Genomic DNA, 72,089 nt, shown 5'->3' with positions numbered 1-72,089 from the left:
ATCTATGAATTTTCTACCTTTCAATAATTTTGCGTAAACCTTGAAATTTAAAACGTTTCTGCCACTCTCCAATAGAGTTTTTGTTTCTGTTTTTTTTTTTTTAATAAAATCAATTCATTAATAATAACATATACAATCTATAAATGAAATCTAAATTATACATAAAATTGAATCAAATAAGGGTTTTCTTTTCCCTGAGTAAAGAGTTTGTAACATAAATCTCATAATTAACAAAAGCTAAATTAGCAGCATAATCACTTATAAAGAAAAAAATAAAGGACTAATTTCTACATTTCAAAATATTTTTTGCACTTTTTAAAGGTCAAAATCTATTGAGATACAACTCATACAAATGTAAATTAGAACAAAGAACCAATTTGCAATTGAGCCTGTACAAGATGTGAGTCTAATTAAGGGCTTGTTCTCTTACGTTGAAATTCAGTTCAGTCTAGCTTCTTATTTCCTTCTCTTATAAAATATTCATTTCAGTTTAGTTTAGTTCTGTTCGGTTCAATTCAGCTCAGCTCAGTTCAGTTCAGCTGAGTTCAGTTCAGTCAATGAAAACAGGCCCTAAGTAGATAGAATTCAAAAATAGCTAGATAGGTCCTAATTGTTGCAAAAATTGAGGCTTAGTTTATTATTAGTCGTAGTCAAAAGGATGAACAAAAATTGCAATACTTGTATCTATTTATGAAAAAGCCCAAAAAACATCAAGTTTCATTAATTAAAGGTATATGACATCAATAATTGACAATTAAGAAAACAAATTTAACAAATTCAAACAAGAATTAATCAATGAAAGCTAACAATTCAAATACATAGATATAACAATTCGACATATTCTCAGTTCGTTGTCTCTTACAACTTTATAAAATGGATTTGTTGTTGGCTTCATAATTTTGGGAGGAATTTTTTATAATAACTTCGTAATCTGAATCTGAGCAAATAATATTCCATAATAATCTAAACCCTTTTAAAAATTCTGACAATATAAATTATTTATGATTACACCCTTCACTCCGATATTATTATGTGAAAATTTCGATGGAATAAAAAAACTTTTCAGTTCTCGCAAACCAAGGACAGAACCAAGAAATCCATGTGGGCGGAACCAAGGGGCCAGGGGATTAGGGTGAGCCTTAGCCTGCCCTTGATTTTGGTTATCTACTTATCTATTACTTCGTAAATGTTGACATAAGATTATGTTGATTGTATTATACTCCGTACTTGTGTTGGTTTTGGATAAAAATTGAGTTCTTTAGGTACTAAGTTCAATTTTTTTTTTCCTAATATTTTTTTTGTATCATTATTTTTTGACATTTTATGCGTGAGATAACATAGTTTGGCCCCCTAATAAAAAATTTCTAGTTCCGCCATGTACATGTACATTGTTAGCAAAAGAGTACATACGACAAAGTTGAAGCTTTTTTTTTAAAAAAAAATTGTTCTTACTACGTAATTTATTCCATACAGTATTAAAATAACAATTACTTTTGTATACACCCGGTTTTCAGTAATTTATAGTACATCGGGTTCACTTTTGTCAAATTTAGTGTCACTTTTGTCAAATTTAGTGTCACTTTTGTCAAATTTATCAGTGAAGCATAAATAACTCTTATATATGTCAGAGTAAGTTCTATGCGTTTTAGTGTAACTTTTTGCGCATTTTATTGTCACTTTATACGGACGTTCAGTAATTTACTGAACATCCGTTTTATTTAAAAGTTTGTGTTAACCTTGTTTCAAAAAAAAAAAAATAAGTTTGTGTTAACCTAATTTATGCTTCTCTTCTTGTGTAGGTTAAATTAATTGCTCGATCATAAACAATTGAAGTACGTACTCATGCCTAGCCATAACTGGTTTAATATTGGTATGCTACTCTCAAACATTTGGATTAAGCATTTGTTAGTTAAATTTAGACTTTTAACTCTAATCATCTATGCAAATCCGAGTTTCGATTCATGTATTGATAAAGATATCCATAATATTGGTCTTAAATCAATACTTAATCACCAAGATAAAGAATTAAAGGACTCTATTTCGAATTCTAAGATACTCGCCAACAAGATAAATATAAGTTCATCATTATGGACACGACTACAATCACCACCACCACCACCACCACCACCACCACCACCACTTGTAGACTCATTACCATTTTGTCTATCATCATCGTCGACATCAATAGATACTTCACCATCGTCGTTGGCCTTAGTAGATCACGATATAATTGGCACCGAGAGTGGCTTTCATTCTATGTCAATAGATGATATGATAAATTGCAAAAGGGTAACTCATAAGACAAGTAAAAGTGTTACTAAACGATGCAAGCCTCCAGTACCATCGTTGCCTCCTCTTACATACATGCAAGATGGAATGGCAACTCGATTTCATCGGAACTGTATCAATGGTAGATTAATCATAGAGGGTGAGAGCATTGATATTCATCCATCTAGTTGTTTCAAGACTTATAGACAGAATGGTCGATTGGTAAAATGCTTGATCTTACCTTCTAAAGCTTGAGTTTCAGACTCAATTGCAACAGTTATGACTAAATTTAATACTATTTTGGTTAATAAACATATGTACTTTGAAGTTTGAACAAATGTAGTTTTGTTATAATGATGTTTTGGGTTTTTAATCTTATAGCTAAATAATATGCATTGTGAGCTATATAAATGGCGAAAATTTTGCTAAAATTCGAGTTAAATTACAACTCTTCCAAACAAAATTTATACTATAACACTGATATGCTGTAATTTACTTGCTATACATACATATTGATACATAAATACCGGTGAAAAGTTCCGGATATTACCTATGCAACAGCCCAAAGAACAATTGAGCATCAAAATCTAACCTATAACAAGAAATTATACAATGCTCGTTATTTACACAAGCACGAGTGTACTTACCCTATGGATAAATTCATTCGTCATCTATTTTCAAACCTTAAAATATGCAACTGCTCGATGTTCAAATAATCAAAATTGATAAACAAACTAGCAGTAAGAAAACTCCGAAGGATCATGAAGATGGATCCTCATAGGTGGATGATTGAAGCCGATTTAAGAGTCTTTTAGGTGAACGCACGTTTTTTAGTGTCATTGTAAGCTTTTGTCGCTCTCCTTCAACCTCGGCAAAATCCAAGCTTAGTTGAGAGTATCGCTCATGCATATCTTTGAGTTCTGCCTCCATGGCACTGTATCTATCCTTCATCTCCAGCAAGTCTTTAATCAACTCATTTATGTCTCTGAAGCTATTGAATACTGCAGCTTCATCACTGTGTAGTTTCAAAAACGAACTAGGCCAAAAAAGAAAGAGTATGGTAAACTTCAGTTACATTTTATAACCACAACAAAATAGAAAGGGGAAAAAAAATCTATCACCAAACATATGTACATGCAACAGGACGTTTTCTAAGTACTGAAAGAATTAAAATAACAAAAGGAATGCCCGCTGCCACATGCAAATTCTTAAATAGTCAGAAAGTGTGGCGCATTCTTGCCTACTGGGGGCAAGAACAGCTAAAACAGCATAAGCTAACACAAAATCCAGAACTTGGAGGGACACGTGCTGACGTGCACAGCCGAGATATAGTAAAGTGGCGAGTAAGACTTTCTCATGGATAAAGAAGTTTTAATTAATTAACACGAGCTCAACACAAAGGTCAAATCCTCACTGCCTCAAGTGTTAACTGGAGGCACTTGGTGGGCACAGCCAATATTTCGTTAAGTGGCTTGTGGCTAGTAGGAATTTCTCATGGATGTAATGTTGAAAGAACTGAATTTTATTTAACATAAGATCAAAATTAAGATTGAATCCTAACTCAATTGTAATGAAAGCTGAAAACTAAGAGTGAATCTTGAATTACGAGTCTCAATTGTGAGCTTAAGTATATTCACCTCTGAAATTGAATGGTTGACTTTTTCTTGGCCTGCAAGGCTTCAGCGAGCTCCAGCTCCAAAGCAAGTACTCGCTCCACTGAGTTCCCACTTCTTGAAGAATCATTATACAGGGAAGACATATCACCAAGTTCCTTAGTTACCTGTGGTGAAACATTGCAGTGTAGACGATCTAAGAACCAGATCAAGCTGATCAATTGCAGATTAGACTCAACTCTCATGGTCTTACCTTCTCCAGATGCATTTGCTCACTGCGTAATCCTTCATGATATTGTACACCCGAGTTTTCATCCTCTAGAAGTGTATTTTCGCTTCTCATCCTTTCTAACTGCAAGCAAATAACATATAAGTCAGTAAAGTGTTGACAGAGCTTCCAAAGGATGAAGTGAGAATACATGATTTCATGGTACTGCGAAAATAAAAATGCTATATGCTTTCTGGTTTGAATAGGATATGAAATGCAACTCCCACTAAGAGAAAAGATTAAGATCATTATCTGCAAATCTCTTGCTTTTATGTTTTTTATAGCAAAGTGGGTATACCTCCTTCTGTAGGCGGTCCATGCTTGACATTAGATTTTGTGCTTTCAGCTGATCATCGTGAAGAATATCATTTTGATCCTTTGCTGCCCCTGAAAGACCTTCCGAGGCTTTGGTTACCAAGGCATCCTGCATATATGGTCAAATTGGTTAACCTCAATATCAGAAAACGACATGTAATTAATTGTGTATTCCATAAAGAACATTGAGCATTAAACTCAAATACAATGTAGAATTGTAGACATAGGTCAGCATATCTCATGAAAAACAAAAGCTCTGACAAATTGATATACATCCCGAGATAGAAAAGAAAATATTATTCTTCCCTCCATACCACCTTGACCTATCGAGTTGATACAAATCATGCATATTAGGAAAAGTTAAAAAGGACAAATAACTAATGGTTCAGGGAACTGTGCATCAGCTGAATAGAGTGAAAATGAAGAATTAACAGTACATTTGAAACAGATCAAACTAAAAAATAGGCTAGACAAAGTGGAACAGTATGGAGAAAGGTTAAAGAGATGGTGAGGAGGTCATGTGAACTTAATAGTTGCAAGCACCATTTGGATACACTATCAGGATGGAAGAAAAGTAAGCAAAATTGTGACTCATCAACCTATTACTTATACTCCCTCCGTTACTTTTTACTCGCAACTTTGGAGGGAGGAACGGACTCCTAGGCAAAAGATTGGTAAGTGTAATTAACAAAAAATAAGGGCATGTGTTTAGTATTAATCCAACCCAAAAAAAAAATAAAAAAAAAAAATACAACCACCTATCACCAGCAGCACCACCACCACCACCTACCAGCACCACCATACGACCACCACCTAGCACCATACGACTTCGACCACCACCACCATCTATGTCGCCCACATCCCACAACCGATTTCGAAGCACCACCACCACCACCATTTATGTCGCCCACAACCCACACCCCCGATTTTGAACCACCACCACCATGTATGTCGCCCACAACCCACAACCCACACCCCCGATTTTGAAGCACCACCACCACCAACGCGCGATTTCGACCTACCACCACCTTTCGCCCACAACCTACCACCAGCAGCAGCGCGAACGCGCGATACACCGAACCCACCCCATCACAGTAGCACGAACACCGTAAAACCCACCATCACCCACAACCTCACAACCCACAACCCACAAATCCAAAACTAGAAATCGCAATCGCAATCGACCCACAACTTAAAACTCGAACTCCGCACCCCTAAACCCACGAACCCATAATCTACGAATCAACGAACCCACAATCTACTACTGCCTTCTCCATCTTGAATTAAAGATGTAATTGGTCAAATTTAACCATAAAAACTCTAGATCTAGAGTTTTCATGGTTAAATTTGACCATAATACCTTCAAATTTGAGCTACAAAGGCAATGGCGAAACAAAAAAATGGAAGAGAGAGAAAAACGAAAGTGGTAATGGTGGTAATGGCGGTGGTGGCAGTGGTGGTGGATCCCAATGAAGGTGATGGTGAATTTGGAAGGTGAATGATTTAGGTTGTAATGGTTAAGTTAATTAATGTTGGGGTTGAAGTTTAAAATAAAATCAATAGTTTTATTAGGGTGTTTAAACAAAAAAGTAAGGGTAATTTTGTAAAACCACACAAAAAAACTTACCATAAAAGGAAAGAAATAAAAATGTTGCAAGTAATGTGTAACGGCTAAAAATGGTAAAAGTTGCGAGTAAAAAGTAACGGAGGGAGTATAATTTGAGCGAACATAACGATAATTACCTGTACTGCTGGCGGATTCATATATTCCCTGTCTCCCCTTTCAATTTTCTGTGGCGTATTGTGAGATAAGTAGTTAGACTGATCATCAAAGGAATTGTCCACTATTTTCTCAAAATTTGAACCCTTTTGCAGTGCATTACATCCATCCTCATTGTTTTTAGGACTTGTCATGTATGCTTTGAGATTCTCTATCTGTTCTCTCAACAATTCAATTTCATCAGCAAGTCTAGTTTTTTCATCATTGGATTCCTGTAAAGATGACATAAGCTGCTTTTTTTCTTCCATGCAGCAGTCTAGACTCATGACTGAGCAATCTAACTCTGCCTTTAGCTGTTCATATTCCATAAACCTTTCACGATTATCCGAGAGCACTGATTGCAGCTCATCCTCTAACTCGGTAATTTTTAATAGTAGCTCTTCATTTCTTTTTAACTGAGACGCTTCACATTTCTTCCTATTCTCGAGCTCGTCAAGAGCATCCTGTAATTTCCAGAGCATCTCTTCACCATGCTTCTTTGAAATAGACAGTTGATGTCGAACTTCTTGTATCTTAGTTTCATACTGCTCCTTAATGAATGCTATTCTCAAGGATTCTTGCATAGAAGCAGAAGACCCTTCAGCTTCTTTCTTTTCGCGTGCTTGAAGATGCCCAGCTTCAGCTTTGTCTTTAAGCTCCTTAAGATGAATAGACAAGTTCTTGAACTCCTCTGTTTTCAAAATTTGCTCAGAAAGCTTACGGGTAAGATCAGAGCACTGTTTTTGCAGTACAGTCAGCTCTTCTCTACATTCTTCGTGAAATTTGCAATGATCACTCATCTCCTCCACTAATGCTTTCATCACCAGAAACCTGATCTCAAGCTCTTCCTTTGAAATTATCAAATTGTCATTCTCTATTTGAGAACTTCCAAGCAAGGATTTAAGCTCTTCAACGTCAAACTTGTGCTCTAATTTAGCATCTTCATACCTTGTCTCTAAATGATCACTCTTCTTCTTGTACTCTTCAAGTTCAGCCAATGTAATAGTGTTAGAATGCTCAAGATCTTTGTTCAATGAAACATAAGATTCTGACTCGGATCTAAAAATTTCAAGGGCTGACAGCAATCTAGTATTTTCTTCAGCAAATGTTTCTTTGCTAGCAAGGCAATTGTTAAGCTTGGAAGTGAGATCATGATTTTGCTTGTTAGCCTCTAAAAGAAGCTTATTTGAGTACTCCAGCTGCTGTAAGAGCGCTTCAACATGGACTTTATACTGTTCCTTAACAACGGTACATGTAATATCAGCAGCAACTACAAGTGCATGCACATCCAGTAATTGAATTTCTAAATCAGCAGAGGATCCTGCTGCTGCCTTCTTTAGGTGCTCTTCCATACTGGAGAATTGATGGTAGAGACTTGATTTTTCTGACTCCATGTCTGATAGATGTCGCTGCAGTTGGCTAACTTCAGATTTCGTCTGATCAAGGTGGGACAACATATCATCTCTCTCCTTCAGCTGAGCATTCAAGTTCAAAACATCTGCCTCAAGTTGATTTCTCAAGCCCTTTTGAAGAGAGACCCCATCCTGCAATATTTCCACAGTTCCTTTCAAATTATTATGCTCCAACGTAAGAATGCCTAGTTCATCAGTCTTAGTACGTAGCAATTCAGTTAGGTGCATATTTTCTTGTGACAATCTATCTATGACCAATTTATCCCCCTCTAGCTCATCAGTAACACTTCCTAAATCCCTGATCTCTGCAGCAAGATCCCTATTTTTGGAAGTAAGTTCTTGCACAGCATCATCCAGTTTGGCAAAATCAGACAGAAGATCATGAGCCATCAGTGAATACTTTTCCTCTGCCTCTGAGCTAAGCTTGAGTTTGTCACCAACAACCTCAAGATCTGTTTGAAGCTTTTCCATAAGAGTGCTTGATGCATTTAATTTATTAACCATGTCTGCAACATCACACTCAAACTTCTTTTTCACAATCTCAACCTCAGACTTTGCACTGGCCAAGGAGAATTTAGCAGTATCACACTCATTTAGCAAATCTTCCTTCTCTTTTGTGAGTAAGAGGATTTTGTCAAGGAGCTTCCGCTGGCCTTCTTCCAACTGAGATATTATACTCACGAATTCTTCAAACTCTGAACTCTTATCCTCTATGTCACGGCAGGATACCAAACCATCAACCCGTTCATTGCCAGAAGCCAACAAATTCTCCAGTCTTTGACGAAGATAGTCGACTATACTCTGCAAATGCTCATTTGTGCTAACTTTACTCTTCATGCTCATCAGTTCTTCTTGCAACAACAATATTTCATTTGAAAGATTTCCCTTCTCTGCAGTAGCTTGCTCTAGTGAATATGCTAGATTTTCCTTCTCAACATTACATTCTTCATAATTGCTTTTATAACTTTGGTAGTCAGTCAACAAAATCCCTAATTCACCAATTTTCTCATCAAGAACAAGCTTTTCGTTGGAAATGCTTTTTAGATCTGCTTCCAATCTATCATTCTCCAAAGCAAGGTCATTGCACCTTGAAATATAAAGATTTTTTTCCTCACTCAAATTACATACCTCACCTGTCAAATTCTGCAATTGAACTTTAAGTGATTCATTGGCCCTGGATGAAAGTTCCAACTGCTTTGCAAATCCATACATCTCTGTCTCTGCAAGTTTCCTCCCCAAATCTGCTTCTACTAAAGCTTCATGTAGCGTAACTGAGAACACGTCAAGACATACATTTGCAAGATGCATTTCAAAAAGTTCTTCCTGTATCTTCCCATACAGCTCTTCCTGCGATGCTAGGGACCTCTTCAACTCCTCCAAGAGCCTATCACTTCCCAGAAGTTGATTGTTGACAATTTTACTATGGCTCTGGGAGATCATACAATTTTCAGTGTCAAAGCCTCTTACAAGATCACTTGGCACAGCATCTTGACACTCCAGGAGCAATGGTTGTGGAGATTCTGAAAAAGCTTTACGTATGAGGCTTTCATTTGTCTCATACATAGAGTGTACCTGCAGAGAAAGAACTTCAAGGTCCTTTTGTAACTTATTCACAGCAATAGAATAATTCAATCTTGCCCTTCTTAGTGCCGCTTCTGATGAATGAGCTCTTTTCTCCAGCTCTTTATTAAGGAGATCCAAGTTACATCTCTCCTCAGCAAGTTGTAACAGCTCATTGTTCATCTGTTGATGCATTGCCTCCATCTGAGCCTTAGTGGATGAAACAGTGTATATGCATGAAGAATGTTCATTTCTTAGATTCTGCAATTCACCAAGAATCTGCTTCTGGTTTTCCTCCAGCTCTTGAATAAGTGCTTCATAATAACATTCCATCTGATCCATCTTTCTCAGAAGGCACTCTCGTTCAGCTTTAGACTCATCTAACTCCCTCAGAAGTTTAAAAATTTCTCCTTGCATTGCATTTGTAGCATCTACTGAACCAGCTCCAGTAGGCAGCAGCCCTGGCAAAAGTACACCTTCAGGATGGCACAACTCAACACCAAGACCAGTATCTGACATAACATGATCAGTTTTAGGTGAACTCATTACGCCAATGGTTGTCATTGCTTTTCCATCTGAAAATCCATCAGGCTGATTACTAGAACCCTCAGCTCCTCGTTTGAGATCTTGCACAATACTGAGCAATGCCTCTAGATCTGTGTGTTGCAAAGTTGAATCATTCCCATTGAATCCAAGATGCGCCTTCTCCTGAACTTCTCTTATCTTATCCTCCACAGCTGAAATGCCCTTCATCCATCTCAAATTCGTGTCTTGCATTAAATTATATGGATCTGCATCTACTGCTGTCTTTCTAGGAATTGGAGGATTCATTTTCAAATTCTTTAGCCATTGAAGATCATCTTTAAACCTAGAACACTCTGATTTGAGCAAAGAGACCTCTTTCACCAGTTCCTGATCTGCAGAAATTTCAATGGCTAATTTTTTTGTCAAGCTTTGTGCTTCAACACCTATATCATCAGCATAACTTTGCAGAGAGCTTATCTCCCGTCTTAGATCATTAATAGTCATATTGGCTGCTTCCAAGGCTCCCCTAAGTCTATTGTTTTCTTCATATGCAATTGCAATTTCACCATCGGTTAAGTTTTCAGCACCCCATTGGTGGACCCAATCGCTGGTACCATGCACCAAAAAGCGATGATCAGATGCCCCTTTCTCCTTTTCAGAGCTCTGAGGGGAAGGATTCCCCTCACGATCATCAGAGTATGTTCTCTTGACACTCTCAATTTCACGACTGCTAGAGACTTCATTCTTTTCTGCACACAAACTTCCTGAAGTGTTGGATGATCCATCAAAGCCAGCAGCTGAATCTGCATACTCTTCACTGACGCCTGATTCTTCTTCAAGTGATGGTAGCTCCTTAGATTCTAACTTGAATTTAACTCTTGGGCTCACCTAAAAATAATGATATAATTAGAAGTTTTAAGATATTACACAATCTTACAGAAAGATAGCAGCTTTTACCTAGGCTTTGCTCCTTATAAATGTCTTCATCACAGAAGAATTAATTCTAAACATAACAATTATGAACCACAATATAAAAGAATATTAGATATTCTGACACACACACACACACACACACACACACACACACACACACACACACACACACACACACACACACACACACACACACACAAAAAAAAAACATAAAAACAAAAAAACAAACAAACAAACAAACTTAGTACACATATTTTACAGTGGAGCAGGATTTCGTCACAGTGTGACCCGTGAGAGTTTTCCAGTTAATGGCACAGACTTCATTTAACCTACTGTTTCATTAGAGACATCTGCTATACATGGATTACGTTCTCTATTGTGATCTTCACTGAAAGAAACTAAAAGAACAACCAAGCATAGCCAGAGAGAACATCTGACATATTGTATGGCTAAGAACTTTTGGAAATGGAGGTAGTGTGTTTTTGTTGGGCAAGTTTTATTTATTTACTCACTACATGTTAAAATTTAATATTATTTTACTAATGTAAAGTTTAGCCAATTTCGTTCTTTTAATCTAACTAATGATGCCCTGCCCAGAATATTCAACAACAATCTTGCAAACTAGTTGTTGCGCACTTGAAACAACCCAGTCCAAGGAGTACAAGAAGGTTTGGACTCAGGGTTCAGAGCTTTTGAAATTTACCCAAGACCCATTGCTACCCAGCTACCCTACTCTTTAACAGTGCAAATTCTAATATGACCCAATCTGATCTTCATGAGATGAACCTTTTTACCTATTCTATTATTTAATTATACATTTGTGCATTTGCCAGACAATTGTGACATAAGAAGGATAAATGCACTTATACCTTGACACCACATCATTTTATGCCAATAGTTCTTCTTCTTAGATTGGAACTCCACTTAGGATTCAAAGTATCAAATTAATAATAAGAGTAGCTCTTATTCATTCATATGACCAACCTCAATTATTAATAATGGTAACCTTATTTTATCAATAATAAAAGTAACCCCAATTTATTATAACTTTGTAAAACTATGAAATTAAAATAAAACAACCCTATCTGATCATTCGAATAACTCTTCTTTTTTGGTTTTCACTATCAACAAAATTTGTGTCAAAAAAAAGAGAAAAAAAGAGGGTGAAAAAAAAAAAAAAAAAAAAAAAAAAAAAAAAAAAAAAACACTATCAACAAAATGACTCCACTTGTTTATAAGAGTAACCCTATTTCCCCATTGCGGTAAATCTCATCCATCAAAGTAACCCCATTTGATCATCGTCATAACCCCATTATTTAATAATTGCTTATATGTGAAGATGCCACGTGTTCAATTAATGGTGTGGCTGGCCACATATAACAATTTGTGATAATCAATATATTAATAATTTTAATGATTAAAAAAAACAATACAAAAAAAAAACTCAATATAGCATCTGAGATTTAATATTTTCATGGTGACGTGCAATCTAAAAAAGGTTTTAAAACACAAACAAACAAGCATACAAAATACAGATACAGCTTTAAAAACACTCCATAGAAAAGTGTCATACTTTGTCAGTACGAGAAATGACTCCATCGCCTAATGCTGACAGTTTTCCATTATCATGATCAGTGTTTGACGGCAAACCTCTGTCACTGACTTCCCTCTGCTGTTCAAATTCCCTGAACATTTGAATGACAATATAAGACCTACTAAATAAAACAGTGGAATTACTAACTTGTACTAGGAGTCTGTACACTGTACCTGAAACCTGTTTTTGAAGTCAAAAGCTGCACTGTAACCTGGCATTGAATGAGAGTCAGCAATATATCTTATGTTCGAGATCAAATGATTTTTTATAAGTGAAAACCATGTTTCTATAGATGCATCAAGATTTGTGGCATCTAAAGGTCTAAACTATAACTAGTGCTGAGGCACTCACATACTGTGGTATCTAAGATGCAGATATATTTGTCCTTGTAAAGTCTAAAGATGATTGCCAACAGAACCCTACATCATTAGATTGAAGGGAAATAAAAATCCCCATAAATGTTTTGACTGTTTGTATCATGGCTTCCCTTCCTCCACTAGTCCACCCCACCCACGAAATAAAAGGAAAATTCAACACATTAGATTTTTTACTGTCTTTAGATAACTGTCACATTGGTATCCTCCCTACCAGCACCAAAATCTTGTACATCATATTAGCTTACTTAAACTTTCATAAAAGAAAGTATGGAGCACTTTAGAACTGCCAAACTGTGCCTGGACAGAAGTCTAAGCACCCAGATCTCATATTTTAAGATAAGTTACCCCAAAGACAACGGGAAAGGATGATAATGTCAATCTTCCCCTGACCACAATACCCCCCCCCCCCCCCACCCACCCCAAATTAAAATTAAATTAAACAACAACAGCAACAAAAACAAAAACAAATACCAAAACCCACATGTAAGAGAAACAGAAAGCTTTTCTTGTTCACAAAACAAATCACAAGCCTTTATCTTAATGCTTACTGTGCAGTATAATTTTTCAGGTCAAGCAGTATGTTCTCAATTTCTTGTCAGATATAACCTCCAACCATAATGAATGGGAAAAAAAAAATAAAAAGAATATCCTTACATGTAACATAGCTCCAGAATCAGATCCCTGGAGGGGCAGAGAAACGGCAGTGGGCTTTAACGCATCAACATACTCAGAAAGATTAATGCTAGCTTCACCAAAAAGGCTAGACCTTGATGTCCCCTGATAGCAGCAGAGAGAAGAGAGCAAGAAACACAAATAGTTCATCAAACAAAAAAAGATATACATAAACTGGTATGTTGACAATATCCAAGTACAGGAATTATAAGCAATTACCATTGCAACAAGAAGTTTGTAAATTTTTTCTTCAAATTGTTTAGTTCTAGAGTCTTGGAGAAGTCTGGTGGTTTCATAGATAGGATCTGACCATTTGCAAGAACCATTTCTAACATTTGCTTTATTAGTCTTTGCTGTTGCCTTGCCAGAATCAGCCGGAACTAATGAAATGAACAAATTATTCCATCCAGATTGTGGGATCTGTAAAAGGAAGAAATAATCACCTCAACTGGAACAGAAGTAGTTAAAGCAGATCCCTTTTCTACACCAAATGTGGTGCCACATCACAAACAGAGCAGTTTAAGCTAATAGTAATCCAAGTACTGAAAATAGAAATTTGATATTATAATGGAAAACTATGACACAAACACAAAGGGAACTAACATGAAGCCTATCTATTTTTGGGGGCAAAATGCTTCCTCTGTTGTTTATATATTTCCATTGCAGTATGGGGGCAGGCACCGACTTCTAGGAGACCCATGTGATAGGAGTTAAAAAAGAATGAAAACAGAAGCTACAGAAGGTATGTTAAACTAATTAAAACTTCCAAAATAGAGAAGTATTGCAAGTCTTGCAGCTATATAACACCATGAAGATTTCTCCAATAGTACGGTTGTCCAACTTAATGAATGATATTTTATATAATCCTCAATCATCAATTTTTAATGTTAAGTCAAAACACACTAACTTCATATTAAATTATTCTACAAAAATAAGTCGGAATACTTATTCTGCACTTTGTTCGTCCCTTGTCTTACCTTTTCTCTGCGACCTCATCAGTATAAGCAGCTACGCCAGCTAAGAAGGACTGAAGTACATTTCAGGCATATAGAAACTAATTGATTAAAATTTAAAATCCACTTTTCACGGGCTTTGGCTAGGACAAAAATATCAACATCAACATTATCCTATACCTCTAAAGAGGTTCCTACCAATGCATCTTAAGGGGGAGAGAAATTGGAATCTATCAGAAATCTGTCCATGTATTACATATAATGTTAGTTAATCAGTATAGCCAGGTTTGTTCACCACCACCACCTCCAACACCCACCCACGGGAACCACCTTCAGTAATATGCAAGCTGGCAAATGGTATGGAATAAAACGATACACTTGTGGACTAGTGTCATAAATAATTATCCAATCCTAGCATACTTAAAGAACACTAACAGCTTAAAGTAAATAAGATAAATAACTTGAACAGTGTGCATTGCGAGTAGTCATAAGAAACAACTTACATGTGTACATTGGAACTGAAGTCGGAATACAACTTTTACTTTGGTCTTTTCAAGTTTCCACTTCGAAACCCTTGACATTCTTGGCAGTCAGAGTATTATGCAGTGAAGACCATTTGATTCAACTATCGATACACTGTTTACAAAACACATAATGGCTTTTAAGACTTTACAAGTTTCCACTAAACAAAAGCCGAACCTCTATGGGTTCCTATTAGCAAGGTAATGATCATTTAAATTAGCAAAGAAATGTAAGAAAGTATTTTAATTGCCAAATCCATCTAGTTTTAAATAAATGTCTATATGTCATTGTTTCAATAGTGACACCTTTAAGCAAATTCCTAATGAGAAACCATTCATACAAGCTACTTCCGCGGTTCATTAATTATCCTCATACCTTCCTAATAACATTCATCAAAAGATCTTCGGTTCTTACGAAACATCACCCCTATACTTTTTCGGTGCCTCTTCAAGCAAAACTATTAAAGTCACAAATATACTCATCATAGTAATAAAAGAAACAAAAATTAAACAACCCAAAAGTGCAATAATTTTTTTTCTTATTAACACTAAAACCAAAAAGAAAAATGCAATTAATTCCATAACTTTTACACTAATGTGGGTCACTTGGGCCACAAAACCCGCTTAAAATGTATACTTGTATTAAAGCACACCTTTAAACTAAATCAACAATCCAAAAAAACAGAACGAGTATATTCTACTTGATTCATTTCGATTTCGTTGCGAATTCGGATAAATGCACATTAAATCAACAATTAAGAACACTAAAGACTATACCCAGAATCAGATCTTGCATTTGAATACTAAAACAAGAAAGAAAAGATGCAAAATTCAGACAAAAATCCCAGAATTTTACCTCTTAGAATTCAAAATTTGAACAATTTCAGCTCAAATTTCAAAAGGGTTTGCTTCAAACAAGCCAAAAATCAGCTCAAATCGCTCCCAATCTCAACAATGTACTTCAAATCTCCAAAAAGATCAACCAAAAACTAAAATCAATGAAATGAGTAAATGGGGTTATGATTAATGATAAATAGAGAAACCCCAAAAAGTCAAGAACTCAATAGAGAGCTAAGGACCACAGTAGAAGAAAAAATTCAACTTTATTTTTCCTAAAATTCAAAAATTTAAAATAAATTATAGTAAATGTTGAAGTATTGAAGTAACCCATAAACCCAAACAAACCCAGAACAGTGACTGTTACAAAATATTTACAAATTCCAAAACAATTTAAAAAAAAATAAAGTAAAAATAATAAGAGAGGGAAGTGTTGTCAAGCACCTAATTGCAGATCTTCAAATAATTGGGAGCTGCTGGAGTATTCTTTTGAAGTAAGCAAGGAAACAAACACCTTATGTCTGAAGCTTTAAACTAGAATAATGATAATAAGCGGATCGGATACTTAAGATCAAATACCGTCTACATCACTTCTTAACGTATATTTCGCCAATAATTAGTGGGAAATAATGTATTATCTTAGTTGGGATATTTGAAATGAGCAGGAGGTTAGTGTGATTAATGTGACAAGGAGGAAAAAGACAGCCCGCCAAAGAAGCAAAGACTTGTGAAAATTCACGGATTAATTGTGGGTGGTCAATTCATTTTGCTTTGATTAGTGTTAGAGATTTGGTATTAGTGCTTGTAATGTAATAGATTAATATTTGAGTAATGTGGGGTAGAAATGATGTCTTAGCTTTTTTTGCAGATTTTCAGACACATAAGAAGATGGGCTGTCTTGTGTTTGTTAGGAGTATATAGTGGGATTGTCTTGATATTTTGACTCCACAAAGTTTTCAATATTATTTTTAAAAAATACACCTTAATAGGTAGCTTTGAATAAATTAAAAAATATGAAAAAAAAAAAAAAAAAAAAAAAATTAACTATTAGATAGTTGTGTGTCATGCACTGACAGTTTCCCCGATGCCCTGACAAAGCAAGTCTCATATGAGGCAATTGTCTCAATTACTCCTCAATAGACTATTTTTTGTAGAAATTATGTAAAATAATTATGAATATTTAAAATTCATAAATCATACATCGTACAGGTACTTATAAACACCTATGAATATTTAAAATTTGTAAATCATACATCGTACAGGTACTTATAAACACCTGATCGTGTCTCCTCAACTCAAACCTGATGATAAGTAACCTTTCTCCTTCATTTGGTCAGGTTGCGTATCTAATTCGAGAATTGCTTGATTTCCCATGGCCTAACATTTTCCTATTTATCCCCTTGTCATAGCCCAGAATTTGCAAACCTTAGCCCAAATTTCTATTATCAAAACCGCAATCCGGAATCGAGCAAATCTTAATTTTGTGCCTTATAAATTTTATGCAAATCCTAGTTGAATATCCCTTTAAAAAAAACTTTCCAATGATATACTATAAGCCCAATTTCAATTTAAAACGAATAAGATATGAGCTAAATACTAATTCCGGTCCAAAACCGACAACTCGTTGTCATGTTGTCTATATCTAAAGATCTATAAATGATTTTGACCTAACTTCAAATGGGTTGGAAGTAGACTTCTAGAGTTAGCTTTCCAACGATATATTACATGTCTTATTCAGGTACACCGATCAAAAGTTATGGAAATTTTAGAATCGCATGAAAACTGTCTATCACGCCATGTCAGTTTTGCCATGGCACATCGCGCCCACAACAATTTTCTACCTTTTTATCTTTCTCACGTAACCTTGCCTATAAACACCAAACTCCTTTCCAAGGTTTTAGGCACCAAATTAGAGACACAAAACAACTCTATTATACTTCCTCCGTTTCTTTTTAGTTGACACGTTTCTTTAGCCACGTTTGCCAATACACAAATGAAAACGTTAATATTTTTAGTTACCGATAAGTTAAAATTATAAAAAGTTGATATTTTGAAAATATATACCGTGACGAATCTAACAAGACCCCACATGACTATTAATTTCATTACGTATAAATCACAAAACATGGTCAAAGGAAAGTGTGTGAATAGTGCTAAAAGTCAAAACGTGTCAACTAATAAAAAACGGAGGTAGTACATGTTTATTAATTCTAATCATTCCTCCTTTAAGCACGCAAATTCAAAGAAACGTTATAATACTTGAAGTACTAATCTTAAACCTAGGCATGAAAGGTTAAAAAACTAACAATTTAATTGACCAGTCTAAACTTTGTTTTAATGCAATTCTTTTCTTTTAATTAATTCATAACTTCTTGAAGTTACAAATATTTTTTTTCATGTTGTATTGATTTAAGGGAACGTGTGCAATATAACTATATAAGTAATTAATTTATTTTAATTGTTTATTTTTTTATTTTTATTTTGCTAAGCTAGTATCATGTTAGGGTTTTTATTAATTATTGTTGTCATATGTTTTAATTCGTGCAGTGCTGATAGGTTGTCGTACACCTGTCAAAAATAAATTCCTAACAAAACCAATTAACAATGTAGTAGGGTAAGTAGGGTCGAATCCACAGAGAGATGAGCATTCAATCTAACTTCTAAGGTATGGAAAACTAAACTATGTCACGAAATTGGGATTGAAAAGTAGTCTAAATTAAAATAGGAATAAAAAAAATAATAAAAAGACCTAGGGTTATGGTTCACCATGTTTATAGTTCTAAATCTATCAAAAATCAATAACAATTCAATCAATCAATTATCTAGAGCAATTGCTAAGCGTACGGTCGGGTCTTAACGCTCTCAATTCAACATATGTAGTTCGGTCGCTAACATAATCAGAATTGCTAATTGTAGGTAAGCCTCTGAAAGTAAGATCTTTCGATTCAAACTCTTATTAACATGAATTAATCATACAATTGATCAGGTTGCAAGATTAACAATAAAACACTATCAATTAGAGAAATCAATAATCAAAATATTAAAATTATCAATCAAGATTCATAATATAAACATGGATTCCCAAACCCTAGAAATAAAACTACTCTAGCATTAAATAAATAAATAAAACTAGATCTAAGGAATAAAACATAATTAAAAGCAAGAAAATAGAAATAAAATACCTTAATGAATTAAAATAGTAAACCCAAGAATCATCCATGGAAGAATCTATGGAGATGCCATGAGAAACTAGGGTTTTAGAGAGAAAACTAAAAAGAACGTAAAATAATAAAAGATATAAAAGGCATAAGGGAAAATAATTATTCCTTGAGTATTTATATTATCCTAAAATTAATCTAAAGATAATTAAAGAAAAGTAACAAGAAAATAATAAATACATAAGTTGAATTACTATTGGATGATAGAAGATGACGTGGCATAAATCCGCAAGAGAAGTCGAGAACACGAGCTATACAAGGCTGCCGTGGCTGCTCGCCAGAACCTGCGGCCGCAGGGTGGTTCCCGCGCCCTGGCAGTGGCGGCAGCAGCCTCGAGGGGGCGCGGGACAGAGGCGCAGCCAGCCCTGCGGTTGGCAGATTGCAACTCTTAGATTCAAATGCTCATAACTTCTCTTCTAGGAATTTTCTCGGGGCGTGTGACCAATCAATGGAAAGCTCTTCAAGTCTAGTTTCCAACTCAATTTGAATCGCATCAATCCGATTTGTAGAACTCAAGTTATGATCAAAAGAGTGGACAAAGGTCATTTTTGCAACTTTGTAAAACATCGTTTTTCTTCGTTACTAACTCAAATTCGTTTCCGTAAAGTGCATAACGACCCTTGTAGATGCTATATCCATTCCTCATGCATATAAATCTCAAAACAAGTTCCACAAACATATATCCTTCATTAAATGACCTCCATTCATCGACTTTTCATCCTTTCATTGTCCGATTCTTCCAAAACCACTCCGAAAGCGTCCAAATAGTTATAGAAACTACCTGAAACATTAATAAAACACAAACAAAGCGTAATAAAGCACAAAATGGAAAATTTATGCATTTGTAACCTAAAAAGCGACTAAAAGACCTAAAAAGGCAACTATAAACTTACTATAAACGTGCCTATAAATCCTATATAAATGTGATTTATCAAGTGCCTTTAATATTATTATGTTGCTTCCATTATTTTTGTTACATGATTATTATTATTATAAGGAAACTTTAGATTTTAACACCACACAAAAACCCAAAAATGGTTTTAACACCCCCATAAAAAAATTAAAAAAAATTATTTTAACACCAGACAAATTTCCAAAAAAAATGGGTATTACCACCAGTTAATGGTTTCCGTCCAAAACTTCCATTAAGTGTGGTCACAGTGACACATGTCACCATTTTATTTGTGTGAAAATTTTTTTTTACAAAAAAAACCCTAAAACTACCCCAACCACCACCACCGCGCCACCGCCGCCCTCCCTCCAACCCACCACTGCCCTCCCCGAACCCACCACCGACGACACACTTGCACCCCCAACACACCTGAACCCTCCCTCTCTCTTTCACGCAACCGTGTCGTGCACAAAAACCACCAAACCCAAAACCCTCCTTCCCCAAAACTGCCACGGATCCGGCCACAAATGGCCGAAATCGGCCGGTTTTGGGGCTAAGTGGCCTTAACCAGCCGATTTCGGCCATTTTAGGCCGGATTCGTGGCCGTTTTGGGAACGAGGGTTTTAGGTTTGGTGGTTTTTCGGGCCAAAAATGTTGCGGGAAAGGGAGGGGGAAGGTTTAGGTGGGTTGGGGAGGGGATGCGCCGCCGATGGTGGGTTCGGGGAGGGCAGTGGTAGGTTGTGGTGGGGCGGTTAGGTAGTTTTAGGGTTTTTTTTTTGCCAATAATAAGCGACACGTGGCTTTATGGGCCCACTTAACGGATTCCTAAACGACATCAGTTAAGTGGTGGTAATACCCATTTTTTTTAAAATTTATCTGGTGTTAAAATAATTATTTTTTTATGAGGGTGTTAAAAACCAATTTCGGGTTTTTGTGTGGTGTTAAAATCTAAAAAAACCTGATTAAGATCACCCTTTTGCATATTTTAAATAAGAATTTGTAATTGAATATGAAAAAAAATGCCTAATAATGTAATTTAGACAATCGGTTTAGGTTTCTTTTCAATTTTGTCGACTTAATAAGTGATCACAATATTTAGAATTTTATGTGTGCATTTATATTCAAACTACTTAGTAATATTAGTTTGGAACAAATTTGACTTTGATTCTTGTCACAATAATAATCGAGTAGAGGCTAATATGAGCGAAATTGTCTCCTTACATGACTCAATTTCGTACCTTCTCTCTGAATCCCCAATCGTAGTTTTTGAAAATATGGAGTTTATTTCAAGGAATTTTGGGATACTCGAAGGGGGGTATGGATTCTCTCGAGAGAACACTTGTACGACCTGGACACCTTCAAAACAATGAATCTCTGGTTTACATGCCTTCATCTCTGAATCCCCAGTCGTAGTTTTTGAAAATATGGAGTTTATTTCAAGGAATTTTGGGATACTCGAAGGGGGGTATGGATTCTCTCGAGAGAACACTTGTACGACCTGGACACCTTCAAAACAATGAATCTCTGGTTTACAGGACACCTGACTTTGTCAATCAAGTTCGTGACCGGCAATGGAATTTTAGATCAGAGCGAGAAAGTAGAGAGAAGTAAGAGCATTTCAGTGCCTTTTGTAATTGTGAAGTGTCCTTCATATCATAGAATTATGGGGTTTATATAGGGATGTGGGAGATCATGCTTCTAGGGTTTCATAACCTAGGAAGATCGGCTTCCCTATACGTGATAGACACATGTCTTAGGGTATGCTTTATGCTAGGTTTTCTTCCTTAAATGGGCTTTGAGCCCATCATCATCTGATGTCTCTCTTAGGCCATGTGTCATGCTCGTATTAGCCTTTTAATTTATAGCTAAGTTGGATGTCACGTATCTGCTTATAGCTGGGCTACTTGCTTGTCGATCTCTCATTTGTCTATAAAAAGGGATTTAAGATACCCCGAAACAGAGTTAGTAGTCTAATGGATTATGAATGGAGTGTAACTTTCATGGATCAAAATTTCTGGTTGCTTTTCCCTTTCGGTAAAATCCATAAATGGTTACAAGTTTTCTTAAACATTGTTGAAGGCTCCCTACTTTATCCCTTGTCCCTATCATATAAGTTAAATCTAACTTTCTACAATTGACGAGCGCCCCACCATGTTCACACACCTAAAGTAGACGCACTTCTTATGATGCCTACAGTATACTAATTTAATACTAAAACAAGGTTGCTTAGGTAAAAACTGATATAAGAGAATTAGTTACAAATTAGCCGCAATATATGTACCAAGAACTACAAGTAACATATTAACGTCAAAATAGGCTGCAATCTACATTTTCATGCAGTTAAGCTTGTAAGTCAAAAAAAATATTATACTTGTACAAAAGCTTTTCTCTGTGCATATACGTGCAACTGACTAATAAAAGAATAATAGAAGTTGGTTTCTTAACTGATCGAGATTACTCACCCCACGAATTGAAATCAAACACACTTATCTTTGCATATAATTAAACATGTTAATAATATACAAATAGTTTATCTATTAACATCAACATTTCTGCAAGAAATTAACAAGCATCTATCAATCTTTTCTTGGTGGGTATAGTATCAGTGTTGTCTTATAAAAAAATTTCAAACTAAATTCTATCCATCAACTTCATGGAATCGTTCCTATTTGCTATATTACTCATGTACGTTTTCTTGTTCAAGTAGTGCACATAAGAGCCAACCTTTAAAAAATGAGAAAGTATTACATCTTTCTCATTCTAGAGGGCGGCTACACTTTTCCTCCTCATTTTCAAATTCCGGACTTTTAAATAATTGACTAAAAAAACTGTTGGGGTTGAGGTATAGTCTGTTAAAGTCATTTTTGTTACCTTACATTTTTTTTTTTTTTTTCAAAAAAAGCCAAAAAAAAAAAAAATCCTAAACTTAAAGTAAGATGATGTATGTATGATTTAGGAGAATTGTTGAAAGCATGCACTCATCCAAATTAAATTCAAATGTTGCAAAAGATTCAATGCTTTTAATATAGGAACTCATTTTATTCTCCATCTCCAATACGAGAGCTTGTTGTATACACCTGGGTGTACCGTACACCCATGTATAATTTTTTTTTTTTTTTTCATTTTGATGATTGTTTTTTTAATTTAATCATCCAATGAAGATCAAACAATAAGCTTGAGTTAGTTGGGTGTACGGTACACTCAGGTGTATATAACAAATTCTACTCCAATATAGCTAACCATCATCTCTCTTGTTTATCCTTTTTGCTCAGAAACATGCACACAAGTAGAAATTGGTCTAACGTCCTTTGCCTTTTTCTAGTTATGCGGTTCAAGTTATTCTTGACCAACCAATTTAATTAAGAATACACTACTAAAACTCAAATCTAGCAATTTGAGCAAGTTTTATATAGTGATATAAATCATCTACAAAAAAGCTAAGCATTGTAAGCATTGCTACTTATATACAACTAGTCAACTACGATACATTAACAAGCTTGGACAAGTCGGAGTAAAACATAATTTCATTATGTTAACCCTTTCGAGTTGGGCATAGGTGAATTGAACCGAAAAGTTATAATAAACTTGTATTACCCTTTTATTTTAATCCCTAAAATACCCTCTTTATTTTCCCATATTACCCTTTTTTAATGATCTCAATCCAAAATTTTAATGATCTCAACCATAAAAGGATGGTCTTTTTGTACTTTAATGGTCCTAACTTACTTAATGGTCTCAATGTACTTTATTCCAAAAATCTCCCTAAATTAACATACAAGATTTCAAATGGATAGAACATAATCCCTCCGTCTCATAATACAATGTCTCTTTTTCTTTTAGGGTAAACTGTATTATAATGTTTCTTTCTGTTTAAAGGATTTTTTTTTTTTTTTTTTTTTTGATCATTATTACCCTATTTTTTATGAGTTGTCATCTTTTTTCCTTTCATTTTTTGTACTTTTAACATCAATTTTCAACACTTTCTAGCTTTCTTTATCTCTTCAATTATTCCCAACTATTTTTTCTTTCTCTCTATCTCTCTCTAGCCCTACATGCATGCATATATGTACTTCTAATCATTAATTTTATAGAATTTACAATTTTCTTAATTCCCCCATAAAAATCCAAAGAGGCATTGTAAAAACCCAAGAAAAATGAGGAACTAGAAATGGAGGAAAGTTAGGCATTTACAAATGCATAATAAGGGGTATTCACGTAATTATACATATGTACAAACGAATGCATATTCTGGTATTATTGGATGATCAAATAATGGTACCACTGAATATACAGTGATACTATATATGCACATAATGGTATTATATATGCATTCAGTTGTACAAAATTTATGCATAAGTGGTACCACTGAGGATTCAATGGTACCATATAAACTTTCAGTGGAACAATCAACATGTGGTCCGATCCCCATCATGTGATATAATCCGACCAAAAAATAGGTGGGGTCCACCTACAGACCCCTCTCTTCCTATCTCTCTCTATCATGTGTTTTAAAAATATTTTAATCAATGTTATGCATTTACAAATGCCTAACTTTCCTCCTTTTAAAATTCCTCAAGAAATATACTCCCTCCTTAATAATCGCAACACTAAGTGTTGCGCATAGTTTTAGAAAATTACAGGGCATGTAAAGACCAGAGAATGAAATGTAAAATATATAGCTAGGGTATAGTATAGTTGGAAGGGGTATGCTTCGGATTTAGTTCTTAGTAGGAGAGGGAAATAATATTAAAAATATAGTGTAATGTAGGAGAGAGAAATGTAATTTAGGAGAGAGAAATAATAAAATAGAACGTCTTATCAAATAAGATAATGTTGCAATAATTATTAAATGACATAACAGGAAAGTGTTGTGATTATTATTACAAAAGGAATGAAGTATATATATAATAAGAATTCATGCTCAAAATTAGCTACTTCAACAAGTATATATATATATATATATATATATATATATATATATATATATATATATATATATATATATATATATATATATATATATATATATATATATATATATATATATATATTGGAGTAAATCATCAACCACCCGTCATATATTATAAATGTAAAATGCTGAGATTTTTCAATTTACTAGTGTAAAAACCAAGTAAAATATTTGAATACACCTAAGTTTAATTAGCATATATAACTTAACTAACTCATAATTAAGTCCTATAACTTAACCCCTCTCAATCTTCATGCATCTTTAGATGCTTAAAAGGAAAAACAAATTGAGAAGATGAGAGGAGTTCATATTACAAAACATAATAAGCCGGTTTAAAGCATAGATTAAAGGATATAATTTATGTTAAACTAAACTTATGAGCATGAATTGAATTTTGTTGATCAAGAAGGGTTTCCCACTCCAAGAAAATCAATGAAATTAACCTCTTTGGTGTTACTCGCCATTGCACGACCGCATCCTCCATCCTCGAGTGCTTCTTCTTGTAATGATGATTGCCTAATAGCAGTTGTTGTTGTTGTCGTCGTCTTGCTTTGGCTGACTAATGGAGCATAACCAAAAGGAATAGCACAATAATTGACTCCATAAGACGAGCCAAACCCTATACCACATGAAAACCTTGTATTAAAACCGTTTGAGTGATCAAATAATGAGCTATTAGTACTATTATTAAGCCAATTTCCTAGTAAACATTGTGGATGTATCGTCGAAGATGATGCCCTATAAGTCCCCTTGCTTATACATGGTCGCGGAAAAGTCAAGCATGCCATTGTACTAGCTTTCCTCTCCTTGTTTAAATTATGTTCAAACTTGTACAATTCGCGACTATGATCATTATTCTTTAGGGTTCCATGATGTTTCCATGTTTTTGAGAGAGGATCATGAGTTGATGAGGTGGTAGACGACAAAATACTAGGACTAATTAAGCTTGATCTGTTGTTTGATTGTTGCTTGGACCGTTCCCTTTGCATCCTAGCCATGATAACGTGCCAATGGTTCTTGACGGCATTATCTGTTCTACCAGGGAATAGTCGCGAAATCAATGCCCATTTGTTCCCATGGATCCGGTGGGCGGTCATGAGCCGTTCTTCCTCCTCTTCTGTGAAAGGCTTTCTGTTGATTCTTGGGTCCAATTGATTGAACCATCTTAACCTACAACTCTTACCTGAAAAACAAGTTTGATATATACATTTAAAAAAAAAAAGAAAAAAAAATTGATCAAGACATGTTTTCAATATATAATCATCTATTTTAGTGGATTATTTAGGAATAAGTACCTTTCGGATTAATCTAATTTACTTAATCACAATAAAAAACAATTCTCTAAAATTGTAACTTTCTAATTATAAACCTAGCTAGGATACTTAAATTTTACATCAACCCCATGCATATATTATTATATAAACTATAGATTAAAAAAAAAATTGATTTCTGTCCATTTCAATATCTTACAAAAAAATATGAACAAAATAACTCTTATATTCGTATTAAACTCCAAAAACCTAATTTTTTAAAAAAAGTAAATCACATGGAAAATTAGGAACATGTTCTCACAAGACCAGAACCAAATTTATCTAAAAGTAAAAAATAAGAAAATTTGCTATCCAAAAACCTAATTAATATGCTCATAATATGATACACAAAACAAGAAAATTGGTTTTAGAAGAAATATATAGAGGAAATAATTATTAGTAATTATCTATAAGTTGATTTAATGAACAAAAATGATTTGTAATTATCTATAAGTTGATCTATCTAATGAACAAAACAAGCAAGTACATAATATAACATACCTGATCTTCCTTGGAGCTTTTCAGCTATGGAATTCCAATTTTGAGGACCATATTGCTCGACGAGTTTTCGAAGCTTTTCGTCTTCAGCTGGTCTCCAGTGACCTCTAGGAAAGCTGTTACAAGACTTCATCATCTCATTATCACTTGAATTTTTTCCAGAATCCTCCATCATAATTAGTTATCAATCTAATTTAAGAGATAAATATAGGTTTATGTTATATGATGAGAATAATATTAATGTTATTAAGCTTAGTTATGATTGTTTTATTTGACTTTTAAAATAGAGAATTGAAAATAAGAAGTAGTTTGGAGAGAAAAATAAATTAAGTGTAGTAAAGTAAGAGAAGTATAGGTTAAGATATAAAAAAGATGGAGAAGAAAGAAAATGGGTTAACAGAATAACAAAAGTGAGTAGGTTGTGTTTTTAGGGTTGTGGATGGGCAGTCACTTTTGTTGTTTTTTCACGACATATTTTTTTAAAAATATTTTTAATATTTAAATAAATTTAAATTTCTATAAATTTTTTATTTTTGTAGAATTCTAAACCTATTTGTTCTTTTCGTTTTCTGATTACAAAGATTTGAAAGGTTTTTTTCATTTGGAATCTTTGTATATATGATATGACTAAGCTAAAATATTTCCATATTTTTTCTTCCATTTACTTGGTAAATGTATGTGCCAGACTTTATTACTTTTTCTACAAATTACTATGCAATTTTTAAAATAATATCTCATTAATTGAATTTTTCCATGCATGATTTTAAATTTTAATCATCATTTTCTCTTTTTAATTTTCACATTAATTAGATTGTCCTTCTTATTTTCTTTATCATCTTTTTGTTTTGAAAAGTGGGACTAAGGGCTTGTTCATATTTACTTAATTTCAGTTCAACTCCAATCAGTTCAGTTCAATCCAGCTTCTAATTTCCTTCTCTCATAAAATATTCTTTTCAGCTCAGTTCAGTTCAGTTCAGTAAATGTGAACAGGCTTAAATAATGTGAAAAGTAGAATCTCTATTATTATCTTAATTGTTTCTCTATCTCTCACTAAGATTCACTTTTCTTAATATACTCCATGATTCCAAACGAAAAGAACAACTAGGATTGGAGAGATTAGTATATATACAGAGGATTTTTATAAGATTACACATGCATGCATGTTAATTACAAAAGACATTAAAAATTATCATTAATTGTGTGAATAGTACAAAAGTCAAATTTGGTAAAGTTTAAAAAATAGACGAAGTATATATTTTATTTATGTTGGACCATCGTTATTCTTGCTATCTTTAGAAATGGTTAAGGTTGACAATATAGTTAAAATTATGTTTTCTATGAACACAAGTTAATGACTACTATATATGTCTGCTTGCTATGGCAATAATTTAATTGTTGACAACAACGTTTGGTACTTCGTATGTCTTGAATTGCTTTTAAATATTGAAACTTAAGTTATTAGGAGTAGTATCAGATTATGACTATTTTGTCTACTTACGATAAACATAATTAGGCCCCGTTCTCTTCACCTTATTTTTGCTGAACTGAAATTATTTTACTGGCATAAAATTATATTTGCTGAAGTTAAATTATTATTACTGAACTTAAATTAATTTTACTGAACTGAAATTATTTTTGCTGAACTGAAATTGTTTTTACTGATTTTGTATTATAATTCTTCTTTAAGAAAAATGAATTTTACTGAACTGAACTGAAATTACTTAATAGAAATTAATTTTATAGAACTGAACTTATTTTTACTGAACTGAAATTATTTTTACTTAATTACATTTTTTTAAGGTGAAGAGAACATGGTCTTATTATCAATTATTTTTCTTATATTATTTATCTTGTATATATTCTACATGTTGAAAAGGAAAAAGTTTTGCCTTAGGCCCTGTTCTCTTCACCTTAAAAAAATAATATTAAGCAAAAATATTTTTAGTTCAGTAAAAATAAGTTCAGTTCAGTAAGATTAAATTGAGTTCAGTAAAAATAAGTTCAGTTCAGTAAAATCCAGTTATCTTAAAGAGGAATAATAATAGTAAGGCCTTGTTCTCTTCACCTTAAAAAAATTATATTAAGTAAAAATAATATAAGTTCGGTAAAAATAAGTTCAGTTCAGTAAAATTAATTTCAGTTCAGTAACAATATTTCAGTTCAGTAAAAATAAGTTCTATTCAGTAAAATTCAGTTTTCTTTAAGAAGAATTATTATTGAAAATCAGTAAAAAATAATTTCATTTCAGCAAAAATAATTTCAGTTCAGTAAAAATAATTTAAGTTCAGCAAAAATAATTTAAGTTCAGTAAAAATATTTTCAGCTCAGCAAAATTAAGGTGAAGAGAACGGGGCCTAAATCAGTAAAAATAATTTCAGTTCATTAAAATAAATTTAAGTTCAGTAAAAATAATTTAAGTTCAGCAAATATAATTTTGTTTCAGTAAAAATAATTTCAGTTCAGCAAAAATAAGGTGAAGTCAAGTTTTAATAACATTTCTTATATGCTGACATGCATGTATGGACTAACATTATATTAATTTTTACCTCTAAAAGAAAAAAAATGGTAATTACACGAATCTAAAGATCTCTCTATCTCAAGAATAGATTAGAACGTTTATTTGCAGTTTTACATGGAATACTAACTATACTAGAATCCTCAATACTTCCACGATTTTTTTTAATATGCATCACTTTAACCAGCACACATACATATAATGCACAACTTTGACCATCAATATTGGTATATTAGTAAAACAAGACATAAAAAGTTAAATGTATGCATTATGAGTAATCTAATATGAGTAATATTTTACTTAATATTTATATATTATCAAAAATATCTAGTCAAAGTTAAATTAGTAGTCAAACTGATGCACAAAATTATCTTTCAGAGGGAAATCCTTCTAATAATAGTTTGCTAATTTTGACTTGGGATATATTCATATTTGTATTAATCATATTGTGTGAGTCATTTGGTTGGAATCCAGATTATATAGTACTCCCTCTGTCCCTTTTTTACATTTTTGTTTGTAAAATTATACGGGAATTTAGAAACTAAGAATAAAACAAATAACAATACAACAAAACACAATGGGAAGTACAAAACATTAAATGATGTCTTTGAGTAAAACAAAGATATATTAATATTTAATGATGAGATGTTATCAATCCTTTCAAAAAAAAAAAAAAACATGCTCCTATGGGAAAATTAAGAATCAATCATATTCATCTAAATTTAGGCAAAATAATTCTGAAGGAGGAGTGAGAAAATAAGGTTGAGAATTGGAAATTAAGAGTGAGAAAATAAGAGTGAGCATTAATTACAAAACAGAAAAAGATGGATGATTTAAGATATTTGGGAAAAAATACTTTCTAAAAAAGGAAAGGAGGAATGTAATTTTGGAATATCCAAAAAACAATCAAGAATGTAAAAAAGGGACAAAGGGAGTACAAATATAAATTAGGATGTATCATGTGAGTGATTTCGAGTACGTATACATTCCATATTTGGGTTAAAAACATAATTCAAATTACGCAATTTGATTTGAGTCAAAAAAATTTTAATATCTAATCATATAAAAAAATGTAAATGGCATTCATTAATATAAGGTTATGTATTAATCTCAACTATATATTGTGTAAAAAAAAATAAAGAATTAATCTCAACAACTTTTAAGGACAAGTTAGCATATGCCTTCTATAGCAAAATATAATACTCCCTCTGTCCCTAAATTACATTCCTCTTTGGAAATTTACACGGGAATTAAGGAGGGAAGAATAAGACAAATAACAATAATTAGATAATGCAATGGGAAGTACAAAAATAGATTAGTTATTACTCATAACAAGTCATCAATCCTTTGCAAAAAAAAAAGGACCAATCATATGCTCCTAATTAAAATTTTTTAACCAATCATATTCATAATTTGACACAAAGATTATGAGTGAGATTAGGTAAGGATGAGTGAGAAAGCATTAAATATAAAACAGAAAAAGAGAGTTGATTTACTAAAAAAAACTTACCAAAAATAGAAAGGAGGAATGTAATTTTGGAATACTAAAAATAGAAAGGAGGAATGTAATTTTGGAATACCAAAAATAGAAAGGAGGACTGTAATTTAGGGACGGAGGGAGTACTTTTTTTTATTATTATTATTTTTAAAGTGCTTTTATTTTTTATTTTTAATTTTTTTTTTTTGAGGAAAACCAAATAAATACCTAATAAATACTTCGTATTAATATCAATATTCTTATTGAACCAGGAAATCTTATTTAATTAGTACTTCCTCCGTCCCTAAATTACATTCTTCTTTGGAAATTTATACTGGAATTAAGGAGTGAAGAATACGACAAATAACAATAATTAGATAATGCAATGGGAAGTACAAAGATAGCTTAGTTATTACCCATGACAAGTCATCAATCTTTTGCAAAAAAAAAGGACCAATCGCATGCTCCTAATTAAAAATTTTTAACCAATCATATTCATTGTAATTTGGCACAAGGATTATGAGTGAGATTAGATAAGGATGAGTGAGAAAGCATTAAATATAAAACAGAAAAAGAGAGTTGATTTACTAAAAAAAAATTTACCAAAAGTAGAAAGGAGGAATGTAATAAGGGACGGAAGGAGTACTGTATTAAACTACATATCAAGAAAATCCATAAACAAGCTTTTACTCCCTCTGTCCCCTTTTGATAGTCCCTTATGGGCAAATTTTAGTTTTAAAATGTTCACCCCATTTGGTTTTTCCAACAACCATTAAAATTAATTTTTTACCAAAATTCCCTCCAATTTGCAACAATACTTGTGCAAATGTAAATTTCACATGTAAATTTATTTTCTCATGTACTTTTATTACTTTCTCTCTCTACTTTTTTGCATACCTAATGTCAATTTATTTTTTCAATGTACTTTTACAATTTTTATTTATGTTTATTAGTTCCCGTGAAAAATGGCCATAAGGGACTATCAAAAGGGGACGGATGGAGTAGTATTTAGTACTCCATCCCCTTTTGATAGTCCCTTATGAGCAAATTTTAGTCCCAAAATGTTCCCCCCATCTGTTTTTTCCAACAACCATTAATATTAATTTTTTTTATCAAAATTCCCTCCTATTTGCAACAATACTTGTGCAAATTTAAATTTCTCATGTAAATTTTGTTTTCCCATGTACTTTTATTACTTTATCTCTTTACTTTTTAACATATTTAATGTCAATTTACTTTTTCAATGAACTTTTACTAATTTATATTTGTGTTTATTAATTCCAGTAAAAATTGTCTATAGGGACTATTAAAAGGGGACGGATGGAGTATATGGAGTCATATATTTGGTCCATTTAGACACTTCATGATTCATTTTGTTGATTTAAACGGAACTAAATCAACTAATTAGTGGGTGATTGGCTCTATTTTCAATTCCTAACTAATGTTATCCCAAAATCAACGTTCACATATCTAGCTTAGATTTTATGTGGATGACGTACCTATATATAATTTACTTGAAGTGCCCCATAGATAATGTTTAAGATTAAGTCAATAATCAATAGTATGGATGTTAGAGATATCGGAAAATATATGTGTGATATATTTTCCGTATATATCATTTAAGAGAATAATATATTTAGGATATTTATGTTAAGATATTATTTTGAGAATATATCATTAGGATATGGTATATCTTTTAGGAATATTGTTTCCTATCTTATGAGGTTAGGTTTTGTATAAATACTCAACCTATTGATGAATAATAAACAAGCAATACAAAAGCCATTCTATTCACTATTCTCTATTAATTTGTCATATAAAATTATTATTTCTATCAAAAAAATAAAATAAAATAAAATAAAATAAAATACTATGCATTATTATAAGTCATATATGATCAGTAAAAATATAACTTCATATTAGATTTGCCTTAATAATGTACAATTTATATTATTAAATTTGTATAACTAATAATTATAGATGTTTGCTGATGGTTTAAAGTACGTTTTGAAAACTTAATTAATTAGTTAGTAGCTTAGATAAAAATATTAGACATTATATCACACCCTCCGTCTCCTTTAGATAGTCCCTTATGGGTAAATTTTAGTCCCAAAATGTTCACTCCATTTGCTTTTTCCAACAACCATTAATATTAATTTTTTACCAAAATTCCCTCCAATTTACAACAATGCTTGTGCAAATTTAAATTTCCAATGTAAATTTTGTTTTCCCATGTACTTTTATTACTTTATCTCTCTACTTTTTTGCATACCCAATGTCAATTTACTTTTTCAATGTAATTTTACTATTCTTATATATGTTTATTAATTCCCGTGAAAAATGCCCATAAGGGACTATCAAAAGGAGGGACTATCAAAAGGGGACGGAAGTACTATGAGGTAGAAGGAACGGTAATTACATAAGACAATAATGACAAGTTAGCTACCCTATTACAAAGACTAGAAAGTAGATGAGTGTTTTAAGATAGATTATGGTTTTTTTGTCAGAAGATTAGTGATAACTATATAAGACCATTGACAAGATACCCTTGCTTTCTGTCGGATATCATTGAGGTGAAGTATAACAATAAGATAGGGACTTTGTCTTTAACAATACTAATTGTTTATTTTATTGCTTGTTATCATGATTTTATACAGGAATAAAAACACTTTGATTTACATATATCTGAATGCCTAAGGTTTAGCACTTTTTAGCTAGTCAAGCACAGGATTAGTTTTTTCTTTAAAAGAAAAAAAAAAGCACAGATTAGAGTTAGAAGCATATACTTCATCCGTTTCTTAAGTGCATGGTCCAATTTAACTTTTGCATTATTCATGTACGCCAATTTGACTAATGTTTATTCTTTATGCATAAGATCAAAATAAGTCATAAAAGTACCCGTTAGAATTATCTCAATATATTGTATCCAAATGTCAACTTTTTATAATCTATATTTATAGCTAATTAAAGATTATTTGTCAAAGTAATGCTTTGACTGATGTGCCCGTCAAAGTGAGCGAGACACTTAAATGAAAAATCTATAAACCATATAAAAGTTCAAGAGGGAAGTTACTGTTCTTATGAATAGTAACTTCTGGCGCTATTACCCCTTTGCCCCCAACATTAATGTATTGCCAGTTTTACCCTTGCTTGCTTTGACTTCCTTTGCTTAAGCAGGTGGTTTTCCTTTTTGCTTGCTGTGGTGGATTTGCCAGTTAGAGCGTGGGTTTAAGCTGATAATACATATCATCATGATTATGTATTCAGAATTGTACTTAGTTTCGTTGATTGGTTATGAATTAGTGTGTGGTGATCTGCTGAATTAGTGTAATTTGGTGATGGGAGTGGGTGACTGAGGTCTGAGCTGGTACGGTGTACAGTACTGGATACTGTTTGGGTACTTAGGTCGGTGTTTATGGGCTGCAAAAAATTGCTTCTTATTAGGATTGTATATATATACATGTCTGGACTAATTCAGGATGGGGTTTGTGCGATTTTCTCTGTGTAAGTGTATTTCTGTTCACATTCTTTCAATTTCATTGCTTTTATTTCTTTTTTTTTTTTGGAGTTCATTATTGTTTATTTTTTTTAATTGCATTTTCTGAATAAGCAACATTTTGATTGTTCTTTGTAGTGCAGTTGTGTCGTCTTCTCTCTGTAAATTTATTCCTGCTCATTCTGTTATTTATTTTATTGCTTCCCTTATTTTTTGTTTTTGGTCTTATTTTCATTGGTTTCTTAATTTTGTTGGTTCTTTATCTCATTGCTTTCTTTAATTCTTGAGAGGTTTGTTATTGTGTGGTTTTTTCCCTTTTTTTTGGTTTTTGACTTTTTCCATAAGCAATGACTTGATTGTCTGTTTTAGCGTTGTTTTTTGGTATTGATTTTGCATGAATCCCTGCTGTTTTCCCTTTGTTTATGTATTGTATCAGTTATCTCAGTTGTTTACTGTATTGGGTGTTATTTGGGTTGGATGGTGTTTAGAGACGGAATTAGCATAATTAACATGGTGTGACTGATATTGCATGGACATCTATTGTGTAATTCTGTAGCGGTGAGTCAACATTTTGATTGTTCTTTGTAGTGCATTTGTGTCGTCTTCTCTCTGTAAGTTTATTCCTGCTCATTCTGTTATGTATTTCATTGCTTCCCTTATTTGTTGTTTTTGGTCTTAGTTTCATTGGTTTCTTAATTCTGTTGGCTCTTAATCTCATTGCTTTCTTTAATTGTTAATGATCCAATGAAACATTTATATATGGGTATTTGTTGGTATATTCACTATTCGTGATGTGGGATTTTTGGTTGTTTTACAGTTGTCTGGGTATTTGTTGGGTGGAATCTACTTACAAAGGCTGCTCTTTTAAACGGTATGTTGTTTTGCGCCTACTTTGTGCATGTCTTCCTTTTGGGTTTCTCCATGTTTAGTATGTTATTTGGTTGTTGGATGATTGCTTATTTGCTAAAGATGTGGTGTTAGATGTTTAGGGCCATTAGTATGTAGGTAATATGGTTTGTGCTAATCTCTTTTGTTCATTTTGTTGTTTATTGGGAGGAGAGTGGTTGGGGATTTTTTTTTTTTTTTTTTGCTTGGGTATTACTTTACAGGTTAGAAGTAGGCATGTGTTGCCCCCTGTGCTGGTAAGATGAGGGGATATGAGGTTTAAGGTAAAACAAAGAGAAATGTTTAAAGTTTATTAGTCATTGGTGGTTTGTACTTACTTAATTTCCCCTTTTTGTTGTGCCTTTTGTAAAAGGGAATTGGGTTTCTTAGTGATATGGGTCTGATTGGAATATGTATTTTGGCTGTCGCGCCTGTTATGGTTTCTGTGGTTGTGCATCTTTCTTTGGGAGAATGTCCATTTCTTACATTTGAGTAAGGGAATCCGGTCTAAATGTGGTTATTGCCATTTGCCATTACAGGTTATGGCTGCTCGACCTAACAAAGTGTTCATTCCTTTTGAACCTCTTTTGCAAAAGATCACTGCTTGGCTGCAGTTCCCAGCACCAGTTTACGGATTCATAGATAGTGCTAGCAATAATGTGTGGGTGCAGGTTGTGCGGTCAAACAATCGAGCGCGCTTGACATTCTTTGGTGGTGATGCAAGTACGGTTCAGGAGTCTCGTGAGAGGGCAGCTCAGAAGGCTGTGAAGAAATTGATATATCTTTTTGGTGTTAAGGTTTCTGATTTTACATATGATCAGATTAGACTTCATGAATTATGCTTGAAGCTGTTTAGGAATAAGTGTGCTGAGTTATTGCAAGAGAAGGGCAAAACCCCTAGACAAGCTGGAGGGGAGAGTTCTGGACATAACTTAGTTGGCAATGGTTTTCACGTGTCCATTGATTTTGCAGAGGTTTTGGTTATTGTTGTGCGCAAGACCGGTGCATCTGTGACAGTTATTGAGACGACTTGGGTGGAGGGTCATGGCTTTGTTTCGTGGGTTATGGTTAATTGTCCGCGTAGTAGTAATGGGATGAAGTGCATTTTCAGTGAGTTCAGTCCTTTAGCAAGTGTTGCCGAGCAAAGGGTTGCAAAGAAGGCTGTGTTTTATTTAGCCTGTAAATACAATCTGGAGATAGTCGATGCTAATTATGGGGCTACAGCAAAGTTGAGTAGAGAGTGTTACCTGCTAAGGGAGAAGTATTTGATTTTAAAGGGGCATCTTGATCGGTTGGATCAGACTCCTCAGCTTCCTGCTGCCATGAACCCTGTGGTCCTGGAGGAGAATGTGCCTCAGAGTGGCGAGGAATTTGAGGTCCCTGACAGTAACACTGTATGTGTTACTCCTGCTAAGCGAAAGAAGATGTTACAGATAGCTCATGAAAAAGGGTTGGGGGTAGGCACCTCAGATCAGGCAGTTTCTGGTTTGCTGGAACTTGGACAGCTGTTTACTAATGCCGAGTCTACTTAGCTGGAGCTTAGAAGTTGTGGGGGATTGACATGCTTTGTTTTTCTTTGGGTATGTAGAATGTCAGCTGAATTAGATGGCCATTTTGATTATGTGTTGCTTTATGTAAGGATAGTGTCACTGGGCTATGCAGACTGATTATTTTGGGTTGTAATATTGGTGTAGTTAAAGTGGCATTTATAAGAGTGCCACTTCTTTTGTTGTAATTAAACATGTAATGTGACTATTTATGAAATAGAAGTTTGTTTTTATGTGTTCTTAATTGTTCTAATGTCACTATCAATTCTTTTAATGGCCTCCTTTGGGTTTGTATCCTTTATTATGTGATGGTGATTGCTGTTCTAGGATATAGCTTGAATTTCCACACAAATCCATTAAATCTTTTTGCATTAATCTTAATGATTTATTTTCACAAATTTGTTTGAGGAAGTGAACTATTCACCTGGGTATCTATGCATGTTAAATGATATGATAACTCATAATGGTTTTCTTTATGGTCGCTTATATTTGTCATTCTGGTAGTATGAACTTTGTACATATTGTATGACATTTGAGTTGTAAATGCTAATGTATATATCTATTGTTTGGATATAGAATTGTAGCACATGCACTGAAGTCCACCATATCAGTGCCATTTTTTTAGTCTGTACAAGTTAGCAAAAAAAAAAAAAAAAAAGTACAAGACAAAAAGGGAAACCAGCAAATGTGGTTTGATTTGTGATAATTATTGCTTACTAATTTACAGGATGGTTTCATGTGTATTCTGCTATTGAAAATTAACTAAGAATTTAGAACAACATGGTGGATTGCCAATATGGTATTCCTTCTTTATCAAGAAGAAGTTGCAGCAGGGCTAATCGAGTTGTTCATTTGTCATCGCAAACATCAGCATCTGGGTAAATGTTTATATGTGTAATTGTTGTAGATTAATTTATATTTCTTTACCCGAGGGGTAATGTAGGTTAATTATTGGATTTAAACAATTTCGTTATAATAGGGAGCGAGAAGATGGGCAGCCTTCTTTTTTACGACTTTCAAAGAGAAATCGCCCCTTAGATGGATCGTTAGAGTTGTATTTAGATAGGTAAACAATTGTTGATTTAGGTGTGTTTGGAGTAAGGTTTATTAGTTTTGGTAATGTGCGTGACCACATGTGCAGAACGAAGTCGCTTTGTTCTTCTCTTGCATATGGTACTGATGGTGACCAGGAATCTGTAAGGTAATTAGTAGTGACTTCAGTAGTCTATATAGGTGTAGTATGCTTTGCAGTAACATGGTTGCTTTGTATGGGTTTTTTTGATGAACTGTGACTATGCTCAGTACTGCCCATGGATGTAAGCCATTACCTCAGAAGAATGCAACCAGGAGAAAACGCACCATAGATGATATGGCTCAGACACAATCAAAGAGGTACATATTTTTGGTAACTGGTTTTACAGATTGGTTAGGATGGGCAGGTTGTAATGATTTTTTTTTTGTGTACAGTGGTTCATCACTGAAGAAAAAGAAATCTGCTTCAAAACCAAAGCTACATTGTATGTTTGTGAATGACTTGCCCTAACATTGATTTGAACTCTATATTATTGCTTTTGTGAGTTATGTGAAGTAACTTCTATTAACTAAGTGTGTATTGCTGCCAGTTATTCCTGCTGCTATGTCTGGCCAGTCGTTACCCATGGATTCTTTGAAATTGCCGTGTCCTACACAATGTTTAAAATGTGCTGCAAAAAAATTTGCTTTTGAGACTGGGAATTTTTGTTGTAGTGGTGGAGAGGTGAAGATAGCAACAAATGAATATCCTGCTGAGCTACAACGTTTATTTACGTCAAAGGATGAAGATGCAATTCACTTCAGAACTTATGCTAGGTTATACAATAATTTGTTTGCTTTTAGTTCTATAGGAGGGAAATTTGATGCAAGCACTTACAAGGGCATATTTGTATTTAAGATGCATGGTCAGATGTACCATTTTATTCCAGACTTATTGCCTGATAAAGGCACTCCGAAGTATCTACTATTGTATTTTTTTGATGGGCAAAATGAGGCTAACAATAGGCTTAAATGCTTTGAAGAGGTCAGGCAAGACATCATTGATATTCTTATGCGAGTATCAGAACAGAATCCATATGCAGTGTTCTTCCGATCTCTCAGGGAGAGACAAATTACTGTGGATACTAGAATTGTTCTCAATCAAAGTACGGTTTTAGACCAACGTGTTTTTAATGCACCTGCTGTAGATGATGTTGCAGTCATATGGCCAGAGGACGCTTCTTCTAGCCAAAGTTTAAGTCCTCATATCTTGGTAACTGGAAAATCTGATGTATCGCATAGAATTTATCATAACTATGGTTGTTATGACCCATTGCAGTATCCTTTGTTATTTCCTCGTGGAGAATGTGGTTGGACTCAGGGATTGAAAAAGCAATCTCATAGGGGAATAAGAAACACTGTTCCATTGCCTGATCCAATCATGTCATGCACTGTGCACACAGCTGAGGAGTTATTGACTGAAGAGGATAAAAGTACATTTACTCACATATGACTACCTTAAACTGAACACTGTTGTATGTTAGTGATCTACCATGTTATGACTAACTGCTGATATTGTTGATGCGCAGGAGCATGTAGAAGGAATACTAGAGCAGATAAGTTCATTTCTGCAAGAGAGTATTATGCCTACAAGTTGCAGATTCGGCCTGGGAACATGTTGTTGCGTGCTGGTAGGTGTTTTCAGCAGTATATAGTTGACATGTATGTGAAGATAGAGAACACTCGGCTTGATTACTTTCGGAATAATCAACAAAGTATAAGGGCTGATCTATATCAAGGTATTTTGGATTCACTGGACTGCGGAGAGACCGTTGCTCGAAATGTAGGGCGCAGGGTAATCTTACCTCCAACATTTATTGGAGGACCTCGAGATATGAAGAAACGCTACCTAAATGCCATGGCTTTGGTTCAGAGATTTGGAAAGCCGGATTTATTTATTACTATCACCTGCAATGCTAACTGGCCTGAAATAAAAGCTGAGTTAGCTCCAGGTGAGACAGCACAGGATCGACCTGATTTGGTAGCCAGGATTTTTAGAGCCAAATTATTGTTGCTAAAGAAGGAGATATTGGGAAAGCAAGTATTTGGTGAAGTTGCTGCAATGGTGTATGTTGTTGAGTTTCAAAAACGAGGATTACCACATGCTCATTTCTTGATCATTTTGAAGTCAGACTGGAAGATGAAATGTCCTGCTGATTATGATAAGTATGTGTGTGCTGAAATACCTCCTGTCACTAATAATCATTTACGAAGGACAGTGCTTACCCATATGATGCACGACCCCTGTGGTGTGTTAAATCCAGATTGCCCCTGCATGCGTGACAAAGGTGGTGTAATGTCCTGTAAAAGTAAATATCCAAAACAGTTTTCGGATGAGACGACTAATAATAAAGATGGTTACCCTATCTACCAAAGACGCGATACTGGGGAGCAAGTGAAGATACGTAACACATATCTTGATAATCAGTGGGTTGTCCCGTACAATCCTTATCTTTCCTCACTGTTTGATTGTCACCTGAATGTTGAGGTCTGCTCTACAATAAAGGCAGTCAAATACTTATATAAGTATGTATACAAGGGGCATGATAGGGTTTCATTTAATGTAGTACCTGGTGAGAATAAACCTGTTGATGAAATTAGTCAGTTTCAGTCAGGTAGATGGGTTCCCCTTGTGAAGCAGCGTGGAGAATATTTAGTTTTGATCTGTTTGAGATGCATCCTCCTGTTCTTCCCTTACAGGTTCATTTGCCTAATGAACAAACTGTGCATTTACATCCTCATGAAAAACTACGTGCTGTTGTTGCTAATTCTAAGTGTTCACGCACTCAGCTGACTGAATTCTTTGCAGTCAATGCAGCTACTGAAGGTGGGACAGGTCGGTTATATGGTGAATTTTGTGAATATTACAGATGGGATGCAAGTGCTAAGCAGTGGAAAGACAGGGTGCTGGATATATTTTCTGTTGGACGTTTGGCATTTGTGTATCCTGCAGAAGGGGAACGTTTTTTCCTAAGGTTGTTATTACTCAATGTCAGAAGTCCAACTTCGTTTAAAGGCCTTCGGACTGTAAATGGCCGTATATACCCAACATTCCAAGATGCAGCACTGAAGTTGGGACTAATAGAACATGATGATATTGCGAACTTGACATTGTGTGAAGCTTCAGAGGTCCAGATGCCTGATGCCTTACGTCGTTTATTTGCAACAGTCTTGATTTTTTGTCAGCCAACTGATCCGCATGCCTTATGGATGAAATTTTACCCTTTTCTGTCTGAAGATATTAGTCATAAGTATGCTGACAATGCTCCCAGGATTCAGCAGTTGACTGTTCGTTCTGTTGAAGGATACCTTGAAGCTATGGGGAAATCACTGTCCGCATTTGGGTTGGACCACCTAATTGCTCATGTTGATATTGAGATTAGGAGAACAAAGGATATTGTAGATGCTCTTGATGCTCCTATTCCTCTAGAAATCCTTACATGTCGTTCTAGATTAAACCATGAACAAAATGTTGCCTTTTCATGTATCATGCAGTATGTGATTGAGGGAAAGCCAGGTGATTTTTTTGTAGATGGCCCAGGAGGAACTGGGAAAACATTCCTATACAATGCGTTGTATGCAGAGGTTCGACTTATGAATAAAATTGTATTGCCTACAGCAACATCGGGTATTGCTGCATCAAATATACCCTCAGGACGTACAGCTCATTCACGGTTTAAGATTCCACTTGATAGTGATTCTTCTTTAGCTTGCGCTGTCCCTAAACAAGGTAGTTTAGCAGCATTGCTTAGGGAAACGTCATTGATAATATGGGATGAGGCTTCGATGGCCAAGAAACATAATATTGAATCCTTGGATTTACTCTTGCAAGACGTGTGTGATAATAAAGTCATGTTTGGAGGGAAAATTGTTGTTTTTGGAGGTGATTTTAGGCAGGTTTTGCCAGTAGTTCCTCATAGATCAATGAAAGAAGCAGTGGAAATCAGTATTGTCACGTCATACTTATGGCCTAGATTCATAAAATTTAAGTTGGTGGAAAATATTAGAGCTCGGGAGGATTCTTCATATTCTGAATTCTTGCTTGCTTTAGGTAATGGTGAGCTACAGAATTCAGAAGCTGCTTATGTCCAGTTGCCAAAACAAGTTGTTCAGTACTGTGAAATAGAAGATCATTTGGTTTCTGATCTAATGGAAGCAACGTTTCCTGAAATGATGCAGGGTAATCTGTGTGCTGACAGTTTTATTAATCGAGCAATCTTGACACCGTTAAATGATGAAGTGGACTCGATTAATGCATTCATGATAGACAAATTTAAGGGCACAACTGTCACATACAAGAGCTTTGATGTCATACTGAGCGATTCATGTAACGTATATCCTACAGAGTTCATGAATAGCCTGTGCCCGGGAGGAATGAGCCCTCATGAGCTGGTGTTAAAGGAAAATTGCCCAGTTATCCTTCTACGGAACCTTTTGCCTTCATCTGGTTTGTGCAATGGCACCCGTCTTACCTGTAAACGCTTTTTCCCAAATGTTATCCAGTGTGTAATTGCTACAGGACAGTACAAAGGAAATCATGTTTTCATTCATAGAATTAGTCTAAGACCATCCGGATCTATGAATTATCCTTTTCAGTTTGAGAGGAAACAATTCCCCATCAAGTTAAGCTTCGCAATGACAATAAACAAGTCTCAGGGTCAAACTTTAAACTAGGTGTCTATTCATCTTCCCCGGCCATGTTTTTCTCATGGTCAACTGTATGTTGCTTTGTCAAGGGCCAAAAAGGCAGCAGACGTTGCTGTCTTTTATGCAAAGCCTCCAGAACAACAGCCACCCAACACCGTGAAAAATGTAGTTGCATTTGAAGTGTTGAGGTTGGCAGGAATAGTGCATGACAGCATAGCAGAAGAGACATAAATGTATTCTTTGATCAGAGCACAAGAGCAGGACTTCAGAGTATGTTTTCCTGTTTTCTTTTGTTTTTGTTTTGTTTTAAAAAAAAAATCTACACATGGATTACAGATTCTATTTAATGATATATATTAAGCTGTTTGTAGTTACAATCAGAGTTAGATGTTTTCTTGCCTAACATTTGAAGTTCTATGAGGACAACTACTTCCAGTTGCTTATAACTTTACCAAAGTACACAGCCAACATTGAAAGGCTTGCATTTTAGGTCCTAATCAGCATGTATATTGCTGTTCATGCTTATTGTATATACCTAGGCCAGGATTATAATTAAAATGTTGTTGAATGTATATGAGACCTGAGCTAGGCCAGGATTTGCTTTATATTCTTTTACGCGGGATCACTACTAGGATATGTTATTAAAGAAAAAAATTGCCATGGAAAAAATTCTGCTGTTTGTTAAGTATATAAATCAGAATAACTATGAAATGATATAAGTGCTTTTATTAGAGTATTTGACTGGAGTAGGATAAGGTTGGCAGGCACTGTTAGAGATTCTATAATGCATGATGCTCAGTCATCACTTTCTGCAGGAAACAAGCCAAAAACTGTCCCAGCTTATCGTTGGACCACACGATTGGAGCTTGGTAGATCATTCAGAGATTATCACCAAGCCTGTGGAACTTCTTTCTCAGTAAGTCATTATTGAATGCTTTCATTCAGATCAATGTGTCTTAGTTTGTATCCTAGGTTCAAGATGTCAAAACTGAAAACTGTCAAAACTGAAATCAAATGTGCATGCTAAATAGCCCCTAATATTAATATAGATCTTATGCATATCATTACATTAGAGAGATTCAGTTCAGCTGAACTCCAAAGCATAGCATAACTACAATTTAGCGCAAGACTATTTCTAGCACAATAGGATTACTACTCTGCAGAAAGACACCTCCAGTTTTTCCAAATACTATATTTCCATTTGAGTACACCTGTAGCATCCCTTCTTTTATTCTGCTATAAATGTTGCCGTTGTCTTTATAGCATATCTCAACCACAGCATCCCATGTTCTGTCACCATGTTGAACCTGAATTTCTATCTGTGTCTCAACATGAGAAAACACTTGGTTACCGAACATAGGTGGAATATCTTGCACATATTTAAATTTAGAGTCAGTACAATGTTCTTTAGGTTGTAAATGAATAACTTTTATAGGGTAAGCAAGGCAGAGAATCTACAAACCAGATAATCTCTTTGAAGACATGCTGGTGTGACCACAAACGGGAACCATAGCCTATCACCAATTCCCAAATATTCCCGAATATTAGCATCTGAGTTGGTGGTTCCAGCACTCAGTAAATTGCCCTGTATAGGTTCATGAGAGCCAAACCTTTCCACCATTGAAGATGAAAAAATCCGTACATAGAACTTTCGATTCCCACCATAATAAATCATGAGACATTCACCTTCATGGATATTGTTGTCGTTCACAAACACTTCCCATCCGAAATCAAGGCACATGTACTGTCTGTTTTGCTCTGTCACTTTCAGCAATTGAACACTCCATACTCGCCTGTTACTCCCACGGATGACTTTCACTGGACTATGCACACCGGCTAGCATGGTATTCCAGCCCTCCGGTAATTCCTGCAACACATTGTTGCAGACAGCAACAAGGTTATGCAAATTACCAATATAATTATCCTCAAACAAAATTAAAAGACATTATGTGCATGAATTCTGCTTACCAGCTCTCGGACAAACTCATCTTTGAAAAATACCATACAACTTGGCAGATCCCTGTAGAAACTCATTGCCCCTGCAATCATGCAACTGATTAATACATAGTTTAAAACTAAAAAAGAATAGCATCAGTGTGGTACATATATATATATGTGTACAGCAAATGGCATTTTCCATTGGAAAAGCCTACACAAGTAGAATCTAAATACTTATAACAAAATCCAATCTTAACCAATTGGAACCTCACAATACCCTTATAGAAGTCTACCAAGTAATGATTAGATGAATTGAAATCAGATTACTCCACTATGCAATCAGGCTTTCAAAAAAGAAGGACAAATGGCAGTAGTGTGTTAAATCAGCTTTCTACAGCTTTGAATTTGATACATCTGCATAGGCAGGCCTTTGAGGAGCTTCAAGGCAGACTTCTTTTAAAGGAGCCACAAAGAACTGCTTTCATAGTACTTATTTATGCCAGTACATACAATTAGCATTACATTAATACCTATTGACCATATTCAAAGCATTTTCCCCACAGCATTATTTACTGCTTCTTTAACAGTTAAATGTTCACACTGATTGAAACCTACATGCTCTGAACAAGCCAATTTAAGACCTCATTCATATCTATAATGTTTCACAATTGTATGTCTATAAAAAAGTTATTGGTTGAATCTGAAACTTACTTGGAAAATGAAACAATGCTTTCTATGCACTTCAGTCAATACAAGACATGGAAATCACCTTTTAATTTTTGGTCAAGTTTAATGTTTCAAGATGCATGCACTTACTTATATATAATCACATATTGATGCTACCTTATAATTAAAACTGAATACAGGATCATATATATCATGGCCTTATTGTTATTATTCTATCATACCTGCACCAAACAATAATATATATTAAATCAGCAGATTGCATGAGAAAACTAACACAACAAAAAGAAAATTTATTTAAAAAAGGAACAAGAAGCAAAAAAGAGAAACAAAATAAAAACATCCAAGGATATATGGTAGCAAGGTCACATTGAACTTCTTTAGTTAGAATTGTTATGCATAGCAGGATTTAAATTAGAATATTAGTGCTCTTTTTAGAAGAAGTTTAACAAATGAAAAACAGCCTAGGATAGTGATTCTGGGTTACATGACCCATGTCTACATCTTGCACAGTTTGCATAGATTACAAAATAGCCTCTTTTGGTGGTGCTTCCCTGTGAATCTAACAATGATTGACTAACTTATTTAATACATAGAACATAATTCTGCAGAACAAGATTATTTTACAAATACAACAGATCGTAGTCTTTCCAATGTAGATACAAGCATTGGCTACCCACAGATCTACATCTTTTAGTGAATACATAACCCTTTTATTATCACTTACTCAACTATTACAGAGGATACATGTTCATGATAGTGCAGAAGACAAGCATATGAACTGGACAGCAGGTCTGACTGAAAAGCTATGCTGGTCCAAGCACCACCTCAAATAGGAGAGGAAAACCTGTTCGGTAAACCACTAAAGCACCTAAACCAGACACGGCAGACACGTGTTCATAAAACATATTCACACCATTGCATAGTACACATGATGTGATGCTACCTTCTTGCCTATTCACTTGCAAATCAACACACCATTGGTCCCTTCTGTGACGGAGAAGAACAGCCGTGCAAGGATCTGCTGTCCAGAAATGCATTGTAGCAAATGGAGTTGGGACAACCTTTTCAAAAGTATATTTTACAAACAACCAGTAGTTAGATATCTGCTAATATAAATATGGTGAACATGTATTCATAAAATATAAACAGATATACAGTTTACTGACTCTAAAACTCACAATAATTCCTTGGAATATGGACCGAACATCAAACATATATGTAAATGATGGCTCGGGACGTTGTTGCTGCATTAGCCTCAAGTGATTTTCCATTTCTGCAACAGACAATGGAAGCCTTCTTCGAGTGACTATGGTTTGTGTAACTGGTATACCATTATGGGTTTTATCATGACCATCATATGAAAAAATTTGAGTGTGAAATACTCTTCTGCCTTTATAGTACATTATCAAAGTATCTCCAACTTCGATATCATTATCCGAGATGAACTCTTTCCAGCCTCCTTCAACATACATTCCAGTAATCATATTTCCAGATTTAGTGCGTCTAATAACAATATCCCATGCTGGTCCATCACTGCCACGAAAAATTTTAGCTGCACCACATTGATTGTATAGAATGTGATAGAAAACAACAGGTATCTCCTGAACCATAACAAAAACACAAGTAATTAGTTAGATCAGTATATACCCATACACATGTATATAACTGAATGTAATAACAGCAAATAGAGATGCATACTGCCATATCTTTGTGGTCTTCTTCAATTCTCAGTATCCATTTCATAATAGAATTTGTTTCAGCCTAATATCAAGAGAAGTCAAGGATTTAGATAAAGGTAAGGAAATACTTGGTTGAGACACAGTTGCAAATAACAAAATTGACATAGTTAACATGGACTGTGCTTACCATTCTCTTCAGAGCTAGGTATAAACAACAAGTACTTAGAGTTGGGTGCTCATGATGCCTTAGCCCCTCCCTTTATATAATATATGATACCCTTGACAGTCAAGCTCTTATACTTAGTCCTTGAAAGAATCTAATTGTTAACTGTGGCCATGTGAACTGCACCATATGCTAATATCTACTAAATCATTTGTGTACATTATGTGTTGTCAATCAATCATTGCAGAAAGAAGACTATCTTATAAGATTTTTCCATGCATTATACTTAATATACCACTGATGATATGGATAAGCAGTGATATTTTTACAAATAGTATCACATTGATAATTTCATAAGCTTATTTATGGACACTTAGATGTTTATATCATACGTAGCTCTAACAAGGCTACAACCTTAGGCTATTTAGTATATCAATATTTCTGCTATATGTTCCTTAGCTCTAACAAGGCTACAAACTTAGGCTATTTAGTATATCAAGATTTCTGCTATATGTTCCTTAATCATTTTCGGCTCTTTTAGGCAAAATTGAAAGTAAAATGGTAAACAAACATGAAACAAATAGCTTATTAAGGTAGTTACATGTTGTATGCAGTTGATACCTTTAGCTTCCTCATTTATTTACCAATGATAGCTTATTTCATTTGTCATCTTTACATCTAACTACAGTTGTAATTATTCAATATACACTACCATGGATTAGCACATGTATAGTTCTACGAATAGTTAATTGAATGATTGAGGATATGGATACGCATCAAATCATTACATACGAAGTGAATTCTACGAATTCTTATTCAAGCTTTCAAGGCACCATCCATTTATATAAATAGACTTTACAGAGAACTACCTGCCTATACTTATATGTGACTTTTTTTTTAAACAGGACATCAAATTATTAATCCTTCAAAGTTATGACTTCAAATGCTCATATAAACTACCCTAAAATGTTCTACAAATCAAAACTTTATGAAAAAATTATTAGGATTGCAGGATTAGAATATGTGCAAATTATGATTTGCATAGGACAGAAATCACTGGATAATTCTTTTAGGCATTATAGGCACGTAGATGTAGAACTAATGGCAACAACTATGATTGAATACCCTAACAACCCAATTGGATACAATGTGACACTATTCTTTGCCAATCAAAATCTATAAATCTACATGCAGAAAACAGCCATTGTCCTCACGGATGAGTATTTAGTTTTACCAATGTGCATGTGGCATTTATGAGTATCCAATTGTATGCGATCCAAAAAAACAAGTATCATTGTCGATTCCTTTCGACTATAAGCATATGTCATATAAGGAAATTTCATTTATAAACTGTATATACAAGATTGTGAACATTGCCTTTCTACATGTGTGAATACATGTAAGCGTAGTAGATGCACTTTTTTTAAAAATATGACTAAAGCTGTTAATTAACTAACCGATGCCATACATTGGGCCATAATTGTTGATTTCAGGTGCCTATTGATTTATCGTATTTTTCATGCATCTTTTAAAAAAAAAAAGGACTGCTAATATTTTTTGCTCGGTTAAGTAGATAATCAATCACATGGCCACTTCTTAGTCTACACCACCTATGAATTAAAGGGTAGTTTAGACTATTTCCATATATCACAACTATCCTATTTCACAAATTGCATTGTATGAGAAATGAACATTAGACTTACTATAGAAGTAAGTAGTACATATGGTCAACATTACTATTAAAATAGTTTACTTAAATGACTTATCATTTTGTACTTTGATAGTAAAAAAGCCACACACAAAAAAAAAAAAAAAAAAAAAAACAAACAAACAAAAAACTATAACTTTAAAAGGACATGCATTTTATAGTACATGACTTCACAACCATTCAAAATCATAACTCATAAAACTTTAAATGTGTTTTCTATTATTATATTGTTTATATATGTTACCATTCCCTTAAATCTAGCAAACTAAAGATTTGCAAACCATACTTTTTCACTTTTTGACTTGACATTGCTTGTCCAACTTTGTGACCAATGCCCACTTTCAAGTAATTAATTAATTAAAAAGGCAAAAGAAAAATAGCAAGTACAAAAGGCAATCAGAAAATGGATTAGATTTCAGCAATAGTAGTTGTAAACAACAGCAAAAAAAAAGCATAGCAAAACCGTAACCAAAGTTTGTAAGCAGAGGAATTCATTATCTGTCAAAAACTTAGAATGTACTATGCTACTGTTCGACCTGCTTCAAAGTATGGTCATGTTACTGTTCCAATTTGATTCAGCTGCAAGCTTATTCATTAGTTTACTTAGCTGCTACATTTATTTCTTTTGGTTTAACTATAAATAGCAACCTCACTTCTGCCCAAAAATCACCTTTCCATCTTTCAGATTCACTTTCTCTCTTGAGGTACTCTTATCTCTAAAGCCCTTTTTTTTTTAAAATGTAATTCTTTATACCATTGTTGTACTGCATATTCAATTTAAGCATCTGTTTTCTTCTGTAAGCATAATAACCATTCAATCTGTAAACCTTTAGATGGAAAACAAAACAAGAATAAATGCATGCTAGATTAGGCAAATAGTCTACATCTATTACAGAATCCGTTTTTTGTAATAAATGCAGATACTTGGATGTTTACTGCTTGCATCTTGCATGTCAATTATATTCTGCTTTCTAAGAAACTGTCTATAGAATATTTCCTGCATAGTGTTAATACCTTTTAATAGATTCTGCCTATTAAATGCTGCAAAATTATTTCTTTAATGGATTTTTACATGAACATTTATGACTATGTACCATCTATATAGAATATTCTGAGCTTAAGAATCTTCTGCATGAAATACAGACCAGAATGTATGGAGCTGTTGATTAGATATTGAAAAACACATAATATAGTTGGTCTGAAAACATACTCCCTTTTTTGCATGTAATCATACTTTGCATCCAACACTATAAGCTACTACTAAGAAGTTTTTGAATTTGTGAAATTTCAGTAAATGTTTTGTTATCTTGCATGTAATGAATTTAACAACTTACATACCCTTTGAATCATCTGCATAGTCCTTTTTCGTAAGACCACCATATGTAGCATTGCTCATGTATGATCAGAACACATAATTCTTCATCATAAATGTATGCCTTATACACAACTCTATTTCATAGTTATCTATATAACTGTATTATTACTAAAACTGGGTTGTTCTGGACTGTAGTTGATATACAATATGAAGCTTGAATCAGTGTATTTGGATGAGCTCAATACTCAGAGCAAAGATTACAAAGTCAGAGTTAAAGTTGCTGAAAAAGGCCGTCCCCGAGAATCACCAAAAAATCCTGGATTAGTCTTCCAAACACTTATCATGGAAGATGAGAAAGTGAGTTACTGTATTTTAAATTTTGTTTACCCTTCAGCTTCCATTTATATATAGCTGTCTGAAAAAAAAAACTTTATTTTGATACATTGTTGCATAGGTCATGATATAATAATATAATATGGAGCATGAAATATTTAGCATTGTCCTATTAGTTAATTATATCCATTCCATAATATGGTACTTAGTGTATAACGAGAGAGGACAAATAGTATAAAATCTGTACAAGGTTTCATCTGATCAACGATTTATAGGTATATTTAAATATGAATGCCATAACAAAGTTGCTCTTAAGTGTTCAATTGCAATTAAACATTAACTACATGGTATTGTCTGTGTTTGAGTCCAACCATATGTTATTCTTTGAGATTAAGATACATTATGTTGCTTTTGTATGACTCATAGAAAAACAAGATGCGCTGCGCTCTTTTTGGTGAACAGATCAAGGCATATGAAGAGATCCTGAAACCCACTGGACAATATGAAATATCCAGGGCTCCCATAGCTGCTGTGGATGATCAGTTCAAGTTCAACCTTGAAGAACTTCCATTCCAGATGACTATTGGACAGCAGACTGTTGTGCAGAGGTTGAACCCTGAAGATGGTCCTATTGTTCCCAAATATCAGTCTCTGTCAGCTATTCCAAGGACAGCTGACCCAGACAGCAGATTTGGTATTCTTCCCTTTGTTAATTTACTACTTGCAGATTCTATTATACCACACTATGTAGTTTATTTTCTAACTTAATTCTGATTACATTGCTTGGCTTTAGATGTTGTCGTGGTAGTTCTCTTTGTCGAAGAACAGCCACGCATGGTTTCTAATTCACATGGACGTGAGAGTCCAGTTCGTGAGATAGTTGTCACTGATACAAGGTCACCTCACTTTTAGCCAGTTGCTTTTAAACTTTCAATAAGTCTTATCACTTATTACTTGACTGTTATGCTCACATATACTCTCAAACCTATGTAACAGCCATGACCAGTCTATCACCATTTCAGCATGGAATGATCTTGCTATCAATGACTGCAATGCACTGAATAACTGGGCTGACAGATTCAATGTTGTAGGCTTTACTTCTCTTAGAGCTCAGAACACACCAAGAGGTAGATTGCTTTCAGACTTTTACCATTCAAGTTTGCAACACTAGATATGCACTATGAATTTAAGAATTAACAGACAGCACTACTGCAGGATTCATTTTGAGCACTACTATGTCAACTCGATTCATTCTAGAGCCTCAAGGAGATAGAGCAGCTGTGCTCCGCGAATGGTACATTTCTTACCATTCCATTTATCATGGTATATCTACCCTCTATCCTAAAATTGATCATGACTACACATTCATTACAGGGCAAAAGTGTACCCACAAGTCTTGCTTGATAGGCAGGCCAGGGTGCTTACTGTGAGATTCCCCAGTGAAGAGAAAAAAATCTACACAATTGCAGAACTGAGAAACAAAATGGTTCACACTTTACTGTCATTACTAACATCGCTATTCAGTAATTGTAGTTAATCTATCTATAGACAGCAACTGACAAATTTCTTTTACAACAAATACAGCCATCCAACACTATGCAAGAAGAGATAGCATGGATAAGAGTCACCATCCCAAATGTTGACCTTAACAAAATTCATGCTTATGCTGGCTGTCAGGAATGCTCAAAACGCACAAATCTTCCAGTGGGATCTCGCTATCGGTGCACTGTCTGCAAGAAAACAGATACTACCTCTGTTCACAAGTAATTTACTTCAATGCCTTCTTTAACCTGTACAGTCTACATTTCAAACTAATTCTAACTTCATTCCATTTATGTTCAACAGAGTAACATTCAAGTTTGAAGCTGTGGATGACACTGGAAGTATGTCATTCACCACTTTCAATGATGACACAGAGAAGCTATTCAGAAAATCAGCAGCTGAGATTTCAAGTATCAAGAATACTGTAAGCAGCCCTTTCCTTTACAAATGACCATGCTTTACTCTTTTATCTACTCCCAAGTATGCTATTCTTATTAATTTCTACTTTGCTGTAAACAAAACATATTCTTGCATTTGGACTTAGTTTTGAACTCTTAATATTAATGTTACACAATGTTTACTTTTAATGCCAACCACAACCAAATATTTTGCCCTTCTATTCAGCTATATTTCTATACATAGTCTATCCCTTCTTTGCTAGATTACATGGACTTTATTTCTATTTGTTTACTGAACCAATACTTACATTGCCAATAATGGATCACTTTATACATGTTCCAGGAAAACCACCAAGTTTTTGCAACTATACAAGAAATCCTGTCAACCAGCCCATTTTTGATCAAGGTGGGACCCACAAAGGAACTGTCTATGAACAATGTACTCATTTGGACACTTAAAACTGTCGAAGTGGAAGATGAAGCACAGCAACAGGCAATGTCTGCAATGGATACAGACCAAGAAGAACCTGTGCTGACTGAACAAGAGAAGAAACTCCAAGAAGATTTGATGCTCGAAGAACGAGCACATGGTAAAAAACCTCTGGTGATTGAGTTCAATTCAGACCCTGCTGCAGCTCTAAATCCATCAACCGGAAATGTTGCTGCAATTGCTGATCTTGCACAGTTGGAAGAAATGAACTTAGCCTCTCAATCATTCGATGCAGACATGTTCTTGCTATCCGAGCCAAGTTTGGAGCCCCTTCAGCTTTCTGAAATCAGCACCCCACCAAAGGAAGCACTTCCAAGTTGGACTAGGCTATCTCGCAAACGTAGCCCAACAAAGAGGAAAGAATCTTCTGCAGCTGACTCAAAGCCAGAAAAAACTTCTGATGACACCCCGCCTAGGAAAAAAGTTAAGACAGCACTGTTTCAAGACTCCCATGTTGAAGAAGGTTCTGATGAATTCGGTTCTCCCACAACTCAGCTTGAAAACCCATGAAGTTCTGAAAGTCTTATTATGCATAGTCACCACCTTTTGTCTTAGCTAATGGTGATAGTTAAAATCAACCTAATGTTGCTTTGGATGTAAGTTACATGCTGCCTGATATATAGACAGGCATAAATATTTTGGGGGTTTAAAAGGAACAAATATGACCAGATATTGTTCCCTATAAACACCAGTTATGTCAGTAGTAGTGATGCTAGAAATATTAGAATATAAGTGTAGGCTTAAGTGGTAATGTTCGTATTTTGGGAATGGCAAAACATTGTACAAAGTAGTATTAGCATGTTTTGCTTAATGAAGCAAAAAACAATATATGTACTGAAGTCCTTAAATCAGGATTGTTATATATAATATTAGTAAATTTTAGTACTTCCCCTATGTCGATTATTCAAAGTTTTATGTTTCCCTTACACAAGCATACAAATAGAGCTATGGCCAATGCATACCACCTGTCTGCAATTATTTTGCATACCATACACTTACAGATACAATGTTTACAAGTAAACCAGAAAGCTAATGAAATTCAGACTCATGTACATTATTCTGCACTCTCTTAATCAAAGCAGAAATACACTTAAGGTGGACTATGGCCATGTTTATTCTGCCTTATATAACCCTTATCAGGTGCACATTTAAGTGTTGGTGTCATCATCTGAAATAGGTAACACTTGGATGTGGAACATTCCACGGCCAACGTAGCGTACATTTAAAATATCACCCTGTCTCACTTCATTGTCAGATACAAACTTATCCCATCCAGTGTATATAAACACGGCCTGTGTTTCAGGCAAATCAGCACCTAAAATTTCCACCTCCATTGAAGCGCTTAATACATACAGGACCAGAGAAGTTTGACAAAAAAGGCTTCCAACTGGCTGGCAGAGGCTATAAGTAGAAAGAAGTACGTGCATTAATCATTCAGTTATTAAGTACAAATAAATGCAGACAGGCGTGTGGCGCACATAGATATAATTATACACAATGCATGCTTAAAAGATGATCATGTATACACACACTTTAGATACAATAACATGTGTGCAAGAACAGAAACATGTCAATGACACTGCATACACAAAATAGCCTTCGTATATTTAGCTTATTTACAAGGTTTAGTAATATACCAGAGCATTTCTGTAGCAGTTTCGATATTCAGTGATATAATTTGGAACATTTGTAGCCATTTTCTCGCCTCCTACAGTAGAAGATTAATAACTTATGTCTTCAATTATAGTTTTTTGTTTTTCGTTTTGGGTTTACTTTTTTCTTTGTTTCTTTGTTTCCTTTTTAGAGTTGCAAGATCATGAATAGAGTAGCATTGTTGTGTGAGCAATTCATTTACTGCCTATTCCTTTTATATACAGATTTTACAAATGATGATATTGGATGCCTGTTTCTTTTTGGTTGGATCCCTCTAATTTCTAAATCTGTAGTTATGCATGCGTGAAACTATTCACAGTGTCAGATATGAATGTCATTTCACATCAATAGGCCTAAGGAATCTACATAAAGCTTAGTATATGGTGCACTTGCCAATGAAACTAAGCATGCCATTGATTATTGGATATGACCATAATCTGAATGTTGACAGAATTCTGTTTACAGAGTCTGAGTTATGGAATCATTTAGGTGGCAGCAAGTTGTATCACTACTCCTGTGTTTCAGTTAATATTCCAAACACCATTGAATAGTCTAAATAAAACATCCATCAATGAAATATCAACAATATGTTTTGGTGTATTATCCAAAAGATAGAAAAGAACTAACAATACTAAGCTGAACTATACATGCTGATATCTAATCACTTACAACCAGATTCAGACTCAGACAGTTGCTATTAAATTTAAGTACATGTATATAGAATTGTCCATTATTGCATTATAATTAGCAACTCAGATAGATCTGTCCATTACCACATTTAAACTAGCTTTATTTCAAGTAAGCCACAAAATACTGGACATTAACACAAAAGGTTACTTTGTCTCATATACATACCACATCATCTTAAAATGTTCCACATTGCATTCAAGTCTAAATTACTAGAACTGCTAAACGAACCAGACTAGAGTTAGTCTAATACGCTTTATTAGAAAACTTCCTAAGCCTTTCTCATTTGTTAATCATACTAAAACTAAGTCCACATCGAACACCATAGGATGACCCTTCCTATATTTGAAGAGCCCAGCTTCATCAACTTGAACATTGCAACAGTCCAGGAACTCTCTGACTCCATTCCTCAGAGAACACAGAATGATCTTACCATTCTTCACCGCAATCTTCAGTTCAACTTCAAACTGTTTGTCATCATACTGTAACACAGCAGCTGTGGTTGGAGGTAATCCCATGAAATGCTCTTTTGCAAAGGGTAAAGGAATATTCTGGCCAGCAAACGATCACAAGTATACAGAAGAAAATATTAGTAATGTACATTTAGAAACTAAGCTCCACAAAGTATACATATTATAATAGGTACATCGATATCACACTCACAATTATGGCCTGATTGAAGTACTCTTTGGTGAAGGTAAACTTGAAGAAATCTTCGCCACATGCTTCTGCGAGTGCATCTAACCAGGCATTTGCCTCTTTCATCTTTGCAGAACTACCTTCAATAGTTGGCTTACGACCACGTTTCTTGCCAATGTCACCAGATCCACGAGTTTGTCCTGCTTCTGCACCCTGAGGGGGGCCAATGCGATAAATAATTCTAACCACAAAAGAGTTATCACCAATGTACTTAAACATTAGGACATCACCAACATTTATAGCATTGTCATCCATAAAATCGGACCACCCTACGTCGAGGTACATTTTCCAGCCATTGTCAGCCTCTTCATGCAGCAGAGTGACAAACCAGGAATCATCGTTACCATCTACCAGCAATTCTACATTCAGAAATCCATCTTCTAAAACCTCCTCCAAACCATCAGGAACACGCTATAACATATATACAGATAGGTAAGCAAGCAGTAGCATAAAAAACCCAACTGATAATACAAACCTTACAATCTATTATGTTACAAAGGCTAATCACTGACTACCCTTGCCTAAAACTAATAACCAACCACCACATTGCATACACTTTATAGCAAACAAATAATCATTTGCATATCCTAAAAAACAATTACAGTTTATACAAAAAAAAAAAACGAAAAAAAAAAAACAAAAACTTCGAAACCAAAATCATGTCTTCGTATTAGTCACCCTTTACGTCAATGCAATGAAACTCGACACTAAATTACCATGACTACAATACCTTTCAATCTTTCAGCCTATATATTCTCAACCCTACCTCTAAAATTTTTGAATATACCAACCAAATTTACCTTACTTCATTCCATACACTTCTCACATTGCAAAACCAATTATCAGAATAACACTATGGCCAAATTTAAACAGAAGATATAGAAACACAATATTAAATCAACCTTAGAATACAAAATTCAAATGCTTATTGCAATTATGCATCTAAAAACAAGAAAACAACAAAAAAACAAAACATCCAATGCATAACCCTTTTCAATTTCAAATATTCAGCATTAAACATATCAGAACCCTACAACCAAAAATCTGAGGAAAAAACCCCCAAAAAGTATGCAGTATACAAAAATAAACAATCCCAGTGTTTTGTCTTACCAGTTTGTCACGAGTTTCAGGTTCCACACGATTAGTGAATGATAAAGAGTATTCATCCATTGCGCTTTAGATATCCAGAGAATGCTTGCAAGTTATTATTTTTTCTGTTTTGTGTTTTTTTCTTGAGACAATAAACAGATACTACACTAAAACCCTATGTATAGCCTCATGAAGACTAAAAGACTTGGCATACAATACCATTAAATATATAGTAACCTACTTAATTAATAGACTCATATCTCAACGTCTTTGCTTCTAATGCTAGGCTTACAAAAAGACAAAAATTGCTGCACAGAATTATTTTGCCCAAAGTTCAACTTACGAATGATCAGTATTCCTTTACAACACTGACATCGAATGCAGGGCATACTTCCTAATAAAATGGATTATCAATGTCCTGCAATATTCCTTATCTGTGTATGCTTAAAAAGGAAAATACGTCACGAAATGAACCGTTATTTTACGTGATCAATATACTAACCAAGGAAATCCAATCCAATTCAGAATTTCAAATTTTCATAAAATTCGATTCCGTCTTGATATTAGCTTGAGTGCAATGCGAGTTATATTAATAGCTCTATTTGGATTAAATTGCGTTTTGGATTAGAGTTGAATAACGCTACCCCTATTTGATTTGACATAAGTGAGCATTAGGTATCTCGAACAAACTCATATAAATGTATAGTAGCGTACCAATTAATACTTCCTTCACAAGAAATATCCCCAGCTGAAACATTTAAGTGTATTTAATGCGTGACACACGTATGAACTGAGTTATACCTTAATCGGCCATTCTATAAACATCAACATGTTTTCTCGCACATAACCCTCTGCCACATGAACTGTAGCAAAATTCCAGTAATAATAAAGTGCCATTGATATATATTCAAGTTGTAAACCATGCATGCGATGCCTTAACTTATAACTACATAGTACATATATACATTTCAACATACATATTATAACACCTAAACAAGTCACTACGTCTAAGCATTGTCCACATCATTCATAGCATACCGTTGGGGGGGCGCGCGCATTTGCGCGCGCACCAACAACTAGTTAAAAGTAAAAGTATTAACTTGTAAGAAATATGTGTAGTATTCCGTACTCCGTATTATATATGAAGTAAGCACATTAAATCAGTAAGTTATTTAGGGTAACAACTTTGTTTTGTTACCTAATTTAGAGAGTAAAATACCAGCTACCAACTATGCATTTGAGACTTGAGAGTATCCCTGTGTCTAACAAAACAAAATGAAGAAAGGGTAGTAATACAAGTAAATTTTTTCTAGGAAATTTTGACAATTACCACCTTCTATTATGTCCATTTTAGCAATTACCACCTTGTATTTTTTTTTTTGAAAATTACCACCTTCTATTTTCCAAAACATCCAAAGTTACTACCTTCTCCACCACATGACGTCATGTGGGCCCCACCCTTTACCTTTCCCTCATATTTCCCTCCCATTTCTTCGATTCTCATCTATCTTCTTACTTTTTTTCCCCCCAAAAAATCATAACTCTTTAATTCACTTCTCTAAATCCAAATTGACGAACAATTATTGGTGTTTGCTGCAGCATGACAATGATTCCCAAAAGAAAGGTATGTTGTTCATCTTAATTTCTTAAATTTAGGGGTTTTCAATGCGTTTTAGGGTTTATGCATGATTGTAATTTTGGGAATCAAATTAACAACAAATTAGGGTTGAAATTACGGTTTTGCGAATCAAATTAGGGGTGAAGGTGTTCAATTGGTGAACTAATTGACAACAAATTGTGAATTATTACCTGGTTGAAATTAGGGTTTTGCAATCAAATTAAATTAGGGGTGAGGGTGTTCAATTGGTGAATTAATTGAGAATCCTAGCTTGTCCTCCCTTCAACAATGACATTTCCAACCCAATTGTACTATGATACTGCGCTTGGAACAAGGTACAATTTTGGGCAATTTAGCAACTATTTTGACCAAGAATTACGAGGAAGAGAAAGGATGTGACAATAGGGAGTAAATTTTCTGGTTGTATTAGGTGGGTGGGGAAGAATTGATTGCCATTAATGGTGAAGAGAGACAAGGGAGATGAGAATCGAAGTGAGGAAGGGGAAATAGGAGGGAAATAGACAAGATGACGTCATGTGGTGGAGAAGGTGGTAAATTTTGATGTTTTTGAAAATAGGTGGTAATTTTAAAAAAAAAAAAATACAAGGTGGTAATTGCTAAAATGGACATAATAGAAGGTGGTAATTGTCAAAATTTCCTTTTTTCTAACCAAAAAATCTGTAGAACAACGCTTTACTTTGCCCTATATTGTGAGTGTTTCTGCATCTTACAATAATGATAAAAGTATAACTATAACCAGCGCAGCCTGATTTTCAAAGAACATACTGTAAGCTGGCCAATCGACTATATCACCCACAGTATTTCTAGTGCAATTTTGCAAAAGCTTGATTAGGATTACAATTTTACTTGAACTATGATAAAAGCTAATTGCAGCTTCAGTGATTTACTTACTGATCTCATATCAGCAACAAAGGTGGAGTAGTGAATTTGGTGTGCGTAAAGATTTTTCATTGTGTTTTTTCAAGAATAATACACCAATTTGATTTGTCAAAAAAGCGATCCACGATTACAGTATTGCTCATGCCAGACACTAATCTGCAAATTTACAAAAAATGAAGATGGCCAGTTTTAGAAAACAAATAAAACCTGGAAACGAGACAGTCAGACAAATCAGGAGCAATTTTATAGGACATGAATGCACAAGATTAAAGGAGTAGTTGGGTCTTAAAATGATGCAAGAACCAATCATAGACTATCAAAACCAAGTGCAAGAAGTACAAACAATTTTGTTTCTCAAGAGCATAAGAGTTTTTGCCATCTCTCTTGTTGCTTTCAAGATATCAGCATATTTGCTGGCTTGGCAATATTCAGATAGTCCTAATGTGGGCCAAAAACTCACAGACCCTCCCCCCACCCCCCAAAAAAAAAAAAAAAACCGACAAAACCTTAGTCTCAAATCGATTTGGGGTCAGCTTAGATGAATTGTTACAAGGAACCGTCTGTAAAGGAAAAAGAGCATAGCAAGATAATCCTCCAATTCTTTATGATCTTTTAATTACCAGACCACAGTCTGCTCTGCATACACTTATCGCTTCCACTACCTATGCTAGGTTATACTCTTGGAAATCTCACCTTTTGTATGGAAATTAGCTTCCATAAGCAGCTACAGAACAACATTGGTTTCTAGGCTACCTATCATTTAGAGCAATATCAAGATTATCAACTACTACATCTTTGTTTTCGTGATGGATTAACTTAAGAAGATTATGGAGCTCCTTCCAACAAAAAATTCACTCAAAATTTAAGTCAGAGGATATGCACAACCAAATAGCAGAAAAGTTCCAAACACACAGAAAGACAGAAATTATTATCAGAAACTCAAAGAAGTTGCTCAACAGAAACATAGTTTCTTCTGAAGCCTTAGAAAATAATAAAAAAAAAAACTCCACAGATACTTTAAGCAAAAATAGCTGGACTCAATAGCACCCAATCATGCTGACAGAAGATGGAATGAATGAAGTTGGGAAATGGTTCACTAATTCCAAACATGTAAACCTTGAAGACAATGTGCATGAAGTTCATAAAGTGAAAACACCTATGTTAGAATCACATGAGGTAACCAGGCAAAAAAGAAAAGGAAAAATTGACGCCAATAGCCCCAACTATGGCCGGCTTTCTTGAAAAGGTCCCAACTATTGATTAACTCAATGTGATCCAATTCCAGGGGGTCCTTTCAAAACAGTCCCTAACATATTTTTAAATGGTTTGACCACTTATTTGCCACGTGTCTTATTTTCGTTAGGCATAGTAAAAAGAAAATTAATCTGCCACCACTCTAAAGACCCACGACCTCCCTTCACGGACCAATAAAAATTCAATACATGATAATTTTAACCGGTTTACCGATCATAATAAGTTAAAGACTGTGTTACGAATGATCCCCCAAAGCAAGTACTGCCATGAGTAAATTGATAATCGGGATCCGTTCATGGTTAGGACTGGTTTTCAAAAGAAATAAAAAAATAAAAAAATAAAATAAAAAATTAATGTAGGGTCATAGGGTATTAGCTAGAATAGTAAGATCAACTGAATACAGCCCAAACTCTCGAGGATATTCAAAAAGGGTTTTTTTTTTTTAAAAAAAAAATAAATAGCAACACCACCCAATATATAGGTTTCATTTTTCAAATTACATTTTGGTGTCTTCTTAATCCAAAAGTCTCAACTACATAAGTTGACTGAACCTCAGTTTCATCTAAACCCAGATCATAAATGTCTCTAGTACATGTGGTGATTAATTCTTAGAATTTTTTCTATTTACTATAATTGCTAACACTAATTCTTCACTCCTTCGATGTTGGTGGTAAAGGACTATTTGAGGAAGTGAGGATAGAAAAATTATGGAGAACTACGAATATGGAAATAATTCGAAATTCAAGATTGTATCTGCATCTTTGACATTTAATCAACTAAAACGATTGGATCCTAAAGATTTCACCTTTTTTAAAAATAGTAGAGTGGATTATCAGCTTGTTTGTTTCTGATATAGTATATCTAGAACATGGGCAAGGATATTGCATATTCCACAATACCGTTTTATAAGAATATATACCCTACCTACGCTAGATAAGTTTTTACATTCTCCAGCAGAATTGCATTTAATTCGAGACTGTTTCCTTATTTCGATATTATCTCCACCCCATTTGTAGCACTATCAGAATCAATAAAGCAAGATACATGAAACAGCCTATAGGATGTACTCCATACTTCATAGCAATGCAGCTAGCTATTTAAAAATTTTAACCAATCACATTCAAGCAAAATCTTAAAGAAGGATAATAAGTGCAATGTAATGTGTTACCTTTCAAGTTCACCTTCACTAAACACATGGTAATATCGCTTATACACCACAGCACCCTTCTTGTCATCTTTTCTTGCCAGACCATTTGCAACAGCACAAGCAGAAGCACCATTAATTTCAGCACGGTGATAAGGCAAGTGCCATGGAACAAAGTACTCCTGCTGATTTTCTTTAGACCTATCATCATTATAGGAATTTTCTTCGTCGTTTATTTTCATGGGTTTATCCAGCCTTGCACCAAGGGACTCTCTAGAGACTTTGCCCGACTCTCGAGGACCTTTCTCCTCACTTTCGGGAATGCTTTCCAAATTCAATGACCGGGGGCTACGCACACGTGGACTACCGGGTCCAATCCACTCATCTAGGTACTTATGCGATAATGGGGTCCATTTACTTAGCAAACCTTGGTCTTCTTGCTCTACCGCCCAGACTGTTATTAACACTAAACCTCCCTTCCTAACAACTCTAACCAGCTCTTCAATGGCTTTTCTCCTCCTACTTTCAGTACTCAAGTGATGCAACACAGCAATTGAGATTGCTGCATCACCAAAGTCACTTTTATAAGGCAAATTTACAGCATCAGCGACCAAGGCTTCATGCCCTCTCTCTGTACATATACCAACTAAAGGAGAGCTTATATCACATCCTATGAAAAAGCAGTTGGGATTAAAGCCCAGGTACTTCCCATTTCCACATCCTGCATCCAGGACAAGAGATCCTTGAGGTAAAGAATCTAAAAAAGATGCAACCTTAGGCCATTTAGCAAATCTAGTTGAACTAAAGTGAGGAGCAATTGCATCATAAACCTGGTGAACATAGGTCTTCTCAATTTCAGGGGTGTACTGAACACGGTTGGATGTTAAATCATTAACGTTCATCAAGTCAGATAGCCAACTCTGAGCTTTTTCATCAGATGCAGCAACAGAAGGACGGGCAACTCTTATATCTTTCATAGTGTTAAGACTATAAAGTAACGGTTAAGCTACTAACAGAGTTGAGAAGTCTACGCAATGTCTGTAATGTTTGATTAGAACCACTGAACCACTTTAAGATGTTGTGCGACCAAATATCATCACCTGAAATTTAGAAGAAAAAAACGAATTTAAACAGCTGTTGAGTGTTATGACTTTTTTAAGGAAGAGGAACACATCTATGGCTAGGATGCTGTAAAATCATAAAGCATAATCTAACATCATATAGAAGCAAAAAAAATTTACATCATAGACATGTCAAATGTTGAAAGTTAAGAAAATTAAATGAAGAGATAGGAAGGTGGGCATGGGGGGGGGGGGGGGGGGGGGGGGGGGGGGTGGTATTGACGGAGTTCAGTTGTCTACTTTGGTGCAAATCATAAGAAAAATCTAAAACAAAATATGGTTTGAAAGGTTTGACATCCAACCCGGATTTTTTTGTACTCTATCCACAACACACGGCTTAATGGTACCTGGTGTGCTATTTAACCACAATATATTTCCATTGCTGACATCATAATGTGTTACACGTAGTCACAAACAATTATATTTCAATTCTGCAAGCTTTCGACAACGAAGGTCAAAGCATGACTAGCAGAATCCTCACAAACCTAATGCATTAACCCCATTGATCCATTATACCAAAGAAGAAAAAAAAAGGGGGAGGGGCTAGCCATACACACACAAAATACACAAGATAAAAGTCATGTCAAAACTCAAAATAGTATATGTATAAACCTAATTTCAGAAAATAAAGACAAATCAGGATCCATATGCAGTAATGTAACTATCCAAATGGATTTGCCTTTACACCCTCACTAGTCCACTATTTCAGTAACCGGAAAATCTGATTCCGATTTGAAAAAAATGTGGCTTAAAACGTGCATAAGTATCTTAAAGGCACAAAAGGTGGAATTTCACCAAAGAACCTAATACTATGCACACTACTTAAAATACCAGTATAGAACCATTATATCAATAACACATTTAGCCACCGGAGTCAGTATCTACGATAAAAACCCGAGTATCATGAGCTTGTGAATCATCCCTATACATAATTTGAGTCAACAATGATCCATCCCTAATACGGAGGATAATAACCAAGGATAATAACCAAGGAATTTCAATAAACCCTTGGTAGTTGCAGCTCAAATTCTCGATACATATCGGTCAATTAATCAAAGCCTCAATCCCATAAGTGGGGTCGGCTACATAAACCAAAAGTAATAATTCCGTATAATCATCCACAAAAAACTTCCACCACCCTCCCTCACCCGCTTGCGATCAAATACCTCATTCTCACGTATCTTAGTACATAGATTAAATTAAATTATATATTCCATAAAATAGCTTGTATAAGAGCAATAAATTCAATCTTAGACCTACAATTAATTTCTCAGTAAATTTAAAAAATTCAAACAATTCAGCAATAACATCAACTTAAGAATCAAATTACACATAAAAAAAATGGGAAAAACGTAACTCTAATTCATTAATCCAAATAGTAATGACAACAAGATTGACCCACAAAAAACAAACAGAGATTGAAAATCGCATAAAATTAAATTAACACTACTAATTAAAATAAATGAAATCAATTGTTAACAAATTGATTTGAAATTCGAAACGGAAAGAGAGATCGAAAGAGTTACCAGTTGAAAGATTAAGATTAAGAAACAATGGGAGATGATTGATTGAATGAATGAGTTGATCAGAGGAAGATGAATTTGGGTGTAAATAGGGCTGGCAAACGGATCAGGTCGGGTCGGGTTCGTGTTCGGGTCAGCTGATTTCGGGTCAGCTACCCCTCAACCCGAACCTGATCCATTTAACTTTTCGGGTTGAAAAGTTCAACCTGAACCTGATATTTTCGGGTTCAGGTCAACCCGAATTTGACCTTATTTAACCCGATTAATTTTCACAAATAACTTGCTACTTACATACTCCCTGATTTTTTCACACACGGAGTTCATAGGATCAGTGCTTCAATTGAAACCAAAATAAACAACATATATAGTCTAACAAAGTAATAAACTAACGATTCTAATTAACAATTACAAACCAATAAACAGTGTGTTGAACGAATAATTATAAAGGGTCATTGTTAATTATACATTACAGGAAGTATAACAAAAACATGAAAATAGCATACATCATCTGATTCATCAGATCATATCCTTAGCATTAATTATAATGTGTTCTTGTAAATGTCCAGCCCTTGCTATCATTAGTAGTGCCGCCGACACCGTACTGCTCATTCTTTCATAATTAAACTGCTCCGTGGGTGATTGATGAAGGTTTAACTCTTGAACTGTTATGTTTGTGAAAGAGAAGGTGTGGAAAGGGAAACGATTTTAAGTCTTTAGGGTTTGAGTTCTTGAGTTGAAGAGAGATAAAAGATGAGGAAAAAATGAAATATTAGGGAGAAAGATAGCTCTTGCGGCTGAAAGGGGTGAACATATGAGAAGATTTTAGGGTTTTAGTTTTTATTAGGACCCAAATGTGGGCTTGGGCTGACTTCAATAAGTTTTTTTTTTATTTTTATTTTTTTTCGGGTTAGGTGGATCACTTTCGGGTTGGAATATTCAACCTTAACCTAACCCATTTAAATTTCGTGTCGTGTTCGTGTCAATCCATTTAAGTTTTCGGGTCGAAAACTTCAACCCTAACCCGCTATTTTCAGGTCGGGTTTTCGGGTCGGGTCAATTTTTGCCAGCCCTAGGTGTAAATGAGGAGAGAGAGTGAGATGCAACTGTTGAACGTTGATGCGTAACGTCGGTAGTCTGTTTGCGTCACACTGCGCAGTACGCAATAGTCTCATACTCTTATGTTTGACTTACGTCACTCCCTTCGTTATTGTTTAAGTATTAGGCCCTATCTCTCCACCTTAAAACAATACGGAGTAATATTAAGTAAAAATATTTTTATTTCAGTAAAATTAATTTCAGTTCAGTAAAATTAATTTCAAATTAGTAAAAAGAAATTCAGTTCAGTAAAATTTAGTTTTCTTAACGAAGAATTATAATAGAAAATCAGTAATAATAATTTCAGTTCAGCAAAAATAATTTCGGTTCATTAAAATTAAATTAAGTTCAATAAAAATAATTTAAGTTCAGTAAATATAATTTGGTTTTGGTAAAAATAATTTCAGTTATGCAAAAATAAGGTGAAGAGAACGGGGCCTTACACTAATCAGGTGTAGTTATTTTTCTTAAACTCAGTACATTTTGTTTATTTTTAAAATACATCTATTTCCTCCGTTCCGCAAATATTGTAAAATGGGGATGAGACACGAATTTTGAGAAATAGAGAGGAATAAAATTAGAGACTCATATAATGAGTAAAGAGAAAGAGTAAAAACACGTGTAAATAGAGAAATGTTTCAATAGTAAGAGATTTTCCACAATATTGTTAAAACAAATTTAAATACGTACTATCCACGTAGTATTGGTATTGGACATTAAATTTGTTTTCCTTTATTTTAGCTTAAAACCTCTAATAGCAATAGTAATTGTAGTTTTAAAACCGCTACTATTAACCATCTCTAATGGTGAGACTCAAGTGAGTATTTTTAAGAGAGAGAGAGAGTATGTTTTGCAATATATACCAATAAGTTGGTATTTAAACTTAGCAACTCCAAAACAAAGTTGCTAAGTTTAGATACTCAACTTTGAGTCTCATTTGACAAAAAGTGTGGGCCTCTTGTCAGTACTCAAACTTGAGTCTCACCATTGGAGATGGTATTAGTGGTTTTAGAAAAGAGACTGCATTATACTAGTAGCCACTCTCTTTGCCTCCTTAGTTGATTCACAGATTCCTTAGCCAAAAGTAGAAAAGATCCCAACGTTTATGTTGATAAGTTTAACGAGATCGACGATTTTAAGGATTTTTGGGGGGTGGGGGGAAGCTTTTCGGGAGGAGGGGAGGGGCGACAAGGGGTTGGGGAAGGGTGGCAAAGGGTGGGGGCCGGGGAAGTGTAGCGAGTGGTGGGGTGGCTGGAAAATGTGGGAAAGTGAAGGAAATAGATGATTGTGTGGTGGTAGGACTGGTGGCTTGTTTCCCTTTGTTGTTTTTAACAAACAAGATAGTAAATGTAAGGGTGTCATTACATTCTCTTTATGTTATTTTGTTCATTCCATTATATTAAATGGGCCCTTAGTTTTTTACAAAATATAAAGGCCCAAAGCCACCAAAAAAAAATATGATCATCTAACCACCATACCTCAGATCTACATTATATTTGCTTTCTATATATCATTCACCTCATCATCCACTAGTACATTCTCATCCACTACCCTAACCCCACCATCTTCACATCCTCCACACCCCCTTCCTCCATTATCTGCACATCCTCCTCCTAGGGGTTATCATCAATGGTGGATGTAATACCCCGTATTTTTATACGTATTTTATAATTAATTAATTAAAAATTATTTTATAAAAAGGGTATTTTAGTAAATTCATTATTTGGAGCCAAAATAATATTTGTATTTTTGGCGCCAAATATAAGTATTTAATCATTTGAATAATTAATTATTTTCGGATTTCTAAATTAATAATATAGGTTTAATTATCTTTTTTAAGGTCGGTCCATATTTTATTATACTAACTATTTCAAAAGAAATATCTAATATACATTATGTATTTAACTAATTTTATATCATCTAAAATATTTATTTATTCAATTATTTATTATTATTTTCGTTTTTATATTAAAAAAATAAAAATAAGTAAATAAATAAATAAAAATAATTGTGAAACGTGATTTGATCATGTTTTGAAGAGTGATTGTTATCACTTTAGTTTGTTAATTACTATATTTTTAATTAACCTTTAATTATCTTCTTCATTGTCTCATTTTTTTCCTATCTTTCTTCTCCTAACCATATGTATATCCATTTAAATTTTCTTATATTTTAACCCAACTATTAATCTAGACTTAATTTGATTCAAGTACCCAAAAACTTATCACATTTTATAGTAATCATATCACACCTTAAGCTCTATCATTTCTACACCCTCAACACTATAAATAGACCCTTAATTCTTCCCACTTATTCACACCAATTCTCAACTTTTCTTCTCCTCTTTTTACACAAATCATCCCGTATATCTTTGAAGCCAATTTTCGAGCACTTTTGGTCAGATTTTGGGGTATTGACGTTTCATAGAAGATTGTTCCTCTCGAAACATGTTTGAGGTTAGGCTCAAGAATCACCCAATTCGGAGTTATATCGAAGGAGTTATAGCCTCTGCAAGTTCTGCCTATTCTTTCCAACGCAAATCCAATTCTTCTCTTTTCCTTGGTTTCTTATCTTTTCTTATTCTCTTCACTTATTCATTTTTTATTATTATTATTATTATTATTATTATTATTATTATTATTATTATTATTATTATGGGGGATTTATAAATAATTATTATGAGTAGTTTTATTTATATAAAATCAGATTTTTAATAATGTTTATGTTGAAAGGTTCATGTACATATAGTTGGGAGGTTTTAATTTAATTATTTGTGATTATTTGTCAACCTTATATTGGTTAAGGCTATATTTATTTGTAGGGTGTGTTCAATCAAGGTTCTTGAGGTTTTTTTTGTGTGGTTTTTCTAGTAAGGATCAAGGTACGTTTAGGTGGCTAGATACCTTTGAAATTAATTGGTTTGAAGGTATCTATTTTAATAAAAGTATTTGAATGATTGATTTTTAAATCATGTTTTGAATGGTTTGGATTACTATCGTGTTTAAATAATATTGTGAACTATTGGATATTAAAAGGATTTATTGAACCATTGAATGTTTTATATGCATGTTAGTAATCCCACTACGCAGATTTGGTTTATTGATAAGGCCTTGGACTTTGTATGACCGGGTCTTTCCTCAAGAATAGCCTTGTAATATAAAGAGACTACCCTGGGGGGGTGCACACTTGGGTGAGGAATTGGATTAAAAGGAATTGGTTCTTAATAAAGGAATTGGTTTTATTCACTATTATTTTGAATATTAAATCATTGGAATCGGTTTTGGAATGATGAGTTTTTAATTTACTGGATTAATTATTGGAATTGGTTTTAAAAGCATGTTTGCGAATAAATTGAGTTTACACTATCTTACACTTATCGTACTTAGCATATTTTGTTAATCCGTATTTTTTATTTGTTTTGGTTCGCACTGTTTACCGTAATGGTAAGCAGTGTTGACTATTTTCAGGTGGAGTCATGAATGAGCATATGGGAGTCCAGGGAGGCAGGGATTTGCTTCACCTAGTTTAAGAATGTTGGTCTTGTCTTTATTTTTGAGCACTCATAACAATGTTACTATCACTAGGCGAAAAAACTAGTTGGCCACCGGTTCAAAACCCCCCTATGCCACCGGTTTTGAACCGGTGGTCAGTTGGGGGGTGGCAAATCCTAGAACAAAAGGCCACCGGTTCAAAACCGGTGGCAAAACTGCTAATTGCCACCGGTTAACCGGTGGCCCAAATGCTACCCAATTTTTTTTTTTTTTAAATTTAGCATAAATGCCACCGGTTAACCGGTGGCAATAACATGTATATATTTTTTTTATTTTTTTATTTTTGTGTTTTTGACTATAAAAATAATTAAAAGCAATGAACTAAAAAAATTCAACATCGAAATATAAATCAAACTATTTCATTCATTATAATAGATAACTTATAACATTTAATAAAAAATAATTACAATACAAATTGATAATCAAACATCAATTACAACGGTATAATAAAAAAAAAATAACAATATAAATAAAAAAAAAAGAATTACAACATCAAAATGAAAAAACCCTATACAACATCTTATTCTTCAATTTATCTTGCTTCTTGAAATATACCTGCATCAATTAAAACAAAAAAAAATTAATAAAACGTATGAACCCAGAAATCCCCCCAAAAAAACCCCCAAAAAACTGGAAAAAAAAACCGCATTCATGAACCCCAAAAAACGATTAATTTAATCGAAAATTAACCAAGAAAAATCAAAATGCTAGCCATAATTAACCAAGAAAAATCGAAAATTAATACATAACTCGATTAATTAACATAGAACTCGATTAAATAACCAAAAAAAACGATAATTTAAATTGAAAATTAACCACGAAAAATCGAAAATAAAAAAAAAATTAAATAAACCCAAAAAATTAAACCCAAAACTCAATTAATTAAACCCAGAAAACTCAAAAAAAAAAAAAAAAAAAATTAAATTAACACAAAAAACACATGCATGTAGCCATGTACCTAGAAAAATCAATTCGAAGGTCAATTAACCCCAAAATCGATTCGAAAAAACTCAAAATCAATTCAACAAGAACCCAAAATCAATTAGCCCATTTCGAAAAACCCCAAAATCAATTCGAAAAAACCCCAAAAAATTCGAAAATTAATTAAATCAGAACCCCTAACCTCAAATTATTGAACCCAATAACAAGCACTAATCTTGGACTTGGAGGGCGACGGTGGTGTTGTCGATCTTGGTGGCGGGGGTGGTTAGTAGCGGTGGTGATTTTCGTGTGGGTGGTTAGGAGCGGTAGAGGGAGAGGAGAGAGAAGGAGAGACGAGAGAGAGGAGAGAGAAGCAAAGACGAGAGAGAGGAGAGGTTAGAGAAGAAGACGGTGGTGGTGGTGGTGAGACGAAGGAGCAGATGAGAGAGGGAGAGGAGAGAGAACGAGAGTGATGAGAATGAGGAAGGAGGCGGCCCATATGTGTTTATGAAGTAGGGTTAGGGTTTATATGGGGGATCTTTTTTTTTTAAAATGAAATGGCACGGGTTTGGTAAACCGGTGGCAATAATGATTTTTGCCACAGGTTCAAACTGAACCGGTGGCAAAAACCTCCCCTCAAAATCCCGCGTATTTTTCCTCCTATTTTCCCCACCGGTTTTTAATAACCGGTGGCCTTAGGGCGATGTTTATCTTCTTTTTTCACCTAGTGTATTTTTATAAGTATTAATAAAAGAAAATTGAGTTTCCGCTGAAAGTTTTGTTGTTGAGTTAAGTACTTTGAGTAGCCTTGCGTAATCACGCGGCGGTAATACGCCCTAGTCTAACTCTACGGTATAATTATACGTATTATACTAGTATTTCCGTAGAAGGAGATTTGGGGGTGTTATAGCGGACCTACGTGTGTGCACAGTGAGGAAAAAAACAATTACTACGTAAGTTTAATTAAAAAAAAATTACCAAAAGTGAAAAACGCGTGAAAAGTTGTGAATTTTTACTGACTTACTACCGACTTTCCTCTTTTCTGACTTTTTTTTTTTGAAAGATTCCTGACTTTCCTTCTTTCTCCCTCTTTCCTTCTTCTTTCTCTCTCCTCCCTTTTTTATTCTTTCTCTTTCCTTCTCTTTCTACTCCAAAAGTTCAATTACTACTCTAATGGCTTTTTTTGGCTCTTCTTGATCGCCCATTTGAACTCAAAATATTAAAAATTTGATGTTGCTATTTTTGGATTTTCTCACTTCAAATAATCAAATTAACCCCAACTTCAATCTTTTTCTCATACTAAGCTATGGAGAAATCAATTCATTACTTTTTAGGTTTCATCATATTTGTTCTTTCAAAATTCCATGAATTTCATTTTTAATTTGTTAATTAGGTTGTAGAAATTACAATTGGTTGTCGTATTTTTTTTCTTGAGTTTTGTTGTTGAAACTCAATTAGTTGGTTTTTTTTTTTTTTTTTTTTTTTTTATGTTTAGATGTTTTAATTGTCTGTATCTATCTGGGGTTTTCTTGATTGGTCATAATTTGATCTTTTTGGGTCATTCTGAATCTTTATTGATGGAAAAAAATTAGGGTTTGTATTGAATTTTTGTTTTCACCTGAATTGGCAGTAGATTTGAGATGCTATGTTGTTGAAATTGAGATTTTTGATTGAATTTTGGGTACAATTACGGAGTTAGAATTGGGTTTAAAATTTTCTCCAATTGGTGTTTGTTTGAGAAGTGATGGCTGATCAAACAGATGATTTAATGAATTTGGATTTAATTTAGGGCCTAGGTCTCCCCGTCACCCGTGTTAGGCCCGGGAACGAGGCCGTCATCAGGCGAGATGGGTGGGACGTGGGAATCACCTTATTATGTTAGGGAGGCTCTTAGGAAGAGAAGTAGGCATTGGGTGCATTGGTCGTTGGATCAATAATTCAGGGTGACTCACAAGGTCGGATATCTTGGATTCGCCACTGGCTATCATCCCAACTTTATTGAAGGGTGAGGCCATCAAGGAAATCTACTCAGTTTGTACGAGCATGTTTTGCAGATTAATGGCATTAAGTTGGATGATGTCCTTGGTAGAGATGTCAGTGGGGCGGGTCAAGTACGTAGAAGACCCACCCCAGTTGAGTGAGATGGGTCTTGGTTTGGCGGGTGGTGGGGCGGGGATGGGGATAAAAATCATATCCGCCATGGGTGATGGGCGAGGATGGATTTTACATTGTACCCGCCCCATCCCCGCCTCGCCCCACCCGCCCTACTTCGTACCTGCCTCATCCCCACCTCACACCCACATCTATATATTTTTTAAAACAAAATTATATATTTTTGTACTATTTTATAAATAAAATTATGTAAAATAAAATGGTAGATATAATAATTATAACACTCTAATATTATAACTAAAAGAATGTGTAACATTAACAATTTTTTTTTTTTGGT

General features: G+C 34.3%; 4 protein-coding genes across 4 annotated transcripts; 1 reads left to right on the top strand and 3 right to left on the bottom strand.

The window, feature by feature from the left end:
- Positions 1–2,719: 2,719 nt before the first annotated feature.
- Positions 2,720–16,424, bottom strand: LOC145614269 (uncharacterized). The gene is made up of 12 exons (XM_081669296.1): positions 16,052–16,424; positions 15,627–15,759; positions 14,753–14,885; positions 13,516–13,716; positions 13,279–13,401; positions 12,421–12,458; positions 12,227–12,338; positions 6,208–10,608; positions 4,448–4,573; positions 4,135–4,233; positions 3,906–4,048; positions 2,720–3,304 (listed from the first exon to the last, which is right to left on the bottom strand). Exons 3-12 carry the CDS (start codon positions 14,828–14,830, stop codon positions 3,028–3,030), a joined length of 5,598 nt encoding a protein of 1,865 aa, XP_081525422.1. The 5' UTR covers positions 14,831–14,885; positions 15,627–15,759; positions 16,052–16,424; the 3' UTR covers positions 2,720–3,027.
- An 8,663-nt stretch (positions 16,425–25,087) lies between these two features.
- On the bottom strand, positions 25,088–26,666 carry LOC145613783 (uncharacterized). Its single transcript, XM_081668835.1, has 2 exons — positions 26,498–26,666; positions 25,088–25,869 (listed from the first exon to the last, which is right to left on the bottom strand). The coding sequence occupies exons 1-2, from the start codon at positions 26,664–26,666 to the stop codon at positions 25,088–25,090; spliced, it is 951 nt and encodes a 316-aa protein (XP_081524961.1).
- A 10,528-nt stretch (positions 26,667–37,194) lies between these two features.
- Positions 37,195–42,363, top strand: LOC145613782 (uncharacterized). The gene is made up of 7 exons (XM_081668834.1): positions 37,195–37,292; positions 37,556–37,615; positions 37,717–37,931; positions 38,037–38,918; positions 39,015–39,973; positions 40,186–42,134; positions 42,222–42,363. Exons 1-7 carry the CDS (start codon positions 37,195–37,197, stop codon positions 42,361–42,363), a joined length of 4,305 nt encoding a protein of 1,434 aa, XP_081524960.1.
- A 16,714-nt stretch (positions 42,364–59,077) lies between these two features.
- LOC145614441 (tRNA (carboxymethyluridine(34)-5-O)-methyltransferase-like) lies at positions 59,078–64,893 on the bottom strand. Its single transcript, XM_081669499.1, has 3 exons — positions 64,077–64,893; positions 61,454–62,529; positions 59,078–59,187 (listed from the first exon to the last, which is right to left on the bottom strand). Exons 2-3 carry the CDS (start codon positions 62,404–62,406, stop codon positions 59,100–59,102), a joined length of 1,041 nt encoding a protein of 346 aa, XP_081525625.1. The 5' UTR covers positions 62,407–62,529; positions 64,077–64,893; the 3' UTR covers positions 59,078–59,099.
- Positions 64,894–72,089: the final 7,196 nt, after the last annotated feature.

Source organism: Chenopodium album, chromosome 25, assembly GCF_948465745.1.
Source record: "Chenopodium album chromosome 25, dcCheAlbu1.1, whole genome shotgun sequence".
Lineage (NCBI taxonomy): Eukaryota > Viridiplantae > Streptophyta > Magnoliopsida > Caryophyllales > Amaranthaceae > Chenopodium > Chenopodium album.
Note: the sequence above shows the minus strand (reverse complement) of the source record. Positions and strands in the feature narration are given on the sequence as shown.

Excerpts from the sequence above, each read along its gene's own strand:
- LOC145614269 (XM_081669296.1), bottom strand. The coding sequence starts at position 14,830 with ATGTCAAGGGTTTCGAAGTGGAAACTTGAAAAGACCAAAGTAAAAGTT. Across the intron at positions 13,717-14,752 it reads TTCAGTTCCAATGTACACAT|ATCCCACAATCTGGATGGAA; the intron begins GTAAGTTGTTTC and ends TTCCTTTTACAG. Across the intron at positions 3,305-3,905 it reads TCAACCATTCAATTTCAGAG|TTCGTTTTTGAAACTACACA; the intron begins GTGAATATACTT and ends TTTTTGGCCTAG.
- LOC145613783 (XM_081668835.1), bottom strand. The coding sequence starts at position 26,666 with ATGGAGGATTCTGGAAAAAATTCAAGTGATAATGAGATGATGAAGTCT. Across the intron at positions 25,870-26,497 it reads AAAGCTCCAAGGAAGATCAG|GTAAGAGTTGTAGGTTAAGA; the intron begins GTATGTTATATT and ends CTTGTTTTTCAG.
- LOC145613782 (XM_081668834.1), top strand. The coding sequence starts at position 37,195 with ATGGTGGATTGCCAATATGGTATTCCTTCTTTATCAAGAAGAAGTTGC. Across the intron at positions 37,293-37,555 it reads TCGCAAACATCAGCATCTGG|AACGAAGTCGCTTTGTTCTT; the intron begins GTAAATGTTTAT and ends CCACATGTGCAG. Across the intron at positions 39,974-40,185 it reads ATTGTCACCTGAATGTTGAG|GTTCATTTGCCTAATGAACA; the intron begins GTCTGCTCTACA and ends CTTCCCTTACAG.
- LOC145614441 (XM_081669499.1), bottom strand. The coding sequence starts at position 62,406 with ATGAAAGATATAAGAGTTGCCCGTCCTTCTGTTGCTGCATCTGATGAA. Across the intron at positions 59,188-61,453 it reads AGTGAAGGTGAACTTGAAAG|ATTAGTGTCTGGCATGAGCA; the intron begins GTAACACATTAC and ends GTAAATTTGCAG.